Consider the following 72089-nt stretch of genomic DNA (forward strand, 5'->3'; position numbering starts at 1 on the left):
AAGTCCCTTTATAATAACTCTGTTTTGGAAACATATTAGTAATCACAAAGCTCGGAAATAATTTTTTTTTTAAATAACGATTCTCTTTAATGATTTTTAAAAAAATGTTTCAGTTTTTTTTTTACAATACCACTATAGTTTAAAGGATAAATCATTTAAAAAATAGGAAAAAATCAGTCATAAATGACATATTTACTTATTAACGACAAACTGAATCATTTTTCCCGCTGTTTGGAGAATTAAAGTAGCTGAGAGAATAATGACATCACTAGTACAAATCTTCACGTAGCATAGATTTTTACAAAATCTTTTGTTTATATTTTTTACCTAGTAAAACATATTATCTATTTTTAATTATCTATTTCGGAATATATTTTATTACTTACAGAAATATCGCGTTTTTATTATTTTGTGTATATTTCGTTTTATTATCGTTTTTAAAGGTAGACTGTATATTATTACTTTTTTGTTTTAATAAAATATGTTAAATGTAACATCTGTTGTTATTTTAAATCTTGAATAATTTTAAGCAAGTTAACAATTATTTATAATCAATTTAACTAAATATCATATTAGTATGTTATTTAAATGTATTTTCATACTTATTGCAATTCAGTTAGCACTGGTAACATTAATAAAAAATATATATATATTTCTGTGGGTCATACCGCTTAATTAAACTGCATACTCATTCTGTGTTGGTATAAACAGTGTATCGCAGTTTGACAACCAGTTGGCTGCTTTAGCTCTCATAAGAAGCTATATAAAGCCTAGTAATAACTAGTAAAATATACAAGATATAGGCTTATTTTAGTATACAGATAACAAGCGAGAAGCGTGGAAATGTAGGAATGTCAATTACGGCCTAAAAGAAAGAAAATACAGAATTTTCAAATGAAACTTCTTATTAAATGTCTGACGACGTTCCATAAATACATTTTTGAGCGATGATTTTGCCAATGTTTAAGTTATAGGTAGTATTAAAGTTTATTTTATCACTTTTTTTTTATATCGTTAATTCATTTTCATTAAGATAAATAAAAAAAGAAAATACAAACTCGGTAAAAATATTTGAATAATATTACTCGCTTTTTATTTTTTTAAACCAGATTCAAGATCAAAGTGGATGAAAATATTTAAATTTAGAAGAAATTCGAAGAGAGGCACACGAGTATAAATACGAGTAACGACATTGTTTTTTAGTTATTTGTGAATCAAGCTCATCAGAACATTTTTTTTATTTTAAATAATTTAATAAAAAGTGTGTGATGATAAATTTTTAATCGGATCATGATGCGTGATGACACTTAACTGAGGGTTTGAAACACCCCATGGAGCAATTGACGCAGTTCGTATCGAAATCTTTTGAGGAGGGAGTTACGACCGTAGGAGTCGCTGGAGGAACAATAACAGGAGAAGCTTGGAGCGGGCCCTCATCACGAGGTTCAGTATCCCCGCTGGTAGATCCTGAATCACCGCCCCCCTCACCACCAGGGGCTCCGCCCCCTAGCCCACCAACGCCTTCACACCATATTACTGCAGGTAATTTTATAAGTAATTAATTTACTTTTAAATAATTAAAAATATAAAATGAGCATGCTTTTAAAATATTAAAATTAGCAATTTTGATTTTATTTTAATTTGTAGGCAGTTTATAGATATTTATGTACTTTTATCTTTTACAGATTTATATCTATTTAATGTTTGTTTTTTCATTATTTATTGGTCTTTTAGAAAATATCAAATAAAAAAAAGTGTAAAGCGACAGATAGGCTCGATCAAAAATAATATATTTAAAAATAAAAACAAAAAATTATTATTAAAACAAAAATTGATGTAGGTCTTGCTTTCACATTTTATTGCTTTTAATACAAAAATTTGTCGTATGCACTAAATTCTGATCATATTAGTCAATTAAATTATCAGCGCAACATGCTGATGCTTATTTTTTACTAATATACATAATAAAGTAGGAAAATTAAGAAAAATGATATTCCTGTAAGATAAATTTTTTTAAAGATTTCTACATCGCTTAAAATGCGTAAATTCAAAACACATTATTTCAGTACATATAATCAATAACAGGTCTAAATGCACCTTTTTATTCTTACTTTTTCTCACATTTGTAAAATTATTAAAAGAATATTTTATTTCAGTTCAGGATCAATAACCTGTCTCATCTAACATTCAAACATGTTACAAATATGATAACCCTTTTTTATGTACGAAAATGAATTGCAAAATCCTAATTTTTTAATGTTTTTTATTTGTACATTCTTTGTGTAGGAACGGTTATTCTTTCAGGAACAGAGAATTTTTTTTATCAATACCTATCAACAAGTTCGTTTTCTGTCATTAAAAGGTTTCTAGCACCATACCTGTTTAAACTTTTTAAATTAGTTAACCGACTTAAAAAAAATTAAGAATAAATCTTCAGAGTTATTTATTATGCTAACATTATAAGAATATCTTTGAACCTCATCGGGGATATTTTAAAGCATTATACAAGGTCTTGCAGAATAGAAAAGGTGTTTTGGATGTAATTAACGGAAGCCAGTTTCGTTCCCAAAAGTAATAAATCTTATTCCATGTAGTTTTGGTAAAGTGAATAAATTTCTTCGGAAATATCTCAGTTCTCTTTTCTAAATTACATTGGCTTGGTAATAGAAGTAATAACCAAGAAACGTCAGTGGTAATACAACCGATCATGCTAGAAGAATGATCTTCGTGCTGAAAGGATATTCTATTAAATAACACTAACGTGCGTGCGCACACATTAATACAGAGTAATTCATGAAGAATGTAAAAAACGTTTAGGAAATAATCTGCTGGTGAAAATAAAGAAGAAAGTTCATATAAACATAGGTACGAAATTGCTTCGTTAGCGAATAAGATTTCGTCCTGATATCTGCGACTTCAGTAAAACTAGGCCAGACTGTAATTCTTGGAATCCAAATTACGGGTAAATTTGTGGTTTTGTATGAAATATGACCTGAAAAATTGGAAAAACGAGGTCCCAGAACTCTACTTTTAATAGTTATCTAGAAATCTGGAATAAAAGACAAAACATCGAGTTCATTAAACACACTATTTTTATGTTTTTTGGCGTAAAATAACATTATTAAATAAAAATGTTTTAGATAATACTTGTAAGGAATTTTTTTCTAAGTAAAACGATATGAATAAAATACAAAGATTTTAAATACAAAGTAAGATTTTTGATTAATTAAAAATAGTATATATCAAATTATGACAAATTTTAACTAGGCATTAAACGAAAAGAATTTCAATATTACAAAACAAAATGATTAAGTATTTTAGAAAAATAAACATTCGAAATTTAACAAAAAATGAAAAATCAAATATAGTAACACATCAATAAAACAATTTATTAGACCACTATAAAGCTTATTAAAAATTAGTTTTATCTAAATTTGTTTGATATAATTTATTTCATAAGCTGGCAATACTAACAGCTGATTCTAAAGATTAAGTTTTTTGTATTGTATTTGAAAATCCTGATCCCCGTAGGGAAAGACCTTGTGAAGATCCCGGTCGCCACATCACCTCCTTCATTCCTAGCCCTGATGGGCTTTATCGGAGGTCGTCTTTTAGACCCTCTAAACTAAATAACACAACTCATCAGTTTGGCTTCTGTCAGTAGGCCACTACCACCAATGCAAATGACTCGGCAGACATTTCCATCAGTGTATTTACACAACTTACTACCGCCTTCATAAGAACTCTTCCAAACACGACCACCTACCAGAACTTACAACACTAAACTATCAAATTCACTGATTCGCCGGAACACGATTCCCACGCCTTCCTTTAACACCGAAGGTTTCAAACAAAAACTCTTCCTATTTCCAGTTAGAATATGCATTATGATCATTACTTGATTGAATCTTTAAACATTCAGAATAAGTAACCTCATACCAACAAAACAAGTGTTGATCGAAACAATGACAATGTTTTTCTACAATTCAATTTATTCAACGTCTTGATTTACTTAAAAATCAAGAAACAGATTCACAGATTTAATAAGCCTCTAACGAAAACATATCTCTCTCTGCTCTGGTCCGCTTTCGGGAGTGAGGTCAATGCCTACACCGCAGCTCCATCACAGAGTTCTCCACACATCCATTCTCATCCTGACAGCGAATATCTCTACTAGCCGGGTTCGATGCCAAAACGCCAATCTTGGCGAGGTAAACACCCAGTCGGGCCTCTAGCCCCCCGGGCTGCAATTCTATCTATACATCTACAACAGCATCAGACCTCCTCAGCCATCCTTTGTAGGGCCAAGAATCTAAGGAAACTAGCAAATATTTTCCATTCTCTTTCGGTTTACCATTTAACTTGAAAATTAAAACCGTAATTGATTTCGCAAACTGTCTAGCTACTTTGGTACGTTCAGCTTCGTATGTGGGATAGATATAAGAGAGAGATATTACCCGCTTCCTGATGAAATGCACACCAGCAGTACCAGGAAGGGTGGGTAGCCAGAGGTGGAAGTTTAGTCGGTAGTGCGCAGGAGTATATACGCACTAATAACATCTTGCGGAATCTATTAGTGACCCCAACACTGTCTTGGCGTCTGTAAAATGGATCCCTCCATCTCTACAGAAAAAAAGAAAAAGAGACAACAAAATGATGGCGCACAACATCGATGGCCCTATACTCCGAACACAAGTCTGAATTAATCAAACCAAATCTGGCCAACCTATCTTGAAAAGTACCACGTCCATAAAGAAACTGTGTAAGATGTCGATTAGGATAGAAATCCACCGAACCACCTGCATTTGAACAGCAATAGATATTTATATAAGTGAGCGTATGTCATTATTTAAAAATGTCTTATAAATTTTCCAATGAAGAATAATCAATCATTTTTGCTTATGGGTTGTGCATTTCCATTGCACAACCCACAGCGAGCATAATATAAAAGATTTCTGATTAGAAGGTTTCCAGGCTACAACGCCGGCAAGAATAACATCCTGTCACGGAAGAAGAAAACATAATTCATCACGTTGAACGTAGCCCAGGTATCAGTACCAGAAGAATTTTTTACCGCACTCGTTTAATAAAAAGTAAGGTGTGGTGAATACTTGGAAAAAATAAACCCCATATTTTAATTTTTTTAAAAATGCATAATTCACTTTCTACAGATTTTCCTGCACGATTTAACTTTTGTTACTCGATTTTGAACAATTGTTTTGAACAACTGTTGGATTCTATTTTGTTTAAAGCTGAATCCTTATTTACACAAAGTGGAAAAAAAACAGTTACTCGGAGTCATAAAAATTCGCACGGTACTGTCTATATCGGATTTCAACACTAGTTTCATGTAAAAATTTGCGGTATTATAGGCAAAGTATCGTAGCAACTCTTTACTTTCATTGAGAATGTTTCTAGTGCTTCATACTTAAACTTTTTGCAGAATATTTTGCCAGATCTGTTGGAAAATATTCCTGTGATAACAAGATGGCAGACGATTTTCCAGCAAGTTGAGACAACTCCACGCTTTTCTCTAGCAGTTAGACAACACTTAAATACGATTGTTTTAAACAAATGGATTGGACGTGGCAGACCAATCAAATACTTCTCAAAAAAGAGGTATCGAAATCACTTGGTACCTTTGGACTAATACCGGTGGGATTGAAACCATTAATATATGAACAAAAGTATAATACAAGAGAATAGTCAGTTATTGTAATTCTCAATGCCATACAACTTATACAGACGGAACGCAAAAGTGGCGGGAGTATCACAATTCTCCCTTCGAATCGCAGAGCCTGGACAGTGTCCCTTGCTGCTGTATGATTCTGTAATCGGGCGTGTTTCAAGGATTTTCTTTTAATGTCGGTTATAGGTTTTAAATTTTATTTTATTTATGGACAGATATTGTGATTTGCGTTCCTAATACAGAAGTACACTGTTGAAATATGGAATTCCACTGAAAACACTGTTCGTAGGGCAGAATGTTGTATCCATTGTGGCATAGGATATTTTCAACAGTTTATTTAGTTGTTTGGAAGTTAGTTTTATTGTCAATGTTTGTATCTGTTATTTTCCTATAATAATTCATTCTTTTGTTTTGCGCTATTGAATATATTATTTCGTTTAATACCAAGTTAAAATCTGTCACATTTTGATGTTTTGTTTTTAATAAACTTCGAAATTACTACGTTTATAAGTTTCCTAGGTCTTCATTCATACCATTTTTCTTATAATTCAATTTTCTACATGGTTTGTTTAAATCTTTTGTTTGTTTTTTACTCATTTAAGAAATTTATCTTACGCCAAATATAAAATAGTCCTCAATATCTTGTCTTTAACCCAAATTTATCGAAACTAAAAAACGGTTCTAGACCTATTATTTACAATTTGTAGATCTGATTCCATATAAACCACTAATTTACCCCTTATTGGGTCCCAAGAATTAGAGTCTGGTTTAATTTTATTGAAAGCGCAGAAATCAGGGTGGAATCTTACTTAACGAAGTATTTCCGAACCTATGTTTATATGAATTTTCTATTTTTCCCAGTAGAACATGTCCAGAGAGTTTGTTACATTCTTCGTGGATAACTTTGAATGTACTCAATGTATATTTAAATTTAAAGGACTGTTTGTGATTTTATCTTCTATTCATTTATTTAAGTTGGTCGGATTCATTAAAAAAAAGTCTCAAAACTTTCATGATGAAATCAAAATTTTTACTTTAAACTTTACTAATAAAAAGAAAAAAGCTGAATACTAATACTGATGTAATAAATAAAGTGACAAAAAGTTTTTAGTTTGAACCCATATCCTGCTATATTAATTTTGTCAGCCTTTTTTTTATAGTCTATCCAAAGGCTTGTTTGTACTATATATTTTAGTTGTCGTATTTTTGTCCTGCAAACCTGAAATAAAGATAATATAAAAACTATTAATCTGCATCCTATTTAATAAAATAGGCAAAATAAATCTTAAAATATGAAGATATACAACATATAACAAAGAATGAATTAAAAATCTCACAAAATTGAATAATTGGGATCATTTCAATTTACTAAATTTTTACTATTACTCATAAGATAGGAAAATTTAAATTTACTTAAATCATTATTTAATTAATCGTTTTTTTCTTATAAAAATGGTCATTTAAGTGATATGAAATCTATGTACCTTCGACTTATGAATATTATGAAATGAAAGGTATTTAAAATTATTATAATAAAATTGTTGCTGTAGAACATAAAACACCATGCGCTTTTGACGAATGAAAAAGTTCTAATCCACTCTATTCTGCTGAGTCCGTTTATTATTGATTAATGAGAATTAGAGTGTTGATGTGACAAACTTACGCAGAATAGAAGATTTGTAACTTCTGATAATTTTTATTGTTTAGCTGTAAGAATTTAAGTATCACTTTCTCTCCCTTATATTATTTTACAGGGCATAAGCAAATAAAAAGCGTGAAACATAGAAAATTATTTAAACGACGAATAAAATTTATTAAATACAAAATTTTAAAATTAATATCATAACTTTATCAACTGGTTTTGCGGCCAATTATAGCTGCTGATGATAACAACTGATTTGTAGAAATGAATAAAAGTTATTAGTGTATGGTTATGGAATTCAATTTGATTTGGATCTTTCATTTAGCATATCGATGTTTTGCTGTTAATTTTTGAATAAAAGTTTAACAGCGATGTACTAAAATATTGAATCTCAATACGTAGACTCTAACTAAAAGGAAAAGACACTAAATGTGGGTGAGAATAAAGCAACAATCTCTGAAGATGACTGCAAAAGCAACTGAAAGCGTTATGATGAGAAGTTTAAAAACTATGATGATGTGGTTTGTTTATTTTTTAAAGTAATATTTTTATATATATATATATATATATATATATATATATATACCACTGCCAATTAAAAACAGATTCAAAAACAATCAAATTGACAGACGTCCTGTATATAGTAAGGTAATCTAAGGCACAACAGCGTTGTTTTTTTTGCTTTTTCAGTTTAGTCTCTCGAACCATCGTAAGGTATTACTTCAGAGGATGAATGAGGATGACACGTATGAATGTAAATGAAATGTAGTTTTGTACAGTTTCAGGTTGACCATTCCTGAGACGTATGGTTAATTGAAAACCAACCACTAAAGAACACCGGTATCCACGATTTAGTATTCAAATGCGTATAAAAGTAACAACCTTTACTCAGATTTGAACCTCAGAACTCTGAACTTCGAAATCAGATGATTTGCTGATTTGCAACGACAAGTTCATCACTAGACCAACCCGGTGGGTAAGACACAACAGCAAGGTGATCTGAAAACTATTGTGGCCTGTTTTGGAGACGGATGGTTTTTAAAGCTGTTTTTGTTGTTTTTAAAATCGTCGTTCCATTTTTGTTTATAATTTGTAATACGTTTGTATAACATGTAATTCTGAGTTAAGTGAACCAAAAAAGATAGAAATCTTTTAATTAGTTAATGTAAAAATAATAATTGTGCAAAATTAATGCACGAAAACTTATTAGTCAGATTTTCTTTTTTATTAGATTTTTATTGATACGATGTATTTTCTATTCATAACTTTTTTTAACATCATAAAATTATATAATACAGTGAAACTAAAATTTTACTGGAAGAGTTTAACGTAATATGGATGATATATTTTAGCTATGATAAGCACATCGCGAGAGAAGATTACAAAGTATTTACTATATTACAATACGAGTTTATTACATTTTTAAGACCGTTTATTCAGTTAATGAAAAATTTTCATGTAGAAACAATTTTCATGAAGTAGAAATGGCAGGAAAAATTAGGTTTATTAACTTTCAATTCAATCTCGGCTTTTGGTTTAAATTGTATTTCTAAGCACTATTAAAATCAATTGATTATCTCAAAGAAAAAATTCAGAGTAACAGGTTACGGTTATTTTTTAACACAATTTTAACTACAAATAAAACTTACTATTCAAGATTAAATGCATATTTTTGGTACGAAATCCTCTGATGGTACTGAATGAAATTTTTGATTTCATGTACAATTTCAAAGATCTTTAAAAAACTTTCACATTTTTGTATTTAAGTTATGACCAATATTGTTTAAAATTCTGTTTAAAATCTTTTATCAATGAAATATGTTTATGAATGAAACTTGTTTTTAATAATAATAATAATAAAAAAGGAGATAACTTGAAACAGAATTAAAATGTACTGAGTAAAATATTCTATACGCATTTTTTTATTACAGTCTGATACAAAAATATATCTGATAATGATGGAAGAAATTATATTTTTCTTTTATAATTTACCTTAAAACTTAAACAATAAAGGAAATGGTTGTGTGGTTATATTTACATTCTGTTAAGTTAGTTTAATAAGTTTAAAATGTTATTAAAAATAACGTAAAAGCAGATCAATTCACACTCTTAAAATTCTGAATTGAATAATTGATGTTTCACATCAGAACCTTAAGAAATCTAGCCACCAGAAGATTTTGGTAATCACTTGGGTGTGTAAACCTATTAGGCTCCCTGACTAAGAATTCTATGTTTTTCCAGTTTATCCTCAGTATCTCCACAGTTAGGTCCAACCGCCGCAGCATATAATCGCGGAGACTATTGCAATTGGCAAGGTGCCTAGTCGTTGTTCGTCCCGGTGGGGAAAATTTGGCACTAATTCAGTGAAAGGAAGACGATTGTCGGTCCATAAACTCTTGAACCGAGCAGTATTCTTAGAAGTATGATACATCTTTTGTTTCTATTTCCTTCCAAGGATTTCCCTATATTCTCTGCAACTCTTGCAGTTCAATCAGTGGTTCGACTGACGGAGTGAACAAATGGCTAGAATGCTTCTGTCCTTCCTTGGACAACCCAAGATCTTATGGCCATCTTCACACTTTACACTGCGGAAGGGTCGCATGCAATCGTTTTTAGAATTGCCGTATTGCTGGTGCTTGCACTCTACCAGACCGAGAGGCTTTCTGGGTGTTTCAATCGTAGCACAACACTTAGCGATATATTTCAAGTTAAAAATATTTCTATTATTTTCTTGAGGTTCAAGGTTTACAAAGAATGTTGATATCGAATCCTTTGTTTCTCGATGATGTGCATTCACTACGCTTCGGACTATGCCTATGTCCCGCAATTTCCTCCTTGACCATGTCCACCGGAACTGAATAGTGTAAATTCCTGACCATCTGAAATGCCCTTTCATCCATCCTAGTTAGTGTATATCCAATGCATGTTTGCTCACAAACAATAATTCTTTTGTAAACCTAAATGTTTTTCGAGATAACACGAAGTTGTTTGGCACAGATTAGCCGTATACTGTAATCACCCCTATCTACAACCGTTTCAAACAGTTTGGTAGGTTTTTGATCCGATTTGAGAAAGGTAAATCATTAGAATTATTGTTCGGGGTTTGTGGCACTCCAGATTTGCGGGCACAGGCACAGTCTGCCACGGAAAGGTGCCCGGTTGAGATTCCATAACATCATCTTCTGTATCACTCTAAAGTGATACGAAAAATGATATTATGTTTGATGTTTCATTACGAAAGTGAACCCGCTGCCAAATTAGAGAGATAATTTTCTGAGATCCCTGATTGAGGACGCCAGTGACCCACGTTTCCGAGAGGTCAGTAAACAACTTTTGCAAGACGACGTCTCACGATTCGGATCATCTGAGAGCTTATCCATTTTTACACTCCAACACAGCCTATAAATTAGCCAGAACAAACGATTAAAGAGAAAGACTTAAATGTTGATAATTAAAAATACCTCGTACGATTCTTTTTCGTCCAAAATCCGCTACGAGGCCAACAATAATCAGATGCACAACCTTTTATTTCACAGAGATGTCAAATAAATAACAGCACTAAAAACAAACATAGTTGGACGAAAAGTTTTTTTGTAATCTTAGTACCAGTTACTTATTTATCATTTATAATATTTTTTGTAGCATAGCATTTTTATCGTGTTACTTTGTTTTATTTAATAATTTTTTACCCCATTCTTCTCGTTATACGGTGATTTTAAAAAGTGTTTTATCGGCTTTTATTTTTTCTTGATTATTTTCAGAAATTTTTATCGCAGCTTTTAGGGTTCGTTGAAAATAATTCATACGACAATTGTGCATAAGGGTATATGATATAACCAACTATAAACAGATGAGGGAGAGTTATATTTATATAGTTTGGTGCGCGGGTGGGCTTTGAGATCGGGTTAAAACTGAGCGGATGTTTTTAGAATGAGAGTACTGTTGCGTTCATGTTGCTTGCAATCCAATTTGCCATTTCGACCACTCTAATGAGATTTTTTTCAAACCCTCACCCGCTCACCTACTCCATCCACCACCCTTTACAGTTACTAAAAAAAAGCCGCCCCTACTAAAGCAGATAACCAGATTTTTTATCCGTCCGTTTGTTTTTATTATATTGTGTTTCTCTTTTTGCGCTTTGTTACAGTTCGTTATGGCGACGGCGGCTGCCTCGCATCAGAGCAAATGGAAATTATTCCTCCAACCCTGAGCAACATAATTTAAACACGGCTTCCGCTCTGCATAAACGGGCCAACCGGGGGATGTAAAATAAAACAGTTATTTATTTTGTTCCCCGCTTCACTTCTCCCATATTTTAACACAAGCCTAATTAATATCTGCAAGCATTTTATATGATCTCACTGCATATCAATTTAGCTTTTGCCTTGTAAACTAGAGTACGAGGTAATCTTATTATAGTTGTTCTGAATTTAAATTACTTTGTACCTTAGTAATTTTAGTAATTAAATAATTTTACAATCGAATTACTACGTTTCAATTTTTCTACGTTATTTATTCTATTTAATTTTTATGTATGTATTCTGAAATAATGAAATAATAAATTTAAAGCTCGTAGTAACATCTTTTGACAGTCTTCATTTTATCAGTTTTACTTTGTTTTCTCTACGCACTGTTTAAAAGTTATAGAAAACTATTACATCCAATAAGTTTATTCAGTCACGTAGTGTAAGCACTGATTGTATATCTCATAGTCTTCTGGGATTACTTATTTTTTCGTCAGAATTTTCAGAATTCATGGTGCATCCTATTTTTCAGCTACAGTTTTTTTTTTTAATCCAGTGGTGATCACCACTTTTTTAATCTCTCTAGAGCTCTATATATTTATAAGTTTACTTTAAAGCCGTTTTAAATAATCATTTATTTATTTATGAAGTAAGATAAAAACATAAAAAATCTCTACAGAGTAACACAAACTCAGCTCTTGTAACACATCACGAGTAACGTACAAATGGTAAATGATATAAAAAAATTTATCAAAGCGAAAATATTAAAATTTTATTTCCTTTCTGCGTCTAATATTTTGTGTACCTAATTATTTTCTATCTAAAACTTTTAAATTATTCCAACCCATATTTAAGCATTTGATGAAACGGACCTTATTTGCACATGAAATACATTTAACAAGTTGAATATGTTTCTCGTAATTTCTAATAATTTACAACTTGAGAATATATTGACCTACTTCTATGAAATTTTCTTCAAAAAGCTGAAACTCCTTTTTGAGGACGTACTTAGTTTCACATGCTTATGCTGATGTTTGAATGGGAAGGATGAAGAACAAAGATCGAGTTAGTTTTTTCATTGTAAAATATTCATAACAGTTTGTGAATTGTCTGAATGTCTACCTTTTAAACCTAAAAACATAAATTTATTATTACTTTAGATAATTTGGATGCTTTCTCAGTCTTTTTATTTTTTAAAACTACTTTTTTTTCCTTCGCCGGACCCGCAATTAAGCATAGAACAGCGTAGGAGGTGTCCTTTCTACTCTAACAGCCCTTTTCACCAACCGGCAGTATGTCCGGCACGGCAGGTCGGGCTGCCGGTCGGATCTTTATTTTATATTATATTAGTAAGCAACCCATTAGAATACCCCACTTCCTGTGTAGTTTTTAGCAGAAATCCTACATGAGGCTATCCAGCTTCCAGTTGTCATTATTCAAAAACTCCACAAGGGGTCCCCGATCCCTCATCAAGAATGGCCCACTTCGGCGAACTGTCCTCCAGATCGAGGCTGCCCTTCCTAACTAAACACACGCACAGTTGCACACGATCGAGGTCCCAACCGTCCCGGGATTTTGTCTTCAATATTCTAGAAGCTAGTATCTCCACATTTCCCCAGGCCTGCCTGCTAGAAAGTATATAAACCGTAGTCCTCAATCTAGTAAGCCAGGTCAAACCCAGCTCCTGTCGAACACCATCCCACCTACAACACTGGTATATGGTGTGATCCGGAGTGTCCTGTGATTCGTAGTATCTGCAAACACAGGTAGCGCGTTTACCAAACCGGCATAGGTACCCCTCAAACTCACCATGCCCGGTTAGCAGCTGGAACAGGTAGAATCCCATCCCAAAGCCACGCTAAACCCACAGATCAATGCTATGTATAATGCGTCTTGTCCATTCTCCCGTAGGAGAAGCATTCCAGACTTCCTTACGATCTCTCAAAAGGATTTGTCTAGCCTCGACTTTAGGCATTCCGTTGTACACACTGTACAGCATTTGAGCCCTCAGCTGAACAGGAGCCCTCAGCCCGAAACCACTTCAGCAGCATTATGGGAAAGAGTCCTGTATGCCCCAATAATTTTTTATTAGACTGCTTATTAACATTCCTTTTACCGGTAAATGTATCCATTTAGGCAAGGACCGCAAAGAAAATTATGGGTAAAGCCACTTGGCTGTCAAATCATGGGTAAAAATGCAGGATAAGTCGCCTCTTGAACGACCGCGGTCCAACATTACTTAGTCTTATGATTTCTCGCAATAGCTGGAGCTTTTATATCGTTATAAAAAGATTTATTACTAACGCTTCACGATTAATTCAGCGTATAAAGAACTGCTGTTATTGAATTCTTGGATATCATACGTCTAGATAGCTTTTAAAATCGTCAAGTATTCAGCTTCAATTTCATGCGATGAAACGTGAGGCTGTTCATGCTTTAATTTCTTTAAATTAATAGTTACTTTGGTTATAAATTGTTTTCTTGTAAACAAGCGTACGCCGTGTGTGCTGTCAATCCAAATATAACCCTATGTTTTTCAGTTTTAAGAGACAAGTGCTTTTAAGCAGAATAAAAGTGATGTTAGCCGATTTATTCTCATTAAGTTTAAAGAGCCGTTCGTTTAGCCAGCCTTGTAATAAATCTGAAAATACCTGTATTTATTGAATATTTGTAACTGGAACGTTGCTTATAACTATAACTAATGTCATCAACATACTTTACAACGGTCGTTCTGGAATAGGAAATAAATCTAATACGTAGCTTTCTTAGATAAACTATATAACTGGATGTAAGGTTGGCGATTGATCACGAAATTAAATTTAATACTACCGGTCTTTAAGGGATAAGCATAGAACAATATGAAAGACTAACAAGAAAAAATGAAGAATACTACTCTCTTTCCTCAAAAATAATTTAATTAAACTGATTTTTTTACAATTAAATATTTACAATGTGTTTCCTCGGAACAATGAATAGAGTATATAGATATAATGAATAGGATTAGACATTTAGGCTAAATATCTATAACTGATTTGAAAGAGAGCAAGCTTTTAATTTACAACTGAACTAAATAAATAAAGGAGTTAAGGAGGAATTAAGGCTAAAGGAGGAGTTAGTTGCTTAATTTACAGCAACCAACTCCTCCTCTATATTCCGCTTTTTTTCTGAATAGCACCCTGAAACAGTTGCCGTTGGATGAATAAAATGTGTTTTTTTTTTATAGCAAGCGAAAAAATGTTGTGGCTGACCGAGACTCGAACCTAGAATCTCTGGATGAAAAATAGAGACGATACCATTTCGTCATGAAGATAGGCAATTAAATTAATAATCTTATTAATTTGTTCAATGATGACATTGTACAACATGAAAATTAAACAGGATATGAATTGATTTGTTCTCAAAAACTCGTAATTTTTTCATAAAGAATTTTTCAAAGATTATTTTCCTAGAGTTTGAAGACGGGTAACAGGGAGACTAATAAGTCTTATTATTAATAAGTCTTTTTAAGACTTATTAATGATATTTTTTACGAAATGTTTTTGGTGAACAAATCATTTTGATAGAATTGTGGCCACACAATAGCTCGATCTGACTCCCCCAGATTTCTTTCTATGGGGAGGCGGCAAAACTACGCACGATTGACGAACTAAAAATTGCAGTAACGGCATACGTACGAGATATTACATTACATAAGCTGGTTAAAGTAGTTGAATACAAACTGAAACGTGTGCAGTGTTGTATTGATGTTGAAGGAGGTCATTTTCAACACTTTTTATAAACTATTCCAGTTATTGTAATACCCGTTTATATAAAATAACGTATAAATACAAAGTAATAACTTAGAAAATTTTTGTCATTATACTCCATAATTCCAGCGCACAGCAACTTCCCGAACCCCATTTTATATATATCACTGTTTATATATGTTTCTCACACTATTTTTTCTGGATAAAAATATTTGAAAAATAATCAAAATAAATGTTTTACGTTAAAACTGATGTAGTTCATGAATTAAATATGCATTTATATTATCTTCAGTATTATTTTAAATATATCTATTTTTATAACTGTATTTGGTGTTTACTAATAAAGGTTATGCACCGGTGTTTCACTGTGTTGTTGAATGCATGTTTATTTGAGCATACATTCTTATTAAATAATTTTTATATTACCTAAATAATTATTTATTAGTTCTTCCTTAAAAATAAATAGTTATATTTTGCAAAATAAGTTTTAAGCAGATTTATCTATGAAATAAAATAATACGTTACGAATCTTACATGTTAATAGTATGTATATGTGAGTCTAATAGTAAACTATTAGACTCGTAGTTCATGTTTTTGAAACAGTTTTATTAATTTGTGAAATTGTTTTGAAGCAAAATTTAGTATCTTTCATAGTCATGAAATAATGGGTTAAATTTCATCTTTACTTGCCCGGTAACTTAACGTTTTTTTATGCTTTTTTTGGTTTGTCATTTTGTTCTCCTTTTCCTCATACTCATATTCCTAGAACCATTTTCACAAATAAGAAGAAAAAAATTATTTACAAGCAGTTCTCAGATACAAAGATAAAAACGATACAAACATACCGACCTCACTCTATTCTCTGGTAGATTAGTCAGGGAATAAACTATATATGTTTTATAAGTATTGTAAACTATATTTCCCCTCATTTACAGTGTTGTGGGAAAAATATAAGAAGTAACTCTACATTTCATTTTTCTTTTAACCTCTTGCTAGATTTCCTTTTAGAATAAGTCGGACCGGGCTAAATATTTTTAGAGATATTCTCAAGTAGGTCAGAAGTGACGGTCATAACTGAGGACCATAAGTCGTGAAGTATAACTGAGCCTACTTCGAAAAATATCGTAATAATTTTTTTTATATGTTTAAAGGTGTTTATATGAACCACCCACCCTTATGCTGAAAGGAAAAAAGGAAATAGGGCCCACACCAATAAAGAAAACGCTGAAATTTTGGCAGAAACCTTCAATAGACTCCTCAACTGTGACGACCCTTCAGAGCTTTTTGAGATTGACACTGAAACTCCAGTTAAAACTTTACTGGGTTTTATCAACATGTCAACAATTCAAGAAGTTCTCGCAACCTTAAATGAAATAAAAAACTACAAAGCAAGCGGAGAAGACCAGCTTTTCGCAGAACTCTGGAAACACTCATCAATTTATTCAGTCAAAACTTCCCTACATCTATGCCTCGTGAAAATATGGAACGAAGAAAAACTTCCAGAACACTGGACCACAGCCCTCATTCATCCATTACATAAAAAAGGGGATAAAACTAATCCGGAAAACTACAGAGGTATATCTCTCCTGGTTTGCACATACAAAATCACCTTCGACAACTTTAAAAGGGATTATGATTGTATACACCGACCATCCATGCTGAATATTCTGAGAAACCTGAGCCTTCACCCTAAACTCGTAAACATGATAAAATTAACTTTAACCAATACCCAGTCCAGAGTGAAATTCAGAGGTGAACTCTCTCGACCCTTCTCCATAAAAACTGGATTGAGGCAAGGAGACGGCCTCTCACCACTCCTTTTTAACTGCGCCCTCGAATTTGTCATGAGAAAATGGTATGAAATAAATCCCAAAAATATAAAAATGAGTACTAAGAAAAACTCCATCACACTAAATTGCCTGGTATTTGCAAAAAAAAACTTAAACATTATAAAACTGTAGTTCAGCCAGAAGTCACCTACGGATCGAGACCCTTTTCAAAATCACTCAGAAAAACCGAATTGATAAAATTCTGAAAATAGAGAGGAGAATTGTCAGAACGTGTATAAAAAAACACCAAAAAGAAGGCCAATGGTGGATTGTGCCAAATGAGGTGGTGTATCGTGAAATAGAGCCTGTTACTGATACTATGCGGAAAAAAAGAATCTCTTTCTTTGGTCATCTCATAAGGACACCGGAAACAAGACTGTCAAGAAATATCATTGAAAAGTTCTGGTTCCAAAAGCTAGAAGTAGGATGGATCAAAGAAATTAGAGAAGATATGAAAGAATTGGGAATTTCCCTGACTGACCTATAGAATAAAACTGGAAAAAATTACAAAGCTAAAAGACAAAAACATTAGATTTAAACAAAAGACAGACAAACGACACAATACAACGAAGATGAACAAAAGTTTACAGATGAAGGAAAGAAAGCAAGATCTGAACAGATGAAGAAATACTGGGCAGCTTGGAAGAATAAAATAACACGCTTTTCTCAGAAAAGATCTAACTAAAATTGACTTAAGTGGTCCCACGTTGGCCGTAAAAGCATAATAATAATAATAAAAATGCCCTGAGGTAGGTAATCCCCACGTCCGGAACACAACATCTACGTTCCACGTCCAGGGCGGCAACAGCTGGCTAACGGAGCTCCGAGTAAATTCCTCGGATGTATTACTTTATTGACCTGTCTCCATCTTCAGGTAAACAGACGGATTGGATTTTTCGGCAGCCTGCAGGATATGAACAATTTATTGATTAGGAAGTGGACACATAGCAAACTTAGAGCTGGCGATGTGGCGGCCAGGGTCAATGTTATTGCAGGTGTAACGGAGACCCTTCCGTTGTCCACATGCCCCCTGGGATGCAAGCATGTAGCAATGGTGCCCATGTATGTCGGTGCATGGGAGCTCTGAAAGCTTCGGTGAGTAGGAGCCTGGAGTCAGTGCAGAGACTGCGTATCCGCTCTCTGCCAGGACATATGCCGGTTCCACCGGAGTACCGAATTGGACCTCCAAGGTTAGTAGCCCTGGAGTGGGGGTGTACCCCGGCGGCTAGCCTTGCTACAAAAGGGATTAACCGTTCATGAATATTGAACAATCAAACGTGGCAGAGGGTGCACGTAAACACCCTCGTTTAGAATCCTCCGATTCGCCACAAGCGAAGAGGAAAAAGAGTAAAGAGTGTGACAAAATCAAGAAAGATGGTGATAGAATCAGTAAAGACTTACGTAAAAGCTTATTTGGCTATAGTGTACCTAAGCCAAGATTTTTAATTATTACAAAGGAGAATGGAAACTTCCAAAAAGTTAGTCCATTCTTAATCGCAAGAAAAATTACAAATTGTGCTGGTGGTCCCGTTAAAGAAATCCGAAAGACTTTTAATGGATTGCACGTCGAAACTATCAACGACGTGCAAATCCAGAAAGCCCAGGCGTTGAAGAAGATCGGTGAATTTGAGGTTTCTGTCCAACCGCATAGCACACTGAACTCTTGCAGAGGAGTTGTTGTTTGTCGCGATCTTCTTAATTGTACAGAAGAAGAAATTGTACAAGAAATGTTGAGTCAGGGAGTGACTCAGTGTCGCAGACTAACCATGCGAAGAAATGGTGAAGTTGTTCCTTCGGCCTCGCATGTTTTAACATTTAATAGGCCGAATCTTCCTGAAAAGGTACGAGCTGGCATCCATCGGCTTGATGTACGAGCATTTATTCCGCAGCCGATGAGATGTTTTAAGTGTCAACGATTCGGACACACAGCAGCTAGATGTGAAGCGCAGGAAATATGTATATGTGGAGAGAAAACACATGAGGGGGACCCATTTAAAGACCCTCCAACCTGCGTTAACTGTAAAGGGCATCACAATTGTCGTTCAAGAAACTGCCCTACATATAAATTAGAAACAGCGATTCAAGAAGTTAAAACGCTTCAGAAGGTCAGTTACCCTGAAGCGAAGAAAATTGTTAATCAGCGTACACCACGACCATCGACTTCTTACGCAGAAGCAGGGGCTGCCCCTTCCACATTTAAAATTAACGTGGAGCAGTTGCTTAACACGATGGCTCCAAGTCTTGCGACGATGATTGAAAGAATCATTGATTCAAAGATTGAGTCGACTCATCGGATGGAACAAACTAAACATGAGAAGGCTCACTCTCCGTCTGACGCCGTTCACATGAGAGACGCACCAGCACAGTTTAAATAACCAGCTAATCCTGCGATTACTAAGCCACCAACTGAAGTAAGAATAAAAAATCTTGACTTATCTAGCAAAGAGAAACGGATCACTCCGTCGTCTAGTCACAAGTTTAAAGAAATTGTGGCAAGAAAATCTGAATCTACGGAAATGGAGGTACAAGTTATTATTGAGAAACCACCAGACGTAGAGAATATAAAACCTGTACCAATAGAGCCTCCAAAAGCGCAAAGATCAGCTTCAGTGAGAGCATCTATTTCAGCTGGACCCAGTACTGCAGTAGAGATAGAGTCCAGCTCATCCGCTGCGGAGAGTGCATCGCTTATTAGTTTAGATTCCCTAGCAAAGATGCTAACAGCACCGACGAAACTTTCATCAACTGACGTCAGCCGCAGAACATCACTGGCATCCGAAAGAGAGGAAGACGATGCCATGTCTGAGGCCTCAGATACGCTGTCATCAGAGGTTGAGGCCGTCAGAAGAATGGAGAAACGGTGCAAGAAAGGATGGCCGAAAGGAAAGCCTAGAAAGTAATATTCCTTACAGGTAACACATCCCACGTCTTTCATAATCTGGTCGTTATACTTGAGCCACTGTCTTCCTTTACATCTTTCCTTCCACTATACCTTCTAATATTATTTCAGTCAACCCGTCATGTCTTAACAAAAGGTCAACCCAGTTGGTCCATCCTTAATACCTTCTCATTGTTCACCCACCAGATTTTCTTCATTCTGAGGTAGGACCAGATCTCAGAAGCTTTAATTTTCTTTTCCTTCTCTACTCTAAGAGTCCACGTCTCGCTTCCGTACAAAAATACACTCCACAAAAAAAGATTTAACAGAGTTTTCTTGAGGTCATAGTTACGTTTGTTTGAAATGAATACGTTACGCTTTTTGTTAAAGCCATTCTTAGCCTGGTTGAAGCAGCTCATTTTTCCTTTTTTGATCGGCTATCTGACGTTATCTTACTGCCAACTATGTAAAACAGTTCACATTTTCTAAAGAGTATCCTCTCAGTATGCATTGTGCTTTCGTTTGATTCCGACTTGCCATACGTATTTTAATTTTAGCTTTACTAATGTACATATTATACCCTGTACTGAGCATGAATTCTATCTCTTTCAAATATATATATTATGTCTTGCTCATTCTCTGCCCATACTGCTATATCATTCAGCAAATTCCACAATAGCTACTCTTTTCCTTGAGTCGTTGCCCCTTCCACTTCTCCCAACTTTTCTCTGATCTCTTTAGCGTTTAATTAACTTTAATTAAAGAAATGTTGGCACCTAAATAATTAAACTTAATTTTCTATATTACAATTTCGTTTTATTTATATCATTACATGCAAAGAATATTACATTATTATTAAGTTTAATACTGTAAACTTAGCAGTGATTTTTAAAACAATTTACGTTGGAAATGTACTTAAAGCTATATATCACTGTTAACTGTGTCTAACCAAGGTGGTACAGGAAAATGTTTATATAAAATTATAAACTAAAAATTATTACTTAAAATTATAAACAGGTGGATTTAATATTTTTAATGAACTGTGTGTTAGGTTTGCGCATTTTTTTAAATTTCGATTATGGAGAAAATAAATAATCCCTAATGAATTAATGAAAATTTATATGAAATGTACTCTCTACGATGTTATTAAAACACAGCTATGTTTACTAACTGATATCAAAGAGCGTGGTTTCGAAATGTAATTTTAGTTTTAATCAAACGCAATAGAAAATCTACATACTAAATAATCAGTGATAATAGTTTTATTAATATTATGAATTAATTTTGTTTATTAAATTTATAGTCGTATTTAGTATTACAAATGTATTGACTATGTTAGCTAGACTACATATATTAAATTTGTATTATAAAACAAAAATTTCCTCGATATTTTACGGCCAGATATTTTCAAACTAAATTATAGAACAAATTAGTTACTGTGTTAGTAAACTACTAGATGTATTAGTTATATTTTAATTTTAAAAAAAATTGTGAACATTATATATGAATATATTTTCTTTTAATTAATGATGAAAAGAGTGAGATATTTTTTCCTGATCTTCAATAATTTTTTTTTTCTAATTTATCGTAGTTATATAAACTAGGAAAATATTTCTCTGTTATATTGCTTTATAATCATGAAAGTATTGATTTTAATTATTTTCTTATTTTTAGATTCAGATTTATTTTATTTTTCGTTAAACGTTTATAATTTCATTTTTAAAATACTGATTTCATCAAAACATTTTTAAGAACAATTTTATCTATTGTATGTATGAAAATAAAATATTTTTTTATTTTTATACTTTCTATTATTATTATTATTATTATTAATAGAATATGGGGACGCCATATTAGGTATGAGGACGCCCATATTGACGACCTGACCGTGCTGGTCGCAGCCAGCACAGAAGGAGAGGTCGAAGATATCGCAAGTAACGCGGTGGAGATGATAAGGAATGATAAGGCGGGAGAATAGGGGAATAGGTCTGGCCCCACATAAGAATGCTACCCTCGCTTTGGTAGGCCGAAGAAGGATCCGAGTTATTTTCATCACGGTTGACAGGGTAAGGATCACCACGTCGGGGTGTGTCAACAAAATCCGGTTTGTTTAACGTTCACCTGCGGGAGGTGACAAAGAGAACAGAGTCGGTAATGAACAACATAGGGAGACTTATGGGGAGGCGGGCTGGTCCCAGGCAAAGTAAAGAAGAATGATACCGTCCGTTGCATTGTCTGTTGTATTGTACTCTGTGCCCGCCTGGGCAGATGCTGTTTCCAAAAAGAGAAACGTGAGGATGCTAGCATCACTACATTATGTATGAGCGGCCATTCGAATCGTTTCAGCGCACAGAACGATTTCAACCATTGCGGTAGAAGTTATAGCGGAAAATATACTTGTTCACCTGAAAGCAATGCAGTTAAAAGGATGAATGAAGGCATACCTAAGGGTGAGGCACGTAGATTGGCATTGGAAGAATGGCAGCCGGAGTGGGACGGAGCTCCCCTCAGTAGGTTGGTGTGGACCAGGTGACTGATCCCCAGGATAGGGCCGTGGGTCTGAAGGAATCATGGCCAGGTGGACTACTACCTCGCCCAGTTCCTTTCGAGCCATGGTGAGGTTGCCTTTTATCTGCATCATTTTCGCAGGAGGAGATCCCCGGGTGTATTTACTGCGGCATCGAAGACACCCCGGAGCATACCTTTTCTGGCTGTACCAGATGGACTGCAGTCAGGCGGGGAAACAACTTATAGTGGCTGACCCCGGCTTACATCATTGAATTTACGCTCAAAGGAAAGCAAGAATGGGACGCTATAGGAGAAATGGTCACGCACATCTTACAAACCAAAGAAGCTAACAGCAGGATATGGGGTGCTAATTAGACAAACCAAAGACGAAGATCTCTAAACAAAGGAAAGAGATGAAGATAAGGACGGGGGAGCAAGGAGGTGACGGACAGAGCCCCTGCAGAGCCGTCTTTCGTCCACGCTTGCGTGGATGGGCGTCGGTGATGAAGCACAGGAACTCTGGAATCTCCGAGATCGGAGGCACCTCCCAGGGCTGTGTAATGCGGGTCAGGCTCCGAGAGGGGAGTTAGGTGAGTTGGTGGTTTAGTTAGTATGGCGCAGGCACACATACGCACATTAACAAGATCTTGCGGAACCTGTTAGCGATCCCCACGACGTCCGTAAATAGGATTCCTCCACCTCAGCTATAAAAAAAAAACAAAAAGTATATTAGTACAGGCAATTTGTCATCAAAATAGGCTATATTTGAAAATCCTTTCCTACCGATTGATCTTTTGTCCATGCGTTAGGGGTGATGAGGGAAGCTTAACTCCAGATTTTTAACATCCCCCTCCCATAGATTTTTGAAATCTCGAAATACTCAAAAAGTTTTTGAAATGCGTTTTTCTCTGAATATATGCATTTTAGAGAAAAGTTTTTCAAATAAAAAATGTAGAGGACATTCTTCTCTACAATTAATGTTTTTGAAGTTATGCCGTATAATTTGAAATTGAAATACTAGGTGGCGCTGACGTTGTAAAAAACGTTGTAAACGAGTAGACCGGTTTCGAACACGTGCCCAATTCACAACATTTTCACACTTTCGCAAGCTAAAGTACCAAAACGGTAAGTCGTACAAGAAAATTGTTTAAATAAAAGTTGTCTGTTTTTTTTTAGATTAACAACTTTTCCAAATGCAATACAGACGAAAAACAATTGTTTCCGGTGAAAAAACCGAAAAAAACACGTTTATTACAACTTCTGCGCCACCTAGTATTTGAATTTCAAATTATACGGCATAACTTTAAAGACATTAATTGTAGAGGAGAATGTCCTCTACATTTTTTGTTTGATAAACTTTGCTCAAATGCATAGATTCAGAGAAAAACGCATTTCAAAAACTTTTTGAATTTTTCAAAAATCTTAGGGAGGGGGGTGTTAAAAATCTGGAGTTAAGCTTCCCTCATCATCCCTAACATATGGAAAAAACATCAATCGGTAGGTAAGGATTTTCAAATAAAAATACAAATTGACTGTACTATATTGTTTCAGTACATTATTCACTACTGAATTTCATCAGCTACAGATATTCAGCCCCACAAGTAACACTCACTCTATTCTCTACACGAACTAACTATATAGTAAACATCACTAATCTCAGAAGAAAATAGTTCTGATATTTTTATTGCGCTTCAGTTGCTTTATATATGTAAAAATCATACGAAGTCTGCAACAGACGTAACAGTCGAGAAATAATTGATCTAAATAATTTTTTCCTAAAATTATTAGTTTTTTGTCAAATTATTACTGTAACGTAGATGTTTAGAAAATTATAAATATCCCCAAAACCAACCAAAAATGTATGGTGTTTTTAGTTTTCATAAAAAATACTTTTTTCTTACGGAGATAAAGTTATAGAAATAAAGTTAACTTTAGTAATTGAATTACAAATCTTACTTCGTCAGAGTTTAAATCTTTTGTCGATCACACGACTAATGGATTTTTCAAAGATTCATTATACGTATCTTTGTTTTAAATAGAAATACAATATTAATAAATTCTCATTATCAAATATTCCCATCAATCTAGGATGATGTGTTTTAAAGAGAGATATACGAGCACAGATTGTAAAATTCGTATATTTTACTTATTATTTGTTGTTATTAATAAAAACTATTGCGAATTAATTTTTTAATTAAGAATTTAGTATAAGAAGCTAAAAGAAAACAGTTACAATAATAAAAAAAAAATTGCGCTAAATATTTGAGATACATTATATGGTTTAATTTAAAGGGTGAATGATAAATGGTTCGTACAAATTCCAATTATTTATCCGTTTCTTCGTACACCTACAGCTAACCTATTGTAGATGTTAAAGATATGGCGGGAGGGAAGTGTCGGGAAGTTAGTAGGATATCGGAAGTTGAAGAAGTCAGTCAGGTAGCGGGAACAATTAATTAATGAGCTAAGTGCAGAAAAATCGCTGGGGGGTTTGAACAGTTAGCCCAGAGGGAAGCATTAACACCAGTATAAGCAGAGAAGAAGGAGCGGATCTTCTATTTAATGTTCCTACCTTAATGTAATTTAAGCCTCGCTAGAAACGAGCCAGATTAATCTAATTCCATTACCTTAATGAAGATACAGAATATATAAAGTCTGGCTAAGACCCAGAATGGACGACTATTATTTTGCCCTTCATCCTGCCCCTTTATTGCTGGGGGGATTCCGTCATCAAATTTACAAATTGAATTTAGCTGAGTGTCTCGGGGCTCTGATTCAGCCAATCCCCCCACTCTTCTTTACATCCCCGCGTTCCGACGCTGCTATTTTCTACTTACTTTTATTCGCTCTTAACGGATCAGAAAACGCCTCTACGACGTGTCTTATTTGCGAAATTAAGAGGCAATCTGGAATCTCCCGTAAATTAGTCCTTACTTCACTTTCTGCCTGTATATACTTTTCTAAACCCCTCACTTTAACGTATCCTAGCATTAACTGCTGTTTTGTTAGATGCATTCAATTTTACACCCCTTCACGGATTAAAACTTCATTGTCACTGTATGATTCTCAGTTTATAGGCAAGGTTTTTATATTATTCATAAAATAAAAAAAAGTGCAATCACTTATGCATATAATTATCTAATTTGATTAACGGTCTCACTAGATTATTAATGCTCCCCCTTGTAATCACACAGTACATTATTTTCAGTGTAATAAATATCCGGTTGGCTTTCGCGACGTAATCTCGGCGTCGATTGCTTCATAGTTTATTCTCCAAACAAAAATAGACATTTAAAAAGCTTTTAAAAAATTAAATCCAGAACTGAAAACTGTACATCCCTTAGAAAAATACTGTCAAGTGAAAGGCAAAATTACATTAAATCGAGGTCACTGGCACTCAAGGAAGTGATGTGACTAACCGGTTTGAGCTGAATTTGAAATCTTGCTTGAAAACCGGTTCTTTATCACATCGTTATCTCAAGAAATAATAAATGATATAAATTAAATCTCCGGCAAAGGGTTACATAATTTTCCTGTCTTCGTCCTTGACAATTTTTTATTACAAATACAAAATAGGTTTTTTAAAAATATTAATAATTTTATTATTACTTAAAATCGATCACATCAATTATAATATACAAGTAGAACACAATTTTGGAAATAGATTTTACATAATAAATTTAGTTGATGATTTTAAAAATTGTTTTCTGCAGAGTGTTTCTAAACGTTTTGGCAGTTTAATTTAAAGGGCGAATGATAATGATTCGTGCAGATTCCAATTATATATCTATCCTTCCATCGTACATCTACAGCTAACCAATTGTAGATGTTAAAGATATGGTGAGAAGGAAGTGTCTGGAGGTTAGGTCCGATACCGGGGAAAAATTAATTAATTAATTAGCTGTGCAGAAAAATCGCTGGGGGGGTTTGAACAATTAGCCCAGAGAGAAGCATTAACACCAGTATAAACAGTGAAATATTTTAATAATATTTACAGATGACACAATCACAATTAGTAAATCTGTTTCATTGTCATAACATAAATATCATATTTTGTTATGTCTGAAAATTATTCATGCGTTTTGATAAAAGGTAGCTACTATTAGAGATAAACCAATTCTTTTACAGTAAGCGTCAAATATTACGTGTATTTTGATTTTTCTGGAAGTTTTGAATTATTTTGTTGAGCTCTACGATTAGAAATAATAAAACATTTTTAATTGAAATACGAACAGTCAGAAAAATGTATTCATAAGTGATTTTGTTGATTCCTATCATACTACTTTCGAAGCTGTAATTTTTATTGATGAATTGTAACGAATAAAAATATACTCATTTTAAACTCTAAAAAAATCTTGCGCAATTTTGCACAAGAATACCGACTTTTCGTTTATTTAATTTGGTTTTAATATTTTTTTTTAATTTGGTTTATTATTGCTACCAATAGAAACCGCAGATAAAGAAATGACAATGTTCTAACTTGCAGCATCATAGCGAATCACGCTTTTAATTTACCCCGCTCAAACCTTTTCAACCTTAAAGAACCTTAAGAACGATTTAACCAACCTTCATCAAATTTTCACACGCATAACTTCAGACACACTATAATAGCATATCCCACCACCATTGTGTAACCCAGAATAACATCATACGTTTCTCCGAAAAGTCGGCAAAAAAAAAAAACATAATTAAACTGCACGAAATAAATATATATAACTGCACAAAAACATATATATATATATATATATATATATATATATATATATATATATATATTACTGCACGTAATATATATTAATAGTCCCAAACCCAACATTAAACACTTTGCATTATTATGATATAGAGAGGGGTTTCTATATGGTCTCCCTCTTGAGGGGTCTTCCTCCTCAATAAACAGAGGAATTGCCGCAGCGTTATACTGAAAGAAATTTAGAGAAATATCACTGATTCTTGTTAGAAGTAAATGGAATAATTTGTTTAATATTGTGTTAGTATTTATGGTTGGTTAACTACACTTAATGTTTGTGCGTAGGAAAACGGACGGGACTTTCCGGATGAAAGTCATTAGTCATTATTATTGTATATTTGTAAAAAATAATATTATAGAGACATTATTCAGTTAGATTAGGGAGGCAATGTTCTCTTCAAATAAGATAAAGTGGGTAATAAAAAGTAACCCGGATGCCTTTGTAAGCCATGCACAGTTTTATACTGGCTGTTTCTGGATTCTGAAAAATTCCATTTCTCTTCTATTGCGAAGTTTATATAGGTAAAAGGTATGGCGACGGGAACTGTGAATAATTTTACAGTCGAGTTCAGGTAGTCGATTCTTAAACGGCTTTGTTGCTGCTTGGTACAGTATATTAGTGTAACTCTGACTGAAGTCAGTGTATTTTCTGCGAGAAATTTCTGCGTGTATTTTCTGTGTTATGATGTTTTTTGATAAATTTTTACAATACAGAAGTAATGTGAGCATTAAAAGAAAAATTATTTCAGTTTGCGACAAATTAAAAATTATTGAGGAATTAGAAAACGGGCGATCTAATTCTGACGTATGTAATACGGTATTTCTACTTCCACTGTCTCAACGATTTGGAAGAAATGTGATAAACTAACGGAACTTTCGGAAAAAAATCAATTTTAGGTAAAGAAAATAAAAAAACTATGTGGGGAAAAATGATTTGGACGTAGCTCCAAATGCCACGTGGTTCAATATGAAGAGGAGTGAAAAGTGAAAATGTTCCCATAACCTATTTTGAAAATTCAGGCAGAAAAATTTGCTGGCCAACTAGGATACAAAGAGTTTTTTTGTAACGATGCTTGGCTGAACCGATTTAAAAACATAATCAAATCGGTTTTGCAAGACTTAGCGGTGAAGAAAGCAGCGTAGATAATTCTGACGTTAGCAATTGGCAGGGTGAAAATAGCCGTAAATAGAATCGGGTTATGAATGGGAAGATTAATAGCTCATGAAATGGTCTGATTTTTTAAATTAACTATGGACAAACCATTTAAATTTAAAAGAAAAAAATGTGTCGGCGGAATGCATTCAAAAGTAAGGCTTACTGTTCTTCTATGTTCGAATATGACTGGAAATGAAAAAAAGAAAACTGATAGTCATTGAAAAATTAAGAAAACCTCAATGTCTTAAAATAAAAAAAACTTCGGGTTAGGTACTTGCCAACACAAAGGCGTGAACAACATCTACAATTTTTGAAACTGAAATTCGTAACTGGGATTGTGAACTAAAAAAAGAAGAGAAAAACTTTACTGTTGATTATGAGGCCTATTCATAAAGTAAGTGCCGTCGGCTTATATTTAAATATTAGCGGGTCTGAACACAGTTTCACGCATGCAGGGCCATTTATCGACTATTTACGAAGCCACTGCAGTTGTTTTGATTAAGTAGTCGTTTGCCTTCTGATGAATGCAGATCGCAATGTCTGCGACAGTCGCTTCTGCCATCAGATATGAAGTGCGCTCTGTGATTCGATTTTTGTGTTCAAAAGGATCTTCTGCTGAGATTCATCGAGATTTGTGCCTAGTGTGTGAACCTACAATAATGGGGAAGGAAATATTAGACAACGGTGTCAAGACTTTAAAAATGGCCGCACAAATGTGCATGACGAAGAGCAGAGTGGCAGGCCCAGTATTCAGACCGACGAAATCGTTGAACAACTGAACCGAAAACTGTAATGTGATCGGCGATTGACGATTAGTGCTCTGTCTCATTAATTTCCACGTTTTGAACGCACCTTTATCTACACAACTGTTACAGAAAATCTCGGATGTCACAAATTGTGTGCAAGGTGAGTATAAAAAATGCTCACCGACCAACACAAAAAGCAATGAATGTGCAGTGAACGAGCGTTTTTGGATCGCTATCGATAAGATGGAGATGATTTTTTTCCCCCTTTGTTACGGCGACAAGACGTAGGCATCCTACACCATTGCAGAATCGAAGCAATAGTCAATGTGCCAGTGGTGGCATTCAATTTTCCCAAAACCGAAAAAGCAATCTCCGTACTCGAGTCGAAAAATGTTGGCTACCGTTTGGAACGAAATAGGGTCATTTTGGTTGATTTAATGGAATATAGATCAACAATTGCAGCTGACGTATTCTGCAAAACGCTCACCAAACTGAGACGTGTGATCCAAAATCGACTATGTGGGAAACAATTGTCCGGCGTAATCCTCCTTCACGACATTTCGCGTCCTCACACCACTGCTTTAACCAAGAAGAAGATTCAAGATTTTCGTTGGGAACCTTTTGACCATCCACCAAATAGTCTCGACCTTGTACCTAACGACTACTTCCTCTTCTTGCATTTGAAAAAGTGGCTAAGTGGACAACGATTTGAAAACAACGAGGAATTCAAGACTGCAGTTGTCAACTGGTTCAATTCCCAAGTACAATTACTTGACCGCTTAGAAGAAAGAAAAAGAATTTAATCCAAATGTTTGGATGTCATAAGATTAATCAACAGAGGATGAGATAATGTAATTACTGTTTTGAAATTTTTGAAACTGTTCAAAAACAGTTTCAAAAATTTCCGGTCTTGCTATAGTTGCAATTAAAGAAGATTACGAGCCAGAAGACGAATTACACTGTCCGCGTGGTTTCGGACCATTGATCCCAAAAAATGTATTTAACGGATGTAATATGAATGATTATGTGCATGCTGACCGTGTGTTAATAACCGAAAGTCCAGCAGATGAAGACATAATTAATGAAGTGAAACAGGCAAATCAGCAAAATTGAAAACGAAAGAGAAAATGAAGATGACACGATGATTGAGAATCTAGTCTTCCGTCAGTGCAGCTCAAGACAGTTTAGAATTGCTTACAAATATTATCAAACAAATAATTTTAGCAGTGAGTTTATAAAATTATTAAATAGATAAACATTCTTTTTTTTTTACGACTTCAGTATAAAAAAAAGCAAGTGTAAACAACTTTTTTAAGTTGTGTTAAAATATTTAACTTTTATCGATGTAAGCCTACAGTATTGCTTGCGCCGATCATTCTTAAATGTGTTTAGGTACAGTATTAAAGTATTAAGTTATACAAGTTACAGTGTTTTATTTCGAAAATAATTTCTTCATCAATATTAGGTGTTTACAATTTTATATGCTTGCGCAGTAGTACATATGTAATTAAAATTTTATGCAATATTTTTTTAATTTTTGTTTTTAAGTTCAGGCAAATTTCTTACACACTGTTGTATTCTTTAATGTTCAGTATCAGTATTTACTTTGTGTTTTGAGGGGAAAATATTTTTTTGACAAGAATAAACTCATTCGTTTATAACGAGCACATATTACCAGTCCCTTCAATCTCGTTATAACCGACCAACTTTCACTGTATATAAATATACCTAGGTAGATTATTATTTTGTGCAATCGCTCTTGCTGGTAGTTGATTATTAATAAGATTTCTGCTAATATTCTTTCTTCAATAACTTCATCTGTACTGGGTCGGCAAGGCTGTTGACATCGAATCCCATTTACTGATAGTATTTTTTATCAGAATTTTTTCTTAATGGGAAATCTTGTATGAAGTTGTTTGTATGGAGTTGTTCTGACGATCTTATTGTATTTCATGTAGAACGTTGGAGAGATGTTATTGCCAGAATTATTTCATGATACCTTACCACAGTTTCCACCAGTTATATATATATATATATATATATATATATATATAACCTATATATATATATATAAACAGAACAGTATATATATATATACTGTTCTGAGAGGATCTGATGGTCTGGATTAGGTAGTGATTACGAAAGAGAAAAAAAATAAAGCACATCAACACTATTTAAAGTTTGTTAAATTTATAATTATACCAGAATCGCAAGAAGAGTTTATGCATCAACTATAGGAAAATAATACGGTAACTGATATTTATGCTACAAGAACAGAAGACTAAAATGAGAATAATTCAGTCTGCACTGAATCAACTTGCATACACAAATTAAAAATTCAGGAATTCAAACACATGATTAACGTACAGCACGAAAACATAGTATTGACCATACTATGTTTTGTTGTGCCCGTTAATGTTGTGCTCAGTAAGACTGATCGTCTTACCGAGCAAAACATTTTACTTACAAATAATCAATTTTTAGTTTTTATATATCGATAATTCAGAAATATAGACCGAAATATAATATATTATAGACCGAAAATCCAGAAACAGCCGCGAACAGTAAGTAAAAATTAAATAAAGTTTTTAAGTAATTTAAATCTTGTAAAGAGCTTAACCCGATGATTTATTGATAACAAAAAGATTTACACAGCACAACCGAACCTAACACACCCACCGCACGAACTGCTGAAACGTCATTCCCACACTCTGAACAGAATTGTAACAATAAATAATCTTGTGTTATGTTGATGATGCTGTAATTTAGTTGGTATGTTGTTTATAACACTGTTCACTGATTTGTTTACAAATTCTAGCCCGGTATTGCGAAATCGAAAAAACTGTTGGCTCTCGAACAACGTTGTGTCTGCGACCGTGACCAAAAACTGAACATATGTATTGTTGCCGAATGGCTTCGACGGCACGTGGCACTTTCTAACCTTATGGTGGTGGCCCTGAAAAGGGCCGTTTTTTGCGTTAGCTCTGAGAAGAGCTGTTGGGTCCGGAAGCTGGTCTCCAGACAAGTAAGGGAGTTGCGGCTCGGCTATTGAAGTCCGACCAGGCTTTCCCTAAGCGGCAGTTGGGTCTCCACTACAGCGTGGCAGTGATGGCCCCCAGAGCCCCGCAGTATCGGGTCGGCGTCGGTCGTCCTTCGCCGGCGCGGCCAAGGTAATTCTCCCCGAGCGATTCCACGCTGGGCTGGCTCCTGCTGCTGAGTCCGCCCCGGCCAGGGCGATTGAAGCCCGGCGAGTTGGAGCTGGAGGGGGAAGGTAGCGTCCGCGTCAAGCCGCTTCCAGGTCAGCCAGGCCTGCTGCTTCGGCAGGGATGTTGGCATCCCCCAGGAGGTCTCACGTCGAGCCGGCCGGGGAACTTCTGTCTACTTACAACTTCTTCTTCAGGTGGTAGTGGACGATGAATTTAATTCACTCTAGTGGTGCACGCTCTTTTATTGGAGCCTGAGAGTGGCGGAGGTGCAGTGTCGCTATGGTGGGAGAACTGCTCGGTAATCTGCGCGGCGGTAGTGATGCGTATCAGCGCGTCCGTATACTGTGCGCCAGTTGCTATACCGTGCTCGGCCGCCGATATTAAATTAGGCATATGCCTAATATATATATACCAGGTGGCTAAAAATAAAGTACATCCCCTGTCTAATCTTTTTAGAATTAAGATAATACGATGCGTATTGTGGAATTCTTCCTTGTACCGTGGGGCTACTTTATGTATATTTCTTTCTTTTTATTTTTGAGCTGCTGAGGGTGGAGAGCAACTCAAAAATTTCAAGCAGGACCAATGGTTTATTTGATACATCATTGTGCTCGATGAGAGAGAAAAGTTATAAAATTAAAACTAAATTCTAATCGCCCAATCCAAAATGGCAGCAACAATGTTTTAGATTCAGAAAGCTAGACCTACGGTTATATGCTCTCCTTTTTGTTATTTGAGATATCCCTGTATGTCTTTGGAAATTTTCACTTATAAGAGAAGCTAACTCAGTAAGCCCTAATTTAGAGAATTCGGCCTTCAGGGAGAGGAGAGACGGATCAAAACTACGAGACGGATATATGGTCATGTATACATACCAAATATTGTTTTTTTTGTCTTCGAAACCTCATTTTTTCCACCCACCAATGCTTGGTGATATCAAAAAAATTTACTGAGATACCTTTTTGGTCTTTATCCAAAGAATAGTAGGAACTTTAAACAAATTTGATATTTTACCTAATAAGAAAGTTATAACAATGTTTTGTTTTTTCGAAAAAGCCAACCCCCCATTTACACCCACATGGTCCGATCTTTACCATTAACCAACTCGACCGAAATTTTGGATCGTTATATTTTATATATCAATTTGAAAGTGACTGGCGAAAAATTACGGCAGTTATCGTGTCCACAAGAAAGTGAAGTATATATATAAACGTATATATAAACTTTTGAACAGATGGTGGTTTTGGGGTCTGGGGGATTTGAAACGCGAAGATACGTCGAAATTTTCCGGGTCGAATCATGGTACCCATTACAATAGGTAGCTTTCTTATGAAATCTACCTAATAGTACAAAACGTATAAAGGAATACCGACTAAATGCAAGCTGAAAATATGGTAACCGAGATTTGATATTTCTAAATTTTATGCGAATATTTTACTAACAAATAAATAATTATAATTTGGAAAGTATTTCTGCAGTATGAAAAAAATAAAAGATAGTTTATGAGAACTGCGTGAGATAAGTAAACGAATAAAAACCAATAAGTTACCGGTATTCCGTTATTCTGGTAAATCAGATCTTGTTCATGGAATATTTTTAATTTTTCGTCCACCAAAGATCGAATCTGGAAAACTGATTAAGTAATAACGACAATTTACCTATTAAAAATTGTTCCTGACATAATTTGTTTCTTTGATTGCTTTTAGAATTTCTAAAGAACTGCACTCTGAAAACTATTTTGCATGTTAATAATTCAGCATTTTATCTTGGTCTTCAATTTAATGGTACTATAGAAATGATACAACCATCCTTAATTTTTTTGTAATTTATTTCAACCGATGTTCTCAAAAAGAAAACGTCATTCATTACATCATGTATACCTTATAAAATATTTCGGTTTAATATCTAATCTGAATTTGAAAAATGAAAGTTTTTAAAGATTAATTTCAGTTAATTTTTTTTTTTTTTTAAATTAAATGAACATCAACCATAATGATATTTTTAAGTTGGTGTTTGAAAACTAGAAGACGCTTGCAGTATCTTATTTTACAGTAGATCATTGTATGAAAGAAATAAAGATGACATGGTTGAAGATCAGTAATCAACGTCAAAGTTTCCTTGTACCGCACAGAAGGGAAAGTTTTTCCTTGCCTTCTGAATTATTTCCATTATTAAATTTTTATAAAATTAAAATTAATAACGAGTAACTTATTTATAGTAGTGCCAATTATTATTTTTTATGATGTTACCTACCTCACATCACGTAAAGTTTTTATGTTGTAAATTATACTTTCTTCTTTTAATTAACTACACAACAGACAAATATTTAATGCTTGATTGTGTCACTTACACTTTTGTAATTTCGAATTCTTTAGTTACTTTAACGAGCTACTTTTTTTAATTTAAAGACAAATTTTCTACATCTTTTATATGCTGTTAAAATAATTTTAAACATTACTTCATACTACTGTGTTAAAATTTTACATCTACAAACACTTTTGGTGTTCTAACATTTTCTTACTAATTACATACTCTTCTGAGTATTAGTCTAAGTTAATTTGTCTAGTTAAAGCGTTCACGTAACACCTAATTTTCGAAGTCGGAGGTTCTAATGTTCAAATCCTAGTAAAAGTTATCTCAGGAATGGTCTGTTCAAGATTCATTTACATACAGACACATATCTTTATCTCACTGGGCCGTGGGGTGGGGGTTGTTTATTGTTAACTAGTTGAACAAATTGCAACGTACACATTAGGAAAAAATTATATTCAAATCCAATTTATCCAAATTTAAATCCAATTTTTTTTTCTACTTATTTTATTTGTGTTTTTGTTGTCTAATATCGTTCACATTTTAAAATTAACATCAAACATTTTCATGATTATCACATGTTTTCTGTAATAATTAAAAATAAATAATCAAATTACAACCATAATTTACTGATTCTTAACATATTAAGTTGCAGAGTTTCTGTTGAAATCTTATTGAGTAGGGACCCGTAGGCAGCTGCGTCGCTTGTTCGTGGAGAGAGTTATTGTGTTACATTTTTACGCCTACATTACCAGATTAAGATAATTACATACAATATGTAATGCAATAGCGGATGGAGGACATTATCAAACTGCCGATTGCCTTAACATGTAATTGACTCTGCTTGAATTGCCTAACTCCTCATCTTTATCTTGAAACTAGGTAAAGTGACATTACTATCTGCACGTGTAATAACAATAACATTGTTCTTCAGCTGAACTTCGATTTGTTGATCAAAATGAAGTAAACAATGAAAAAAATCTGCCATTACCACAAGAAAAATAGGTTAAATAAAAAAATAATTTATCAATAAATTAATTCTTCACTTCATTATTTTCAGAGGAAAATCGGAATTTTAAGAAATGCTTTAGCTGTTTTTCGCTACCTAATTTTGATGATAGATATTGAGAGACGAATCTGACAAGCAGTAAATTGTTTAGGTAGATATATATATATTTATGCTTCAAATTATTTAATTATACGTTTATGATTGATTTGTTCTGTTGCAGGTGTGGAGCGCGATAGTGATAACAGCCGCAGCAGGCTGCAAAATTCTCCCCCACCACCAAGTAAAGGCGGAGGAGGCTCAACAAATAAACAACGACGTTCCAGAACTAATTTCACACTGGAACAGTTAAACGAATTAGAAAGGTTATTTGACGAAACACATTATCCTGACGCCTTCATGAGAGAAGAGCTCAGCCAACGTCTTGGGCTGAGTGAAGCCAGGGTACAGGTAGTTGTCACGTTTTATTTATTTATCTTTATTTTACTTATCTTATTATTATAATAAAAAACTTTTAAAAATGTCTAAAAATAGAAGTGAAAACCTTATGTATTTCCAAGCTGAGAAGTTCTGTTAAAACGATCAGCATGATAAAAGAGTTTACTCATGTTAAAGTAGTTGAATTCCTATATTAAGTGTCCTAAATATAATAATATCTCATGGGATTTGATGTTTTCACTCCGTTATTTTGACAACCTTTTTATTAATCATGGTTTTTCCCATTTTAAATTTGTTAAAGCGGATTATAAATTTATTAAATTAAAAATTTTCTTAAAATCAAATATACAAATTAACCTCTGAAATATCTTTTATGTTACATATGTAGAATTATAATAATTTTTCTTAACGTAACAAGTTGGCAATTCGTAACGTACAGGTTGGTAATTCCCGAAGAATTACCAACCTGTAAATGTGACCCTTAGACCTATATTTTATATTTAAACCATTCTAATGATTCCATCTGTTTTACATTAAGATTTAAGTACTTTATAAATACAAACCCTTGAAAAAGGTAAATAATTTCTTATTTCTATAAAGTAATAATAACCATTTCCATAATAATATATATAATAATAGATAATGTTAAAATATTTTCACGAAACAACTTATTTTTGCCTACAAATAAATCTTATTAAAGTTGAATTTTCAGAATCCTCGTTCAAAGCGTACACATACGTACTTAACATATTTTCATTTAAAGATTTCAATATTTTTATTTTATTCTGCGCTAATTTTATTAATTTATTAATCTTTGCATATATTTACACCATCTTTATTTAAATTACTAACAGACATTGCTACATTTGAGTATATATATACATATAGATTATATGAATAGAACTGAAAGTTTGATAAAACATTAACAAAATGAACATTACGGAACTTCACAAAATTTAACCTTTTCTTTTACCCTTTTCCCTTTCCCCTATCCTTTTTCCCCATTTCCTTATCCCCTTTTCCCTACTTTCCTTTTCCCATTTTCATTTTGACCATATTTTCTCTCTTTCATCATTTCTTCCCCTTTCCATAATTTCCCTATCCCCTTTACCCCATTTCCCCTTTTCATCTCCCTTTCCCTTTTCTTCCCCCATTTATCTTCCCCTTATTTCCCTTTTCCCTTCCTCATTCCCCTTTCCTTTTCTTTTCCCCGTTTTCTCTTTTTTTCTTTTTTGAATTTTCTCCTTCTTCCCTTTTTAACTTTTCCGATTTTCCCTCTTTCCTTTTTCTAGTTTTTAACTTTCTCCCTTTTTCCTCGCGCGTAAATCGGTCCAGTTGTTTTTTAGTTTATAGCGGGCACACATAACGGAAACATTTAAATGGAATCGTAAAATATTTACTTTAGCGTGTGTTGCTTTTACGTCCAACAAATAGCGCTGTTTTTCAAAAAAGTATGTTTTTACCTGTCACAGGTGATATATTAGGTATACAAATAGTAGGTATGTAGAAACACTCGCGTATTCGAATGCAACGTTGTGTCAAAATTTCAAAGCAATCGAATGAGAACTTTCGGAAATTTAAGATTTAAACAATTTACATTTTTATTATAGATTATCATTATTTTCGCAAAATAATGATAATCATGATAAAATATGATTAGAAATAAATATTTTATCTTATTATGATAAAATAGATATTATTTATTTCTTTACGTAGAAATAAATCAGCTATTTTTTTCTTTTAATTCTACGAATTATTCTTGCAATTATTTAATTTTAATCATTATCTGAATTATTAGAAATAAATTTTTATGACAATTAATCTATTCAAATTATTTATGAAAATTTCTTTTAGGAATTCTGGATATTTATGAATGTTAAATGTTAAAAATATAATGGTTGTAGATAATCTGATGGAAAATTCAAGTCGCTCCCATAACTGGCTTCACCATTTTTAGGACTAAATGATGAGACAATTACATTCTATATATATATTTTTTTTTTGCACTGAATGTATGAGTAATTAATTATTATTACTTATTTGCAGCAAAATATTACAGAATCATTTTTGACAAGCTTGATTTTTAAGAAACTCAATTAAGATTATTATTATTTTTATTCTTATTATGTTTTCAGTCTGGCATCATTTGAATTATATAAGACGTATCCTTGATAAGATATTGAAATTCATAAATTAAAAATTAGCCATCAAGTTTTTTTTTATATATATAAAAAAAGTTAAATGATTTTACTACACTAAAAAAAAGATATTCCTAAAGTTTTGAAAATTTTACTTCAAGAATATTGAGTAATTTAAGTATTATAACAACTGATGTCCTGGCCCGTTATCGCAAATTTTCTAAGTATACCCTTACAATTCTACGTCATTTTTAAAATAATAAATCCATTGACCAAGTAATGTTTTTGTTTTAGTTCAATATGAATAGCTATTATTAGTTTCTTAAAATTACTGTTCTTTTTTAAATGCTTTTATTTACAGTCGCATCAACAATTACAGTCATTAGCGACTACAGTAGTAGTCGCTAATGACGTAGTTGCACTATCACGTAGTGATAGTAACACTATCACGTAGTTGCATAAAATAACAAAAATAAACAATAAGGAAACAGGAACAATAAAGAATAAACATAGACAAGTAACAACAACAAATACAAACTAAAACACATAAGTCAGACAAAAACCACTAAATTGTATTCTTTATTCCACTGTAGGAGAGGAACCGCAACAGACGTTTTATACCTTCTTTCCGGTTTAGTAGAAATTTCATGTCTGAATCCAGGTCTTAGTTTTGCCGGGTGGTAGCAAAAATTGGGAAATCGAGGAGCAGATGGTGCACGGACCATTTGACCGTGCAAGCCTCAAATACGCAGATCTTCTGAGGAGAGCCAAATAGATGAGCGTGGGTAGCCTGGTGTGTCCAATCCTTAGTCGAGTTAAGATGACTTGTCTCTTCTGTTGTTCGGGGAAAGAGGTTTCTCGAGCACATTCTACTGGATGTTAAATAATGCCGTGGGAGGATTCAGCAGCCAGAACCTATTCCATTGAGCCCGCAATTTTGCACTGACTGACCTCAAGAAGTCTCTCTCACATGTCGATTGTATTCGGATGACATTTATTGCAGCTCTTGGCAGCCTCATCGGCCCGTTCGTTCCCGAGGATGCCACAGTGGCCAGGGACCAATACCACAGTCTTATTTATCCTTGAAATGATATCATGAATAATCTGGACGATGGATTCAGAACATCTGCAGTTCAAGCTCTCAAGACCACTCCTAGAGTCGGTAATTACGAGGAAGCTGTCATCACAACGGGTTTCGATAACTTTCAAGGCGGAGTAAATTGCATAGGCCTCGCAAAAAAACACAGAAGAACAGTCATTAAGCTTATATAATATCTCGGTGCCAGGGAGTACAATAGAACAGCCGCCTGTGTAGATGAAAGTGTACCCATTGAACTTCTTATCCATGTTTTTAAACTGGTCTCTAGCGGACTGAAAACCGGGTCCCGTTTACGACTTCCAGATTGTAAATATAAGTTCTCTGGTGACGCGCGTAACCAAGGGATGCCGCATCCTATTCCCTTTTCAAGGATCTTCGGGGCAGGCAGATCTAGTTCTTGGAGATAGCGAAGCAGTCTGAGGCTGAAAGACTGCGGTAAGGACGTCCTTCCTTCAAGCAGCGAAGTGCGACCGTGTCTGGTCATTTGCCGTGAGCAGTTGATCGCGTGTTTGATAGTGTTGTATTTTCTCCTGTAACTCAATGGGAGTTCATCGGATTCCACCAGTAAGCTTGGTATAGGAGAAGTGGCGAACGCCCCTATTGACATGCCAATACAGGTGTTGTGCAAGGGGTAAAGTATGCCCTTAATTATCTCTTTCGTAGAATCATATAGTACAAACCCGAATTCTAGCTTCGAAAGAACAGTGCTTCTGTATATGTTCAGGATGATGGATTTATCCGCACTCCACTTGCAAGATGAAATGAGTTTAAGGACATTTATTCTCCTTAAACATTCAGTTTTGGTGTACTTAATGTGGCTTAAATTACTGTTAATTCAAACTTTTAGGTAACTTTAGTTGATAGAATTGTGTGTATGAATTTTATCTTAGTGGTACGTTTTATGACTAAATTCGATGTTTCATTGATTTGTTTCTAAATTACTTATGTTTCATTTTTAATAGATGATTTATCTATTGAATCATAAAATACATATTTAATCAATATATTTATTAAATCTTAATAGATTTTTTATTCATTTTATTAGACAACTTCTTTAGGTTTATTAGTATCTATTAATAGAATGTAAAAATGTAAAGAGAGGAGAAATGTATAAATCGAGTTGCACTGTAAGAGATCTTGTAAGGTTCTATTTGTGTATCTATATATTAAAAGAACGACGTAATAATAGTCTCTAAAAATATCCGTAGAGATTACTGTTATAGTTGTTATTGTAGTTACATGTATCGTTTAGTTAAATGCTTGAATATTTATTGAAGAGGTAGTTAAATTGTTTGTTATTGTACTCGGGCAGGTAAAGCAATCAAGGTAAGTACAGAAAAGAAACAAGAAGGAGGAGGAAATGAGGGATTCAGGACGAGAACAACGTGCAGACTAATGGAATGAATTGAGACAAGTTGGCGGGGCGATTACTTTAAGAGGCCTGATTAGGTTAGGTTCAACCTCTCCTCCTAATTGGAAATCTCTCTCTAAATTTCTCTTTCTCTCTTGCTCTTTAAATCTCTCCCTCTCTAAACACCTGTTTACTTACCTTCCTTTATCGCTCTTTCTATTTATAAATAACCTCTTCGTTTACTTCCCCGCTAAAGATTCGGCAGAACGTTTTTAATTTTATATTTACCAATTAATTTGTGAAAAGGTGTTTAAAACGGTTTATAAATCCATCTGTAGAGTTTAACATAAATAAGCACAGTATTTGTGAATATATTTTTATGGTTGATGGTTTAAATCACTCTGCCGGCCCATTTCCTAAAGATATATTTAAACAATGTAATTTTTTATTTTTGGAGTATTAAAAAGTATGACGCATTTTATTAAAAAAATGTAAATCGTAGTATAAATTATTGTGTTTTTCCCCTTTATCCATGAGAAAAAAAAAGTAAATTATAAACAAAAAATTATACTGTTAATTTTCTATTAATTTCTAATGGGAAGGATCTTCTTGAAATTTATTTTTTAGCTAATTTGCCAACCGAATACCTGGAATAATTTTTCATTCTTGTTTTCTGGGATTTATTGGTATTAGGTTTTAAGCAATCCACTACACATTTTGAAGTGTTCTTATCATTCTTAAATCTGTTATCGAAAAACTCCTGAGTGTATAGAACGAAACTTTAACTGTGTATTATTGTGGAAAAATTCAGCTGACAGATCGCTCCAAAAGATATTTTATACAAAATAGTTTATTGTAAGAAAATCAAATAACTTCCATTTGATTTGTAAAATGAGTTATGTTTATCCAGTTAAGGTGTTAAAAAGAAATAAATATTTTTAAAAAATGTAATTTTATGTCTTTTGAAGTAAATTACCAAAAGTTGAAAAGAATTTTTTTTCGAGGGGAAATAAAATTGTTTTGTAAAATGGAAATAAAATCTTCATTCGTTATTTAATTAATAATTCTAATTCTAAAAACACCCAGAAACGGAAGAAATACATGTTCCAATTTCCTTAAACTTTATTTATTGCAGTAGAAGTGAACCAAAGTTTCTGGACATAGTTATTTTCTCTTTTTTCATCTTTTATGATTTCTCGTACTTTAATAACATTTCCTTCTTGTTATTACAGGTTTGGTTTCAAAATCGACGAGCGAAGTGCCGAAAGCATGAGAGCCAGATGCACAAAGGTAGTCTCGGTAATTACAGGAATTCATTTATTCATCAATTTTTATTTTCTGTTTCTATTGTAGCTATCGGTAATAAATATTGGTGTTAATTTTTACTTTTCGAACGATATGGCAAACAAAAGAAGTAAAATTGCTATCAGTTAAAATCTACCCGTTTGGTGTTTTGATTTTCTGAACGTTATGAGGGTTCTTGATTAAAAGATTTGGATACCCTGATTGCAGATCGTATACATGTGTGCATTTAGCATCTGTCTTCTTTGTGTTTAAGGTTTATGTTAGAAATGTTTAATCTAGAATCATGAAATTTGAAGTGGTGATGGATAGTATACAAGGGTATTAAATCTAATAAAATTTTGAAAATTCGTTTAAACGGATAGAATGAAACAAAATTTGGAGGTTAATATAATAAAGATCAGACAAGTAATGAATATATACTTGTAGAAGATTGATGCTTATCTGTAATATAATTGACTTAGTAGCATACAACTACCCCTAAAGTTGGAATTTTACTAATCTTTATAACTTTTGATTGTTGCAATTTATAACAAATTAACTTTTTCTTCCAGAGAAGGAATATTTTTCAATCCTTACCGCAGAGGTAGGGTTAAATGTTCAATATTTTCATTCAAGGGTTGATTTAATTACATTTTTAATGCGGGTTTGAATTTTTGCGAATTTTTAATTTATTAACGAATAAATCTATATATCTATCGACTCAGAAATTTTATTTTGATCATTCATATAGTTTGTTCTTTCTGTATTTAAAGGTAAAATTTGAACTTTTCACTGAGGAAAAAATCAAATTTTATCCTTTATTAAAATTCTAAGAAATTTCATCAACATATTTAGCAACTTTTTCTAATAGTATATATACTTACTTTACTAACACTATATATACTTCGTAAATATAACTCAATTTATCGGGCGTTAACAATTTATGATAATTCTTAAATTACTTTTTAGTAGTTAAATATAGACAAATTAAAGTTAACAAAATCGTTTAACAGGAAACGCTCTAATTTTCGATATGAGATCATCTCGTCCCAAGAACCCTGAGGAGGCAACTCAAACAATTTAAAAAGAAAATATAAAGTTGTGAAATACCACTTTAAAGGGCACTGAAAAAAAAACTGGTCTAAAAAAACCTCAACGATGTTCGGGCTATGAATCATCCCTAAATGATAACTATTTAATGTTTCACAACTAGTTTGAGAAGTTGTCTACAATACACTTCGTTGGGGTAGTTCATACCGAAAAATAAATCATTTTGACGTAGGACCATTTGATAAATATTATTTATGTTTTTTGAAATATTTTCCTGTTGAGAAGTTATTTAAAAGGCCAGTTTTGAAACTAGTATCAAAAAATAACAAATTTGGTTAGGGTTGTCATGTCCGAAGTTTACTGCATCAAAATTTTTGTTTTTCAGTACTTTTTAAAACGTTAACACATCTCTACCCTTTTCTTTTAAAAGCTGGAATTTAATGGTTTAATAAAAAAAAAAAAAAAAAAAAAAAAACAATAGATCATTTGGAGTTGGTAGTATTTGACTAATTTAATTTGTCTACGTTTAACTATTAAAAAATTATTTAGCGTTTTCCATAGTTTATAATCGGTATATTCAAAATAAATATTAATTCTGAGATTTTTTAATACGCAATAAAAATGTCACTGCAGTTTAGCACTATCACATATTTTTTTAAATATTTACATTATGTTATGCAACGTTCTAAGATTCCACTCGTATCACAAATAAGCAATTCGAAGTTCCATTTTTGTATTATACTATTCCTTTTAGGCTAGCTTGTAATTTATCTACTAGAATATCAAACGTTAGCCCAAAAATCCAGGACCTATGTTAGAGAAATCGGTAAAGTCATATAACGGTTCATCTTGATTGTTATAGTCATTTATTTAATTTTACATGAGAAACATTGCTTCTATAATTTATTTCCATTTATTTTTAACCTATTCTAGCTGTAAATAATGATTTTTCAAAGTAAGGCTGAAGTAAGAGTCATTAAACATCAAGTTACATGTGCTCAATCGTAATTTCGAAAAATATAACTTATTAATAATGATCTTTAAAAGTTTTTTTTTTTTTAATTTTCTGTCATCGGCTAACCCAACAAATTTAAATAAATTACAAAACTACAAACTCGGAAAATATAGTATCAAGACCCCTTGACAGTTCTCAAGATTCACTAAACGTTAGTTCCATTTCTACGTGATATTGCCTATATCTTTCACCGAGTACGTTAAGTAAATTTCGACTTCTCCAGGATTACGTTCTTATTTATTGAATCTATTCATCGTTATTTATGTTGTAATGACGTAATATAGGTGGAAGCGAGAATCTATTGAGTTAAAGTAGTAAAACAATTTGTTCTGTTTAGTTTTATTGATAGATTAAATGTGTTTGAACTAGGGTCGGCCGACTTGTTCTTTACGAAAATTGATCGTACAGCGTAATGGGTAGACAAAATGAGCGCAACACAACATTGAAACTTTGGAGAAACAAGGACAACGAGCTAGAGATGGATAGATTCCAGGGATGGATGGTGTCGAGATTTATAGCGACATGTTTTTGTAATCCAATCAAACAGAAGTAATCAGACTATATGGGCCGCAAGGGACTCCACAGGCAAATCAGGAAGTGGGGCTCTTTTCCCTTCTAGAATCTAATCTGCGGTTTATTCACCCCTCTATAAACACTTTATTTTTTAAAAGTTAAATCGGGTTTATTGAATTGATTATTAAGTTATTTTTTTAAATTTTCCTTGGCGTGATAAAATATGTATAAGTTTATCTTTTTTGCAACCGGTAGTAAATTACATTAAATTTCTGTGTGATATTTAGATGTTTTAATTCTTTAAATCCTCAGCTTATGCTGGTATATCGTAAATAATACAAGATCGGTCAATCGTGAGCTATTTTAACTTGCTTTACTATTTAATATGATGTCCAAGAAAGTTTTTACGTACAGCTAACACAATCAGAATATAACTTAACCAGAACCTTAAATGAGGAATATATATCACATGTCTGAGATAAACGGTGTAGCTTTACTAAGTCGGAAATCTAAGATAGCTGACTTTCTTGTTCGTGAAGAAAAGGTGTATGCAGCTGTATCGCATACTAGGTTCATCATACCAGACAGAATATGTAATTAATTAGCTTCATAAAAAGGTTTGGCCGATATGAGAAACTATTTAAAGATAGACTAAAAATTTAACTGGTTCAGCTTAATTACGATAGTTTGACTTGAAATGTAAAAAGTTTAACTTAGTTACTTATCGATAGATAAATATGAGCATACTCGTATATAATCGAACGATACTCATCTATAATGATTCTCATTGAAGAGGTTTTGAAATTAATGATACTACAAAAGTCTTAACACACATCCCATCACTCTATTTTCTTTATTTTTAAGTCAATCACTCTATTTTAAATTCTTCCTTGATGTCTTGGTTTATAAAGCCAATTATGAAAATTTCATTAGTGATAAATAAGAATTATAAGTGTTTAATTTAAACTTCCTGAAATGTTAGAAGATATATTTTGTAATATTCTTAATACACTAGAGCAGGGGTCGGCAAACCGTGGCTCGCGAGCCACATGTGGCTCTTTCACAAAATTTTTGGAGCAGACTAGAAAAAAAAATTAGAAACCTATCCTAGAAGTGAAATGTAAACAGTTTGAAAAGTAAGTCTTTTGAAAAGAGGCTTGATTAAAAAATAAATATTAACACAGTTAGTCACTCTTGATGGTATGTTCATTGTATCTTTCAATTTATTGAGTACTGAATTGTTTTTCAACTTTTTGTTTCAATTTTTTTGCTGGAACCAATCCCTCGAAAATAAAAGGTAGCATTTGTACATTTTTTCTAGAAACATTGATTATCTTTATTCGATTTAAGAAGGCAGTGCTTGCGCTTCCTGTGTGAGTTGTGCAAACGAGCTCAATCGACGTTCTGCCTGCAGTCTCACATTCGTGTAATTAACTTATAACGCGGGAAATCTTTCGAGTGAAGTAAAAAAATACTGTATTTTAGATTCACAAAATTTTATATATATAATTTACTTATGCTATGTATACATTTAATACAGTTAATATTGTCATCTTTATATTGTATGGGGTTTTAATGATTTTTTTTTTAGTTTTGTTGTAATTTTGTGTTTATCGTTTATTTTTACTTAAAATGCAAATTTTTTAGACCCCATAATAAGTACTAAGAAAAAGAAAGGAAAAACTGAAGATAAAAACCGTGGATTCAAAGAGGAGTGGACTGAAAACTTTGCATATGTCCAAAACTCAAATGGTCTTCCTACGTGTCTTTTTTGTCAAGAAAAACTGGAACATAACAGGTCGAATTTAGAAAGACACTTTACAACTAAGAACGAAATATTTAACATTAAATATCCGGTTGGTGATGAAAGGAAGAAGGCGGTTGAGAAGCTCCAAAGGGGACATGAAAGATCATCTTTTATTTTTAATAATTGGGTTCAATATTCTAACAATGGCAATCTGGCAAATTTCGTAATTAGCCGGGAGATAGCTCAGAGGGGAAATCCATACATGGATGGCGAATATATCAAGAGTTGTTTTTTAAGTGCCTCTGTGGAGCTATTTAGAGATTTTAAGAATAAGGACATAATGAAAAAAAATCGAGAGATACCTTTTTCCTCTAAAACAGTGAAGGACAGAACAGTAAAAATGTCTGCGAACATTACAAGCCAAAAAATCGAAGATCTCAAAACAGTCACAAGCTTATCAATAGCAGTTGACGAATCTTGTGATATAAATGACACTGCACTAGTTTCCCTTTTTGTACGATATATCTCCATTTTGGGCCCCAAAGAGGAACTTTTGGGATTATTGCCACTCAAAGGACGAACGCGAGGACTTGATATAGCAAATGTCGTGATTGAATGCTTTGAAAAGCATCAAATACAATTTGAAAATATTTCGTGATTTCAACGGATGGAGCGAAAAGTATGAGAGGCTTTGTAATTTTTATGAAGGAAAAAATTAATCACAAGATACTTTCCTATCATTGTATTATTCATCAGGAAGCACTATGTTCACAGACGTTTCCTGAAGATCTTTGCAAGGTGATGGAATTGGTGATTAATATTATAAACTCTACCGCAGCTAAAGCTCTTCACCATCGCCAATTTAAAGAATTTTAATTGAGATAGAGAGTGAATATGCGGACTTCTACTACACAAAAAGGTCCGGTGGTTATCTCGAGGAAATATTTTAAAACGCTTTGCTTCTCTGTTTACCGAAATAAAGGCGTTTCTCCTCGAGAAGAATATAAACTACGCAAGAATATAAAATAATGAACTATGGATCCAAAAATTTTATTTCATGGTGGATTTACTGTCCATCTTAATCTGCTTAATCACAAATTACACGATCTTTTCGATGTTAGAAGAAGTAATTTTATTCGAAAATAAATTATCGCTCTTTGCAGAAGATTTTGAAAGATATCAATTTCCATACCTATTAGGCTACTGTCGAGAAAAGAAGGTTAATATTGGCATCTGTTATTTAAAAAAAATATTGTTAAATATGAAAGAAGCCTTTCTCAATAGGTTCAAGGATTTTAGAAACAGCAAAGCGACGTTATCGTTTGTTATAAAACCTCTAAATATAGCGGTATCTGAAATAAACTTCTCCCCCTTTAATATTGATATTGGACGGTTTGAGATGCAGTTACTGGATCTTAAAAATAAAGAAACATGAAGCTCTAAATTCCAACGGCTGTGTGCAGACCTACAGCTGTTGGAGAAAAATAAATGTGAACTAAGTTAACAGCACAATCTTTCTGCCTTTAAAGATCTGGAGAGAGAAGATATATTGATTTTTAACATCTGGAAAAACATTCCCGACTCATATGATCAATTGAAGAAACTGGCGTTTGGCGTTCTTTCCTTGTTTGTTTCTACATATTTATGCGAACAATCATTTTCAAGCATGAACTTTATCAAAAGTAAATTAAGAAATAGGCTTATCGATGAGAACTTAGAATCATGTCTAAAGTTAAAACATCATACAAACCCGACTTACCCCTACTTTCAAAGGGAATGCAAGGACATCGTTCACATTAGAGGAGAATTCGAATTTTATAAAGAGGGCCTTAATGTACCGTTGGGAAAATATAAACTTTTTAGCAAAAAAGCTAGAGAATGTACGTATTACCCAGATTATTTCCATAAAAATGTCTTTAAGAACCAAAGTTTACGTTTTAGAAAAATGGCTCTGAATTAATTTCAATTTTGTATTTATTATATTTGGCTCTTTGGCTGAAAAGTTTGCCAACCCTTGCACTAGAGTATAACTCACATTGACCTATATGTGTACCTAGTTGTATTAACAGTTTTTTAATTTTTTTAAATTTAATAACATGATTTTGTTTTTTGAAACCAATTAAGTGAGAAACTTTAGTAAGAAATAGTTAATCATCATTATATTGCATTATTACATAAAAGGTTTTCTTTTGTAATTGAATTAATTTATTTTTCTTTTTAGAATATTAACTGTCTCAAATAGACACATAAATATCTTAAGCATATTATAATGAATAAGCCAATGAAGTGTAAAAATTCTATTAAAGACTGCGTTGGACATTCTTTGGGGGGGGGGGGGGAGGGGGCTAGATTATTATTAATCAGGGAAAACATGGAAAAACTGTCATGAAAGAAAGGAATATATAACATTTTTGTATAACATAACAGTTTTAATTTTCTTATGACTGAGACTTATGTAAAATAGGCGTCTTGTACCATTTAGCTTTAATAAAATAGGCATCAGTGAGATTTGATTTTCCTGAGAATAATGATAATCAGAATGAATCTTTTTGACTGAAAAAAGAAATAGAAAGGTAGAGAGAAGCTACTTCATTCATCACTTTCCTCATAATAATAGGCACTGAAATTCTGTTGTTCTTAAGGATGGCAATTCTATCTTCGGGAATGACAATAGACATTTCTAAAAATTTAAAAAGCTTAAGATAATACCATCAAACCATCAAAATTTTGAACAAACTCAATACTGTAATTAATGCAACACATATATTCAGAATATTTAGTTATTGTGCGCAATTTATACATTATTCAGTTTTTCCGTTTGAAGTTTAATATTTAGTATCTGAAGTTGAATTCGAACCTTAGTTTTTAATTTTTAACGTAACAAACAATCATAAAAACATAAAACTGGATTACTATTTTATATTAGAGTACGGTGTTTCAATTAGGAAAAATAAGTAATTATAAAAATGTAAATAGTAATTATTTGTTTTGTTTTTACAGCTGCAGGGCTCATGTTAACAAGTCATGTGCACAGTAATAGCGGTGTATCAACGCCGCTGGAACCTTGTCGCGTAGCACCTTACGTCAATCTTCCTAGACTGCCATCCTTATCATTTCCATCATCGCCTACACCATCCCCATTTTCAGCCTTCGACCCAGCTATCATATCAGCTGCTCACCAGGTAATAATTAATTTTTATTCGTATATTCATAACATTTGAATAGTGAATAAGTTGGAAACAATATGATAATTTCTTTTTAAGAAATTATTCTTTTTTGATTTCCAGTCGGTTGTAGATTTTGTTAATCACAATTATCCTAATCTCATTAGAAATCTTTGAGGAACTAACATTTTTAAGTACTAAAACTGATTAAAATAGACAAATTATTACACTGCATATATACCAGTACTTAATAAACAAAAAAAAAAAAAAAACATATTCAGATCAGTAGACAATTATATATTAAGTAGATAACATTAGGCATCGGTTAGGTTGCTACTCCATATATATATACCATGAAAAACTGTTTCAGCACTTCCCTGGAAGAATCAAGACAAGTTTTGAAGAACCTTGACCAAATAAGTTTTATAAATAGAAAACTAATAAATAAAATGTAGAAGATATATTATACAAATTAATGCATATACAACTTTGGCTGAACTCATTTGAAACATTGCATGCCTTGTTTGAATACATAATTAAAAACACGTTAAGCGAGGACATAGAAATTCAAGTTTATGTATTCATTAATAAGTATTACATTTAAATAATAATGAACAAAGTAATATTGATTTTTTTTTAAACAATTTAAGTAAGGTTCTTTCTCTTAGCCGAAATATTATACTATGAAACGATTAAATAGTTGTATTGCCTGATTAGATAGAAATTTTTCCCTTTTTTTGGAATTTAATTTTACTTTCCCGGTTATAACGAAATATGCTGCTATAGCTATAACGGGAAAGTATACAGATCGGTGAAAACCATTTATTTATTGGTCTTTTTTTTTAAATTTTGTGCCTTGAACATTAAAAAAAATTAAACGAAAAAAATTAATTTAAATAAATTGTGAATAATCTGCACAAAAATTATTTATTCAAATCCTCCAAAATAAAAAAAATGTTTTTATGTGGTCTTATAACACTGGATCCCATTAACCGAATTTCTTTAAACTTGGTACACAGAAACTATCTTTGGGGAGAAAGAATGAATGAAATTTTTGCAAAAATTGGTAGAGTAAGGATGTTTTGACCAAAATAAGATTCAAACTTTTTATTGGGACACTTGAGCAAAAGATTATTTTTACAAAAGTTGAGGTTTCTTTATCTAGACCACAAATTACCAAAATAACATTTTTAATATTCATCTTCCTTCCCAAAAAAAAAGAAGATATATCTTCCTTTTGTTAGTTATATCTTTCATTAGAAAAGAATTCAAAGAATTTTTTCTGCATCTATATTTTGTACATCAATAGGCCTTCAAACTACTATAAAAATGTGTTGCCCACTCCACTGCAATGGTATGTGGTAATATAAAAATTTTTTTAATTAAAAAAAAAAAAAAAGATTTATTTTGAATATAAATTCATCTCGCAAGTTAGCCATTGCATTAAAAAACAGTCTTAGTTTTTTATAACCTTTACTTTACTATCTCTTCAAAAAAAGAATTAGCCAAAATATTCACTCCTTCCTAAAAAATTATAACTTTATTTATTTAGAATTATGGCTAAATGTTTGTATTTTTAAACAATTTTAAAAAGGTTTCATTTTTAATTTATTATTACCACTTAGAGATTATTTTCTTAAAACTTAAATTTACTAGAATGCTTACTAGATAATAAAAAAACAAAACTTTTTTTTGCAATTTCAGATTTGTAATGCTCGATACGTATTTTATTAAGCAATATTATCATTAAAATAACTTAATACTCCTCCCCTAATGGATAACCTTCCAATTTTTTATTTTAAAAGTGTCGAAAACATTTTTTTTTTAAATTATTGTTATGCTAATACATAAATATTAAAAATGTTGGTTACTTGACCGACTAACCGGGAATGTTATGCATTACATCGCCGCCTTTTTTTTAAGAAGTAAATTGCTGATTATATTTTTAGTTACGGAACCATACCACAAGTAATTTTTTTAAATGTTAAAATATCTAATTTTCTAATTCTCTAAACAATTAATATTTTTATAGTTGTTTTTTTTTTTACCCTACCCCCGGGCCGGATCCACAACAAAACAAAGCACAGCCTAGGGGATTATCTGCTCAAACGGGCCTCCTCGTCTGCCGGTCATAAGTCTAGTCCGACAGATCAGCCCGCCGGTTAGATCTTTTCATTGCCTGCCTCTAACCGCAAGGGTGGGGTATCCAAGCCCGACTATGTGGTTCCTGGACCCCACCCCAGAAGCCGGGACTCGGTCTTGATGCCAATGCTTCTAATGAGAGTATCCTGTGCAGGGCACTCACACCGGGTCTCGGTCTTTTTCGCGAAGGAATGAGGGATTCCCAGTGCCTCATCACTGCCGCCCATCCGTGCAAGCACAGACGAACGGCAGCTCCGCAGGGGACTGTCTCTCAACCCCTCATCGACCCATCCTCCCAGGCTTTGTGCTGGAGTATCCGTGTCCCAAAGTCAATTACCGCACGAATCCTCTCTGCCCCTGATAACATACAGTCTATGACTGTGTGAACTGTAAGGGGCCCAGTAACCAACTCACAGGTACGACATTCAGTAGCCCACGTCCGGCAGTTGAACACGACGTGTTCCGGTATATAGAGGTCTCCGCAAGAGAGGCAAAAGGGGTCGTCAGCACTCCTTCTGGAATCTAAATACATTCCAACCCCGTACAGGAAGACACCCGCCAAGTGACGTTCCGGTTGCCACACACATCCCTCCTATCCTAGCATGTAAGTACACCCGAAACACGCCGTGGCCGTGTTTCGGGTGAAAAGAAAAAAATTCGGTCAACCAGTAGGTGACTTCACCAAAGCTGCGGTTGACCCAAGGCTCGACCAGCCGGATAAGACGATGTGTCTATCACCCCGTGGAGGAGAGGTCCCAGCGGACCTGTCAATCTCTGAACAACCACCTTTGCATATCACTCCTGTCAGGTCCTCCAATAATCCCAATCCTCATTCCGGCTAGTTGTTTAAATGGAAGGATGCTCGCAATGACTAACACTGCCTCAGTCGAAACTTAAGAGTATGCTGAAACGAAGCAAAGGGCAATCCGCCTCTGCACACCCTCCAGTATACGCCGATTTTGATTTCATCCTAAAGCTTTAGACCAAACAATGACCCCATACAGCAGAATAGAATTGATTACAAGGCCGTACAACTTCCTTTTGGATGACCGGGGGCCGGTCACGTTGCCGGGAAGCCTACTCAGTACCCGCACCATCGCTCCTGCACGATCAGATGTCTCTCGCACGTGTACGGAAAACGTACGCCGTCGGTCCAGCCACACCCCCAAATACTTCACCGACTCCACCTGGAGTACTAAGCTCCTTCTAACGTGATTTGGATCGGAGAAAGAGGACGCCTGCCAGCCAGACAGATGAATATTGTTTTCTCAGGAGACAAGGTTAGCCCCCTATCCATCTACCAGTGCTGCACTTGATGTATAGCTTCATTGGCCGCCGTCGCTGTCGTCTATAACCCTCGCCCAAACTACCAATGCTAGAGCACCCCAACAAACACCAGGTTTCATAACGCCAGACTAAGTACTGACCCGTGAGGTACCCCACACGTTATTAATTTGCTTGGCATTTCTCCCGCCACCACCCCATTCAGTCACTCTAAAGTATACGACCAAATGTCTGTGCCACAAACGGCTACGAGTCTCGAAACAGTTTAGCGACCAATATCCTAAATTGCTTCTAGAGCTTACCTAACAGCGTGAGCGGACTAAGCGGGGTGCCACACACTACCGGCTTCCATGTCCCAACCGCTCCCTTGTCATATATTAGCTAAAATGGGTAGGCGCACTCCGTCAACTACTAAAAATATATATTACATCCATAAATTAAAATTCATTTTGTTTAGACAGCAATCCGCTGCCACGCCTAAGTCGCTGAATGCCAGCAAGTACCTGTCCACCATATTAAAGCGCTTGGAGCCTTAATTGGCTGGTGGTCAGCCATATATATCTCTCTAGGTTAGCTTCTCAGCTGTGCGGTAAGAAGTCATGCTTTCAAAGACACCTCGGTACACCATGTACATTGACGACCCGACAACCCATAGTCTTTCCGAGCAATTCTCCTAAGTTTGTGCGTCGCTGAGACGGCGTCCACCACTACTTGCTTAATGTGGTTGCTAAAAAGCAACTTCTCATCAAACAAAACACCTAGGTACTTATGAACTCTAACTCGACGATTACACAGCCTTAATGATTAAGATTACTTAGTGTGGAGTTTACGACTGTTGATGATTTGTCTGCATCCTTGAGAAGCATGTACTTCGCCTTAGGCACAGAAATCCTTAAATTTTGCATGTCCATCCAGCCCTCTGCGGTTGACAAAGCCGCCAGCGCTCGATCTTCTAGCTGCCGTCGTGAGTTACCACGAACTAATAGGAGACAGTCATCAGTGAAAGCTTGGACCGAGACCGTTTCTGGGACTGTCAATCCCAGAAATCCGTCCAGGTTTCACAGCAAGGGACCGAGAACGGAACCCTGTGGGCTTCCCCTGGTGACGGAATTTTCCACAACTAGGTGCGCATATTTAAACAGAGCCGAGCGATTAGACAAGTAGTCACGTATTACAGCCTGTAGGGCTACGGGAACATTGCGGCGTTCCAACTCATAGAGGACAGAACTCTAACACAAGGAAGGAAATGCTGCCTCTATGTCAATAAAAATAGCCAAAACATATTTACGGTCGGCGCTTTCCACCTCGGCAAGAGCGTTTAAGATGCAATCCTCGGTTTTAAACACCAGGTTCCATAACGTCAGACTAAGTATTGACCCCTGAGGTACCCCACACGTGACTAGAAAAAGAGAGCTGTGAGTCCGTTGAATTGTAAAGCAGTCGTCTTTCTTCCAAGTACCTTTGTATTATTCGTCGTACACTGCCGTCCACATTTTTATAGTGTTGTTAAACAATTACGTAACACCTACTTCCTGTATCTTAAATGTTTGTTCTGACATATGTTTCACACATAATATTGTATCTTTTTACGAAATATACCTGGAGGTAACAATAATTATTATAATTATGAGCTTAACTTTTTATTAAAATGCAAAATTAAGATTTAAAATAAAATTAATAAATAATTTTATCATGTTGAAAATGAAAGAAAATTCTGTATTAGCAGTTTAAAAAAAAATCTGTTATTTATTGTTGCAAAATTCTGACTTTAAATGTGAATAAAACCGTTTTCAGGCATAAGAAACGTGATTAATTCCGTGGATAATATTTTCATAAGCGATAATAATAATAGTTTTGTTACCATAATGTAATTTTTTTTATATAATTTTACTCATAATATCAATATTTTTAGTTTGTTAAAAGTTCAAACGTATTTTTTTCTTTTTGAAGCGTCCTAACCAAACAATAAGATTTTCATAAATATTAGAAATATTTCTCTTAAGAATAATTTTTTAATAGTATCTATGATATCATCTACGGAGTGGTATCAACTGTGAAGAAAGTAATAAAAATACTTATTATTTCTATGTTGGCAGTATGCTGCAGCAGCCGCTGCATTAGCTGGGCCTGGTACATCACCTCTTCTTTTATGCCATCCTCAATACAGTCTAGCGGCGCTTGCAGCGTTACATCATTCAAAGAATTCCAGTATCGCTGATCTCCGTCTAAAAGCGAAAAAACATGCGGAAGCTTTACAACTTGGCAGGGAAAAGGAAACGGTTTGAATTTTACTTAACAATGAGCAATCAAATAATAAGACTATTTATTTTAATAAGTTAAGTGTACTATAACTAATTTAAAGTTTATAAAAACTGTAATACAGTTTTTACCGAAACAAAAATTAAGGATGACATTATAAGGATGAAAATAAATCTATGGAAGGAAAAAAGAACATCCTAAAAAATCAAATAAGTTTTTAATAGTTTGTAATATTTTTCATATTAAAATATTTTAGTATTGGAATTTAAAAAGTAATACAGTATCTTATCTTAATAAAATATTACAAACCGTTTGTTTCCATAAAACAACACAAATTATGGAAGTAAATATTTCGAAACGATTTTGTTACAGAGGGTGACTAAATATTTTGAAATAATGCATCAGGAAATGGGACGAAGTGTATGAGTGTAATTTAAATAAAACGGTGTTCGAGTATCTGTGAATGTGTGGGTGTGTGTGTGTGTTGTGCGCACGCGCTTATGTATGTTTAAAAAATAAAAACAAGATTAATCAGTTTGTGGTATACTACGTGTACTTGTGTAATATAGCTTACGCAGAATAAATTATTTGACTTTTAAGATCAAATAAAATATGCGAGCACTATAAGGAATTTATAGTTAAACTAAATAAAAAAAAAGATTATCCAGTAACATTACTGTATTTCGTATTTCTGTAACTTATTTTAATAAAATATTAATCTCAACTTAGTTGAAAATTAATAATAATAATAAAAAACATTACGGCTAAAGTATCTCTATTTTATGTATTAAATACATAAAATTAATTATAAAATATTTCATTGATCAATAGTAATTAGTTGTCGAATAATTAATTAAATTTATTATTTAAAATTAGCGGTATAATTAAAAATTATGAACTTGCAAACTTATTACAATCGATCAACAATCTGATGTCCCTTCTACATTTTCCTGCAGACATGTGATGTAGCACAGTTAAATTAGTGATAATTATTTATAATTAATTATGTTTACAATTAAATAATTACGATTAATCTAGTCTACAAAGTTAATTATTTTCAAAATTTAGAAATGAACAAGCCTAATTTTTTAAATAATAAATATTTATAATGTCAAAACATCTAATATGTATAAAAAGTATACGTGGCTGTTCGATAATTTAGTAAAAATAATTATAGTAATGTAATTTCATTAGGGCCAAGTGTTCTAATCGATGTTTATTTCCCAGTACAATCAATCAGACTTGATACGGTACGACCGGCGATTAATTGTCAGAATGATTGCAGAGCAATTGTCCACAGTCCATCAAATTTTGGCAAACGAAGTGGACATGAAAAAATTTTGTGCAAAATTAGTCCCAAAAAACCTCATGTTGAACTGAAAAAACAACAGGGTGGAAGTGTCCCGTAGTCTTCTAGGGCGAATTGAAACTGATCCTGATTTTCTAAAAAATGCTATTTCTGGTGATGAATCTTGGATATTTGAGTACGATCCAGAAACAAAACGCCGTAGCAAGGAGGGGCACACTTCAAACTCACCACGTCCCAAATTAGCAAAAATGAGCAAATCAAAAATCAAAACCATGCTAATTTGTATCTTCGATAGCAATGGCATTGTCCATTAGGAGTTTTTGCCTGAAGGAAAGACTGTAAATCAATATTTTTACCGAAAAATTCTTGAAAGACTGTGAAAAAGATTTGCCCGCGTGAGGCCAGTCATCAAAGGAAACTAGATGCTCCATCATGACATTGCACCTTGTCACACTGCACTTTCAATTAATGAGTTTTTGGCAAAGAAAAACATTTCTGTAGTTCCTCAACCACCTTATTCACCTGACTTGCGTCCCTGCGACTTTTTCCTGTTCCCGACTTTAAAAAACACCTCAAAGGACACCATTTTGGAACAGTAGAAAACATTTTTAATAATTTAACCGACCATCTGAAGGATAATCCGGTTTCTGAGTTCCAACACTGCTATGAAGAGTGGGGAAACGGTTTGAAGCGTTGCGTGACTTTCCAAGGGAACTATTTCGAAGGTGATAAAATCCATATATAATTGGATTGTAAATAAAAAGTTTTTCTGAACCAGTCTCATTACTTTATTTACAAATCTCGTATATATATCAATCAATATATTGCATAAGATTAAATAAAATATTTTACTAATAATTATATATAATAAAGACAACATAATGAAAGAGGAATAATTAGTACATTTTAAATTATATTTAATTCGTATATATGAAAAAAACTTTTTCTATGGCTTTTATTGGCAGAGACGTGGAAGGATAATTATATTTTGCGGTCAATCCAAACAGTTGTTAGAAATCGAATCCGGCGGCCTTTAAGTCAGTGGTGCTAATCCCATTAGCATGTCACTAAATATCATTATTTTATTATGTAATCTTTAATGAGAACGATTAAATCATAAATCCATTGTTGGTCGGTAAATTCTTAGGGTTATGCACAAGTTAGTATAATAATTAAAATTAGGACTGATTATATGTAAAATTTATCTTTTTAATACTAAAAACTTTTAAAAACAATGAATCAACCGTAAACTATATTAATTTTTAAGGTAAAGTTTTACGCATATAGCTTTCTTACTGAAAATGAAGACATCCTAATATAATTTGAAATATTTGTAAGTAGATGTCTAATAGAAGTTAATGCTTTAATAAAAAGTTTCCTCATTCCTTGCAAACAATAATTATATAAAATTAAAAATGATTTAATAAGCTTTAAAACAATTTATCGTTAGCGAGAGAATAATTTTTATTAATACATTGTCCTGAGTAATCTAACAATTCGTGAATGTTTTCAGAAATTTGCGCTTCCAGCTTCACAATTATCGTACAGAAAAACTAAAAATAGTCCTTTCTGCTCATTATTGGTTAGTAGTAAAGGAAAAACGTTTAGAAAAGGTCTTTTAGGCATCTTTAAAGATGTCATACTATTTGGATATTATGCCTTTATCCTTAATTAGTAATTTATTCTTAGCTGCGGCGAGATTGCATTTGTTTAGGTTTATGTGTCACCAGTTCATCAGTTTGTTGATAGATTATTTTTCTTATACTCAATATTTTTAATTTACAATTTAATTTTTCATTTTCATTTAGTGTTTTGGATCTTTTTCATTAATAGGCAGTAGGTTCTAATCTTAGGCATATCTTTAACTTGAAATCCTTAGAATTACACGTCATACAAAGTTTAACAATGAAAACTTCAGCTTCTTAGTTTAAAAATGCTGACAACAATGTTCTTATACTTTCACGGCACTGGTTATTTATTCTTGTATAGTGGAAAAATATTTATAAATGAAAAACGTTTAAAAAATTTAAAATAATTATAATCGATAATAGTAACTCAAAAAATCTTTAAGCATGTATATGCATGTACTAGCTTAATATAAAGTGGAACAATGTTCACAAAGTTCTGAGAAATTTGATCCCAAAGTAACTATCTCCTGAAAATACTGACCCCCCACTTTTTTTGTAATTTTGTAATTTCTGCGTCATGAAACGATGAGAAATACCATACCCTGTTTTTTGATTGGTTACCATACTTTTCTTCTTACATCTTCCTTTCCTGGCAGCATAGCTCTAGAGCTATGCTGCATAGCTCTAGAGCTATGCTGCCAGGAAAGTAAAAAAACATTATTAATTTCACTTATATATTTTTTTTTCAGAGATGTTAACTTTTTAGCTATATTTCATCTATCTTGCAATTTTTACGTCAAGCTTTTATTTCGTTTTCATGATAAATTTACGTGGAATAACGTAACACTTACAAAGTGATAAAACTTAGTACATATTACGACATGCATAAATTTAATGAGGTGCCACGGATTTAAAAATATTGTGTATAATCCTATCAAAAAAATTAGCGTTACTATCCGTTGTTGCTTCATAAATTCAACCAATCATGATTCAATTATTCGTGCGTGTAACCACTGTATAACATTACGCATATCACAAAAAACTTCTGACTGAAGAATCGAAGTAAAACTGAATTAATGTAGCATATTAAAGGTTTGCTAAGCAACTCGGACTGGCGTTTGCGTAGTTAAAAAGGAGTATTTACTCTTCTTATATAGCTGTTGATTTATTGCCTATTAACGGAAAAGATACAAATGGTTAACTAAAATGGAAATCTAGATAGCACTATATAAAATAAAGAATTATTTCAACCGAAAAATTCAGAAATACGTAAGTACTTTCCACAATTAAATTTTACTTTACAATTATAATCATTATTGTTCGACTTAAAGTATGATCTCACTAGAATATAAATTTATTAAATAACATTTATAATAATTTTATCATACACATATGAGAATTATTCATGCATAAATTGTTTCTCTTCCACATTTGGTTATTTTAATGTTATTACATTTGTTATTTTAATAAAAATAAGAAAAATCCAATAGGATAACTACGAAATTATTTGAATTAATAATGCCTTCTATTTACAACAATTTTCTTTCTTTTTAACAAATTCTATTTGTTGAAAATTTAGAATTTATTTTTTTGTCAGTTCTTTTAGATTCTTTGAAAGACAATTTAATTATGACGTTATGATGTTTCTTTGATTAAAACTTTGTTTAAACAACTATTCTTGAACCCCTAACTCTTTTTATTACATAAAATAAAAACAATGATAACCTACATATAAAAAAGGACCCTACATTATAAATCCAAAAGTTTTCATCTTATGTGTTACAAAAGATAAAGCTGGCTTTGAAGAGTTAGTTCTTACAAAATAATCAATGAAAAAAATTAAGTTTTTTATTACATTAAACTTGTTTTCTTTTTTGGTTTATATTTTTAGAGGTTTTATTTATTTGAAGTAAACCTATAAGAATAGTGAGAAATTAAATACAAAGAATATCCAATTTTTTCCTTAAACAGTAAATTTTTATATAACCTATTAACGAAGTTATCGACTTCAAAAATGAGTTGCCAAGGAAACAGTCGAAAGAGGGAGTATAATTTATATGTAATTTGCTGTAAATCCTATAGTTTTTCTTTAAAAAAATTTTAATTCTTTATAATATCGCATAAAAAACAAAGTTTAATGCGGTTTACAATTCAGCTTTTACTACGTAGTGATTCGTAAGGTACCACTTCTCAGATACAAGCTTTTCCTTTCATGATGAAACTGCTGAACTCAACAGATAAAAAATCGCTTTTTGAAAAGAAAAACTGTAAAATAGTTTATTATAATAATTATTTGTACTGAAAATCTCATAAGAGATACTACTTTTTACATTGCTGAGGTTTGACATACCCCGAGCGTACTTTTCTTCAGTTCTTGAAATCCCAAACAATTCTATGTCTTTATTAGAAGCTGAAAAGATGTTTTCTTATTCAGGAGTTAACATTTTCTGCACGGCCATTACTTGTAGGTAAGAAAAGTGCCTTATAATGTTGGGATCGTAAATATTAAAAATTGATTAGAAAAGATCACTTATCCAAAAGTAAAAGATAATTATAATAAAAAAACAGCTGTGAAAGTGGTTACAAATGATCCGGAACCATCCTTGTCTTCTCTGTAGTATGGGAGTGATTTATCAATAAGAAGCCCTTCCAATAAATATTTTTAAAACGACAGCTAATAATATAAAGATATTAGTGTTTTAAAAAAAAAATTTCTCAATAAATTGAATCAATTTATTGATTTATTTCACTCGATATAAATATATATATATACTGAAATTTTTATAAAATACGTATTTCTTTTTAATAAATAAATTCAGTTTTGAATTTAGCATTTTTAAGAAACTTAATGAAATATTTATTTTTCGATAATGTATATAAATAATTCATTTAGGTACAGATAAGAATAGAGTATTCAGGGTAAAAGTAGACCTATTACAATATTTTTTAAGTCAAACGACGGTTTATTTTCTGAAATTTTAGAAAATGATGATCGTAGCTGTTATGTAAAAGTAGTATCTCTTGTGTTAGGTTCACTTAATCAACACGTGATTTCTCTTCTTAACCGAGTATTCCATGTTTTCTGCCTCGAGCTCCCATAATAATTTTTTCTTTTTTAAATAAAGCATATTATAAATTTCCAGTTCATTTTTCAAATTCAGTTTGTCTTCATCTGAAAATAAACTTTAATATAAGTTGAACGAAGTGTTCAACTTTTACAAGAGAGAATGGAATTTTTTTGTTTAATTTTTGGATCGTCGAAAACTGTTATTATTAATTAGTGATTATTACTAATTAAAAACTTAAACTAAAGTAATATATTGGGAGAGTCAACCTTAAAGTTTACGCAATCTTTTTAAAATTTCTGTTATTGTCCTAAATTTAATGTTATTTTATTTCAGATATTAAAAAAACAGTATGATTTTTTCCATATTTTACCTAAAAATATATGCCTTTTTTAAGATTTATTATTCACGTCCCAATATAAACTTCATAAAAATGTAGCATTTAAAGCTAATAACTTACAAAGAAATAAGTAAAATGTTTTTTTTAATCTATTATGAATATTGGTTGTTGATTTTGAATTCTCTAGTACTGGAAACATTGGTATTATATATATAATATTAAGTGATAGTTGTCTGTTTCAACAATACCTACAGGCAGAAAGCAAATGAAAATCTTCATAGCAGATTGTACGACGGAAGTAATTTCCGGAATTACTTTTAGGAATATTTGAAGAACAGCACTCAATGTAGTTTAAGAATCGATAAGCGAGAATAATTTCACTACTATTTCATTAATTAAAAAAATAATAACAAAATGAAGATAGAGATACTTTTAAAAACACTTTCTCCAAGATTTCAAGAAAGAAGACGCATAAAACTGCTATAAAATATTTTGAAAAAAAAACCAGGAAAAATAGATTTTAAAGTTCAATCATATAGTCATATAGAACTAAAAATATCATGAGATTAATGATGGCAAGTTAAAAAATTACCATTTAACAATTTAACTTTGACTTTTTTAACGGTAATCTACTTTTCTCAAAATACTTGAAACCTCCTATCTTGAGGTGTATAAAGCTAATGTTATAACTCTTCCGAACTCCACAGTCTTTCTTGCTTTATTATGTATAATAGAAACGTTAAAAACAAGCATACTGATATATTTTTTTTTAACCTAAGTTGAAATATCTTCTAGTATCTGAAAATAAGTTTAAAAAATGTAAAAATATATTACACCAAACTGATATTCTATATAACACATTATCTGTCTAACTTTCATATGACTACGTTTCAAGGAAAATGTTAGTGTTCAACTAAGTTACAGATATTTTGATAGAACAAGATATTGTTTTTTTTTTAATTAAATTTTTGTTTTAGAGGTTTGGGTGATTTTAAAAACCTATGAAAATTCAGGTATAAGATCCTCAAAATGATTTATATTGATTTTTCAAATATTTAGATTCTGTCTTAAAGATATATATTTATTTTTTAGTTTTATTTATATAAAATAAAAATTACATGTACGTTTTTTGCCTGACTCAGTCCTTAACATAATATAGACTATTAACATGGTCTAACTTAAAAAAAACTCATTTATATAAATTATAATACTTATAAAATTACAATTTTAAGTATACGGAACAAAATGTAGTCATATGGAAGTCATATAGTTCATATAGTAGCATGAAACAACATGTATCTTAAAAATTTAAGCATGAATTTTTGTAGCTGTAAGTCATTAAATAAAATGGGTAGAAAATATTGAATACATTGAGATTGGTTTTTATTTTATTAAAAAAAGATAAATTTTTAATCTTATAAAATAAATTTTTGTTACTAACTTCTCGTATCATGAATGTAACCGATAAAAAGTTTCCTTATTTTCAAATTCCAGCAGTAATTAGAATTCTTTAATATTTGAAAGTTCTTATTCTAAACAAAAGCTTATTGGGCAAAAATTATAACTGAAATTTACAATTAGAAATAAATATTAAAAAATAGTATGTAACGTGAATAACCTAAAACTTTAATTTCAAAATCTATAACTACAACTTCTTTTACATTATTATAATCTTAAATTAAATTTCAATAAAGTTATTAGTTTTGCTTTATTTATTTATAATTAATTAACTGACAGCAATATTCTTTTTTTTCAATTAAAACATCAAACTATAATATAAGACATCTATACTTTGAGATAATTATTTATTTTTAAAATAATTACGTGAAATGTTAAATAATTAATAATGGTGATTTATAAATATAATTAAGAGTTCTGAATTATAATGTAATGTAAATAATATCTATTTATTATTTGGTGTATATATAACAGTAATTATATGTGGAAGTTAATTAATAAGTAAAACATGTATGTAGTATTTACATGAAAAATTGTGATTGATCTTTAATTTGACAATAAAAAATTGGTTGAAAAATAATTAGAATCTCTTTTCTTTGTAATTTTTAAAAACTGTATTACCAGTACTTTCTAGGATTGTTTATCATAATTTATAATTATAATGTTTTTTTTTAAACTTACAAATCAATAGATCGTTGTGGTTTAATGGTACTGTTATAAACTGTTTCATATAAATAGCTCTCATTAACCTAAATACAATCGAATGCCACAAAAGTTTACTGTATTCAGCAAAACGGAACTACCTCAAAAATAGTTTTCTATATAATGACACCGAATGGCTTCTACGGCACATGGTAATTACTAACCTTATGGTAGCCCTGAGAAGGGCTGTTGTCGTCGAATGGCTTCGACGACTCATAATCATAAACTTGTGCTGGCTCTGAAATGGGCTGTTTTTTGCGTTAGCTCGGAGAAGAGCTGCTGGGTCCAGAAGATGGTCTCCGGCAAAGTCGGGGAGTTGCGTCTCATCCATTGAAATCAGACCAGGCTTCCCTTCAGCGGCAGTTCGGTCCCCACTACAGCGTGGCAGTGGTAGCCCCCAGAGTCACGCAGTGTCGGGTCGGCGTCGGTCATCCTTCGCCATCGCGAGCGAGGCGGTTCTCCCGGAGCGATCTCACTCTGGGTCGGCTACTGCTGCTGAGTCCGCCGGGGCGATTGAAGCCCGGCAAGCAGGAGCGGGAAGGTAGCGTCCGCATCCAGTGGCTCCCTTGGCGGGCTGGCCAGGCCTGCTGCTCCGGCAGGGATTTTGGCATCCGCCGGGTGGTCCCACGTTGAGGCGGCTAGGGAACTTATTCTGTCTTCTGCCATCTTCTTCTTCTTCGTCTTCTCCAGGTGGTGGTCGATGATGAACTGAAAATTCACTCTCATGCACGCCCTTTTGTTGGAGCCTGAGAATGGTGGGACCGCAGCGCCGCTAAGGTGAGAGAACTGCGCGGTCATCTGCGTGGCAGTAGTGATACTGGTATCAGCGCGTTCGTATACTGTGCGGCAGCTCACATCTCTGATGCTATACCGTGTTCCTCCACCGATATTAAATTAGGCAGATATGTAGTAACAACAACTATAACTCTAATCTTTAAACAGAGAAACTGATTTAAAAGTCTATCATGTACACATTAGTAAATATCGTAGATTCTACTGCTGTGATAAATCCTGAAATATGCAAAGGATAATATATGAGTTGTAAGCAAGATTTTTTAAACTTTTACAAGCAATTATATATATATCAGTATCAGTTACTTTTAAATTTACCAATAAATTGTATAAGACAAAAATGATAAAAAATAAATTTTCAGTTAAAAATGTGGGGAAAACAGTCAGAGAAGAATATAAACGATTTGGGTTTTTATATAAGATCTGTACAAGGCACAAAATAGTAGGGATATTTTTAAACAAATCGCATGTTTTAGAAGCGATTCAAAGAATATTACGCAAGAATTCTAAGCGATTTTACGTGACTACTGCCAACGCTTAAAAAACAAGTAACACCACTGAAATTATTTTAACTCAAATTGGTTGTTTTAAAATGTTTAAGATAGTAAACATCTCGTAAAAAATGCGGATATACTTTAAGGAAAAGAGAAACATTCTCAATTTTATTATTTTTAAAATCTTAAATAACATTGATAACAAAAAAATAATCAGGCCATGCGACCCAATAAGCAGTTATCGGTGAGTTGTAACGATTTATACTGAATTCAGTCTATAAATGTTTTACTCAGTACATGTGTCAAAAAAAGTTTTTTCTGAAATTTTGTCCGTTTGAATGACTATGTTTATTTTGTGTACGAAAATAAGAATATCCGTAATGAATAGACAGTTATCAGTTAATTTTAAATGTATAATTGACAATGAAATATATGCTTCGCAATGCACTTTAATACAAAAAAATAATTCTAAAAATTAATTTACTAACAATATAATTTTTCGATCTAATTTAGTTTAGTAGAATTTCGGTTATCTAGCCTACCTTAAATATTATTTAACTGTAGTTAGTACGCTTAATGGTCTATCTATTATTAGTTGGTAATTTATTTTTTAAATTATACAATAAACATCGTTTAGATTTTTTTTTAAATTAAGAGCAAAATATTTACACAAGGCTTTCTTAAGTTGAATAATAAGTTATCACTAAAATAGTAATTAAATTAAATTAGAATTTTAGTTACTAAATCTCAATTTAAAAATTTGGCACAAATCTATTTGAGGCTTTACAAATCGATTCTACCAGTTTATTGTTTGATTTTAAATAAACTTTGTGAATACTTAATGTAAGTGATAATACGCTGAAATTAAATTTAACGGTTAGAACTCTGAAAAAACTACCAGGCAAAGTTTTTAATGAGTTTCTTAGTTTAAATCGTGAATCATATTTAGCCTTTTTTGAAATTAGTTAAAGTTTATTTGAATATAAATAATAGTTTTAATTTAATGTGTTAATCTATGTGTTAATTTGATGTTGTTAATTCAGTCTTATGAATAGAGTAAATTGTATTGATATATTCTAACAACTATGCTGTTGTAGAAAGGATTTATTTGTTGTTCATAGGGATTATAACAGAATAAGACAACAAACAAGCGAGCAGTCTGAATGGTTAACATAACACAATTGTGACGTCATGCATAGTGAACAGTATAGTAAGCACATAGTAGTGAACATGCTGTAGCCACCGTTCCATACAATAGTAGAACATTGTCGGTGATAATTGATGTACGGCAACATACAAATAGAGGGGAGTTAGATAACCGAATTATGGCCCCAGCACGCCTGGTTAGCCATCAATCTGCAGTATGTACCTCATATCTCATAAGTCCACTGTAAGGTATATCTATCTCGTTCTTGCCATCTACTCTTTCTATCGTTTCACTCAGTCTAGATGGTTCTTTCCGTATATGTTTAAGTGTCCATCCAAAGCAGTAGTAATAAATCTTTAGTCACAATTGCTTATGTGCAGCAAGTATAACTTTTTATATATATTACGTCGTCTGTTGGTAATTATTACAATTAAATTTGTATGTATTTACTTAAAAATATAATAGAAAGCGTGCGTTTTATATTCCTGCAGTACTTACGTGAGCTGAACACAAGAGATTTTTTTTAGAATTCGTAGTTTTTTATTGCTTATTTTATAACAGCATTAATTAAACTGCATAATAAATTTAAAGAAATATTTTTTTATATAATCAAAAATAATTTTAAAGATAACAATATTCTTTTTTAAATCGGTACTGTAGAATAAAACAGTTTCTGATCTCGTTATTAACCCTTTATTTGCCAACGTTCGTTTTTTCGGAAATCGTATAAATATTTATTAAGTGCTTTAGAAAAAAACTAACGCTCATTTTTTGTCGGCTGTCAGAGAAAAAATTGGTCGTTAGAGTTTTTTTTTAATGATTAATTCACCGTTAAGTTTTAGCCTTGTACGTAGAAAAATAAAATGAAACTGTTGCGAATAAAAAATGTTAGAACTCGGGAACTTCCAGGAGAAAGGCCGCGGTTTGAATTCCGGTCAAGAATAGTATTTTTCAAAGCAATTTTTTGCATATTGTGTGATTTTTAGGTTGTCTGGAAGGAAAAACACTTTTTTTTAATATAAAGCAAATTTAAGTACTTCAGTATATTTTTTATCATGAAATGTCGAGAAACATAGAAAACTTTCCACTGAATAAAGTAGTACGTGCAATCGCAACTATTCGATATATCAATTAATAGTTGTGAAGAATCGATTTTAATGGTCCTCATCTCCGCGTTGGATTAGCCGACCATTTTTTTATTTTGGGCGTTTGTTGTTGTAAAGCATTTACAAGATTAAAAAAGCCTGTAAAATAAACAATTAAATAAACTAATAGATTTAAAATAATTATTTGCTTGTATTTAAGTAAAATAGGAAATTTCTGTATTTGCTTCATAATTTCCCAATAATGTTTGTCGTATTATACATTTATATTACAATGTAAATTAAATAGAATTCTGTTATTTTACAACCAGCGGAAGATACGGTATGTAGAAATTGTGCCATGTTTGATCAGCTGATCAACTTCTAGACTAGGTTAGCTCATCAAGGAAAATTTATAACCATTTACATCTTTGGAGATAAACAGCTACAAATTTAATTTTTTCCATTAACAAAATTATCACATTCAATGATAAAAACAAGTAATAAATAAGGTTATATTTTATAAAAAGAGATTTTTCAATAAATAAAGTTTATTAAAATTGGTTTTAAAAATAGTAATCTGCATTCTTGTTACAATTTATACATTTTACATAGATTAACCCACCTTTAGTGATATAAGGATGTTAACATATTATTCTATCTTTTCAAGTCGGGTATAAAATGCGAAATTCTTTACATTTAATTTGCCAAAGTGGCTGACTTAAACATACGCCCTCGCAAAATACTATTATTATTTCTTTAAATATTGTAATTTCGTTAAAATCGGTTAACATTTAGGGAAGTTATCATTCAATAGGTCATTATTAAAATTTATGTAACATATTAACATTACTAATAAAAAAATCCGGTGGTTATTTATCCGGTAAGTTCCACCTTTTCAAATAAATAGGAAAATGTACATTATTTCAATTCTGAATTGACAATCAGAGATATGAGAAAGTTATTTATAACATAATTCTTTTGTAAAAATTAACATTTTGTTGTCATATAGCCTGATAAGAAAACCCCAATATTTTCCATGTAAATCACATAAAGCACAAAAGCATGCCTCAAAGGTTTGTGTTTGTTACGTAAAAAAATGAGTCTGTCAATTTAATATTTATTGACTGTTCAAAATAACTTAAAACAATTTTTTCGAATGAAATAAAATAGGATCATTTAAATTTATTCTCTTAAAGCTTATAGGAAGTGTAATTATGTGGAAATTTTGTAGCCTTACCGGGATTGAATCCCGAAATCTTCTAAATAAAAGCTAGTTATACTTTCGCTACGTCATGAAGGTCGGCATCTGTAAGGAGATTTACAAAAGAAGTTATAGCTTATTAATTAAAGCTAAAAGTTTTTGTTTTTTCTTAATGGAGTTATGTTGAACTGAATAATAAATTAAAACTCACAAGTATTTTCTGACGAAATAATTTGATTTTTAGAAAGAAAGATGAAACGACGTCAATGTAAAGAATTAAAATTAATGATTGTGTTCTAAATTTAATAAAAATATTTTATCTATAAGATATATATAAATACAGATTATTTTCTGATTTGTTTTATTATTATTATTATTATTATTATTATTATTATTATTATTATTATTATTATTATTATTATAGAAGAAATCTCTTTATTCTTATTTCTTTTGATTGCATTGATGGCTTAACTGTATGTATCTTCATAACTTTGTTATGAAGATGTTTATGACATCAGTCTTTTTACGACTTTAACGTCGGTTTTGTTTTTTTTGTATATTAACTGACATGATAATAAAAACTCAAGTGTACTTTCTAAAAACTAAAATCAAGGAAAATTGAATTACTGTATGTATCGACTAGTACGATTAAATAATTTTATATATTGTTACAATTTTAAAATAAGAATATTTTTATAAATTTTTATTAAGTGAGTATCTGGATCGTAGTAAAAAAAATATGAAAATAAGGGATTAATAAAAATAGACTATAAATAATAAAATTGTTGTGGCTTAAAAAATGTTCAACACATGTTTAGTAGGAGTAGTAGGACTTTTATATAAATTATTGCCAAAATTATAAAATTTCTTCCTATAAGATAATTACCGGAGATCACGTCTTTGTCTTTTATCCGGTAGGTGCTAGGTTCGAATCCCATCCAGGTTTAGTATTTTTCATGCGCTACAAAAATTCAATTCTCATCAGAGCCTTCAACTGTGTGGTTGCATGTAATTCCTTGAAAAGAAAAAAAAGAAAATAATAAATTGAAATTATTTATATTTAACAGAATTTTCAATATTTATTTTTGGATGTTAGAATTTATTGAAAAGGCTGTATTTATTATAAGAAATATTAAATATTACTTGATAATTTAATGAAGGGTTATGTACGTTTTGTTTAAAGGGAGGTTGTTTTCCATCGTTACACAGGAAAGAGAGATAGTACGTTATAGAAGTACGGTAGAGGGGAGGGTTTTAGGCAGGGGGTTAGTCCCGGTTAATCATGGCGAAGCTACAGTTGTATGACGGAATCCAAATGAAACCCGTTTATTAAACTTGTGCGGCCACACAACACGAGCAGATAATGGCCGAGACCGTGCAAAACCCTCAAATTCCCCACCCCCTTTTCCCACGCGCCTACCTACCACTTTTCCGCTACCACCGCCGCCGTCCGTAGACCATCCAACAAAATTCATTTCGTATGAACTGAACTCCCTACCACTATTGTATCACGTGACAGGCACCTCATCACCCCTCTTTACCACCCACTACATTATAGGCGTTCCTTCTGTACAACGATAACTAGTGATTATATCAAAACTAATTAATATTAATTACTTTTACAAACACTAAATTACAATTTAAATGACAATAAAAGCGGAGTTTATTGTTTTAATTAATTAATATCCGAATTAACTGCTATATTAATATGATTTTAAATCGGTTACTTAAATCCTATTATTTATTTTTTATAGATTAGTTTTCAAAAGTACTTTATCTCTGCAGAGAGTGCAATAGAAAGAATTATTAGCAGGTCGGTCGTTTACTATGCTGATCAAAATTTCGACTTCAAATTTTTAGTAACCGAAAAAGAACCAGGAAAATGAACAAGTTATACAAATAAAATTTAATTTTAATGTAATTTATTTTTATAATGGATGTTTCATTAGACTTTCTTTATAACTAAAATAATTTAGTGATTTTTTTAAACCTGTTCTCATACTGCTTTTTTATATTCCTAAACAGTAATGAGAATAAAAAAGATATCTTTATATACTGTGTAGAAAGATCAATGAATAAATAAGATTTTATATCAGGATGCCTAATTAATTTAAAGAAAATAGATTAGTTGAATTATTTTATCCGTTTATTAAGTAGATTATTAAATGTTTCAGCAATAAGAAGATGGTTTTTAATTGCATTCCTGGGATTTCGTTTTTTCATTTTGAATCTAGGGTCAATATCAATCCAGTTCGGAACTCGCTCGGTATCATGAAATTAGCCCGTTAATTTAGTTTGAGAAATCATGGAATATCTTATTTACAAATCAAACCTATTTATTTCTATTATTTATCTTTTTTTTTCAGTACTAAATAAAAATACAAGCAACTTATAGAGACCTTTAATTTATAAGGTTTCGTACAATCCCCGTACAATCCCCAAAGATGCTACGATTTGCTGATGATATAGTAATTCTAGCCGAGAGTAAAAGAGATTAAGAAGAAACAACGAACGGCATAGATGAAGTCCTACGCAAGAACTATCGCATGAAAATAAACAAGAACAAAACAAAAGTAGTGAAATGTAGTAGAAATAACAAAGATGGACCACTCAATGTAAAATTAGGAAGAGAAAAGATTATGGAGGTAGAAGAATTTTGTTATTTGGGAAGTAGAATTACTAAAGATGGACGAAGCAGGAGCGATATAAAATGCCGAATAGCACAAGCTAAACGAGCCTTCAGTAAGAAATATAATTTGTTTACATCAAAAATTAATTTAAATGTCAGGAAAAGATTTTTGAAAGTATATGTTTGGAGTGTTGCTTTATATGGAAGTGAAAATTGGACGATCGGAGTATCTGAGAAGAAAAGATTAGAAGCTTTTGAAATGTGGCGCTATAGGAGAATGTTAAAAATCAGATGGGTGGATAAAGTGACAAATGAAGAGGTATTGCGGCAAATAGATAAAGAAAGAAGCATTTGGAAAAATATAGTTAAAAGAAGAGACAGACTTATAGGCCACATACTAAGGCATCCTGGAATAGTCGCTTTAATATTGGAAGGACAGGTAGAAGGGAAAAATTGTGTAGGCAGGCCACGTTTGGAATATGTAAAACAAATTGTTAGGGATGTAGGATATACCTAACATATTGTTAGGTATACTGAAATGAAACGACTAGCACTAGATAGGGAATCTTGGAGAGCTGCATCAAACCAGTCAAATGACTGAAGACAAAAAAAAACAATCCCCGTAGTTTAATTATACCTATTGTTTGAAAATAAAAAAAATATTCAGCACACGTGCACTCGCATACATAACACACAAACACTCACACACACACTCACTCACACACACACACACACACACACACACACACACACACACACACACACACACACACACACACACACACACACACACACACACACACACACACACACACACACACACTGTTTGGAGAAATATTCAACAGGTTTTACTTTGTTTATTTTTGAAAGAAATTTTTGTTTATGATACTTAGATATTCGACTTCATCTTTTATTCACTGGTCAATAACATCAAGTAGATGAATTTAAGTATTGAATAAGAGAAGAATTTAAGTAATGAACTAAGAAGTATTGTGCTCCTGAATGTATATGCTACCTGCTAAAGAAAGAAAGTTAGAAGTAGCCCAGG

At 32.5% G+C, this 72089-nt stretch overlaps 1 protein-coding gene across 1 annotated transcript; it reads left to right on the plus strand.

Moving 5' to 3' along the window:
• Positions 1-1331: 1331 nt before the first annotated feature.
• LOC142320980 (short stature homeobox protein 2-like) lies at positions 1332-55217 on the plus strand. Its single transcript, XM_075358979.1, has 5 exons — positions 1332-1542; positions 35931-36157; positions 41966-42023; positions 49343-49524; positions 55029-55217. The coding sequence occupies exons 1-5, from the start codon at positions 1332-1334 to the stop codon at positions 55215-55217; spliced, it is 867 nt and encodes a 288-aa protein (XP_075215094.1).
• Positions 55218-72089: the final 16872 nt, after the last annotated feature.

The sequence above is a fragment of the Lycorma delicatula genome, chromosome 3 (assembly GCF_047948215.1).
Source record: "Lycorma delicatula isolate Av1 chromosome 3, ASM4794821v1, whole genome shotgun sequence".
NCBI classification, from domain to species: Eukaryota; Metazoa; Arthropoda; class Insecta; order Hemiptera; family Fulgoridae; genus Lycorma; species Lycorma delicatula.

Excerpts from the sequence above, each read along its gene's own strand:
- LOC142320980 (XM_075358979.1), top strand. The coding sequence starts at position 1,332 with ATGGAGCAATTGACGCAGTTCGTATCGAAATCTTTTGAGGAGGGAGTT. Across the intron at positions 42,024-49,342 it reads TGAGAGCCAGATGCACAAAG|CTGCAGGGCTCATGTTAACA; the intron begins GTAGTCTCGGTA and ends TTGTTTTTACAG. Across the intron at positions 49,525-55,028 it reads TCATATCAGCTGCTCACCAG|TATGCTGCAGCAGCCGCTGC; the intron begins GTAATAATTAAT and ends CTATGTTGGCAG.